Genomic DNA, 72,089 nt, shown 5'->3' on the forward strand with positions numbered 1-72,089 from the left:
TTTTAAAACTGCAACACACGTGTTCATTGAACTAGAATTTCAGCAGTGGATGAGACAGGATTTAGGTTAGGGCTAGTCAAAGATAAAGATGACCTTTATTAGTCCCACAGGTGGGAAATTTGTTTTGTTAAAGCAAAAGTGCAAAGTTATGCAGCAGAAATTAGAAAACACTGGAATGCAATAAAATAAAGTAGAATAGAATAAAATAGAATAAAATAAAATACCAACACTATATACAGCTGAGTAAGAAAATACAAAATACAACTTTGTCAAAGAAAGAATTGCACATATAGCAGTCTTATTGCACGTATGAGGGTTCTGGTAAAGTAAAAGATTATGCTCAAAGTTTTATGCCCTGGAGGCCAAGAGTCGTGTGTAGAGAAGAACATGACTTAGAAATGGACATTTAAGGTCACATTTTGTCTAAGATGGGGAGAATTGTCCCATATGTGTTTATTTCTCTTCTTTTTAAGAGGACAGACGCACTGAGTGTTGTCTACTTCCTCTTTCTGATTAGGTTACTCCAGGTTTAGCATAGGAGTCTGTTTATCATGTTGTCCAACTCGCTTAGTGTGTAGTAAGTTTTCAGAAGAGAAAATTTAGAATTTAGTGTTGATGGTGTGCAAGTTGTGTGGTGTTTAACGAGATTTTCTGTGTATTGAGCAGGTGAGGTGATGTTAGTTGACCTGAGAGAGTCAGGACCCTGAAGAACTTGTGGCAAAATGTTCTGTGTTTAAGATTGTTGAGGTTGTTGTTGTAGTGATGGGTTACTTCTATCGGTTAGATTTGTGTTGTTTTCTTATTTTAATAGAGGGAGTTTTATCAAACATGCACATGTCTAAGGGGTCCATCATTTTGTAACAGTGCACTTAGAAAAACCTGTCAGGTGATTTTGTTTTGTGTTTTGATGAGCTAATAATCAGCTCTCTTCTTCTCATTTTTGTTCTAAGCAGGCCTGCAAAAGAGTGAATAACAGCGCTGACAAAAGTCTCAGGACAACAAAAATAAGGTGACCTTTTCCAGATTACAATGGGCAGAGGAGAAGGCTAAGTCTCTGTCTAAAAGGATTGCCGCGAGCCAATCCAGTCCAAAAGCAGAAAGAACTATTTTCCTAAAAACAAAATAAAACAAATGAACGAGCGCATGTTGCTGAGAGTGAAGACTCTGATTATTTTGAGGAGTCCACACTATCAGCAAGACCTGATGTTAATGCATGTGAGTGAATGTGTGTAAATGGATGGTGACTGGACGGACGAGGCAGACCATAGGTTGGACCGACTGGACACTGAGATAAAGACTGGACTAAGGTTGGACACATGACTGATAACTGTTCTGTTTTAAGTTTCCTTTCTTATAACACAGGTTGGATCATAAGTGGGGAAAAACTGAGTATGAAATGTGAAGTTCTGGTTAACACACAAGTTTTTGTTTCTAGGAAGTTCCAAGGATGCAGGCTGGGGATGGAGCCAAGAAAAGATTGGACATAATGATTAATTTGATTTCATTCCTTAAACACAGGTTTGAAGGGCCGGAGCATGTATACCTAATATGATATGACTAACCTTTTTCTTTTAATCTCCTAAGCTCGAGTGAAGGATTTTGAGTTTGTAACACATAAGATGTGTCACAAAAAGGGGAGTTACAGGATTTAAGGTTTAATTTGAAATGGGTTTTAGGATCGTTTTATGACGTTTGGGGTTTTGATAATTTAGATATAGAAATTGTTTTGTGGTTCTTTTGATCTGTTTCTATGCTCAGATGGTGATGGTTTATATCTTACCCTGGGCGTGTTTAATAAAACTAAAAGTGTTGCTCACACACATGAAGGGCATGGAGATTAAGTAAAGTTAATATAAAGGACAGAGCCCAGAACATGATATGGTGAAACAACTTTGAATGATTAAAGGAACCTTAGATGAACACAGTAGATTAGTGAGGTGTAGCAGAGAGAGGCTTTTTGTTTTCTATCCTTTATAGGAGAAGAGTTCAGGACCACAGCAACCACAGGGTGGCAAGAATCCTGGAAGCCTGAGATCGAACGGAACCAACCAGAGAAAGGAGAAAACAGAGCACAAATACACCTAGTTGTTTATATTACAAAGAAGATCAAAAGCTTGTTAGACATAGGTTATAATGGAAGCATAAAAGGGATGAGAGGAACTTTACATAACATAGAAATCCTGCAACAATTAAGTAAATTGCCCAAACACAGTGTTCAGACGGATATGCGCTACCCGTTAAAGGGGCAAAGAAATCAGGCCTAAGTTTGAAAAATGAAATGGGTTAACTCGATAGAGGATGTTTCCAAAGGTCGAGAAAATAATGTAGGACCTTTTACCAGGAGAAAGCTAATTGTATCTTTTACACTTTATAGTGTGCACTGAGGGAAGTCAGGAATAGTTTAAATTAGGATTGAAAAAATTAAACTAGGTGAAAAAAGGGGGTGTAGCAAGTAGATTTAGGGCAGCTCACAGCCTGGCGTGAACGCAAGAGTGCCGTCACACAGCTTAAGTTATTTGTTTGATTTATTTTATGACAAAATAATAAGGAAACATTGAAAACATACAACCCGTTGAGGAGACAGATAGGGTTGGGGAATTGAAGGGTTTTGTTTGTTTAGCATAATCTCTTTTGTTATATTTTAGCTTTAACAGGGAACATGCCTCTCTGGAGCTTCTCTCCTGATGCTACCCTGCCAAAGACCCTTATCCATAGAGACTATGTCAGCTCCCAAACAGACAACAACAAACCAAACTTAGCAATAAACAACTTAAACATCAATAGTAACAAAGCAAGAACAATACAGAATCCACATCTGAACCGAAGAATAAAACAGTGAAATGTGGATTATTAAATATTAGGTCTCTCACCCCCGGAAGATGATTGAATAAAGAAAGACAGGTACTTATGTATGTCAGCATAAGGTGGAGTCCAACAGAAGCAAGGCACCCTACATGCGCACAGCATGCAGCAGGGGTTGCCAAAATAATGTAGAAAACAGCACATGTAGTGAGAGAACACCCACTAAAAGTTCTGACTACACACAGTGTGGTGGCATATGTGAACTCGCAGGCGTTCAACTACGACATCATTAGCACAACAGAGACTGAGTAAAGTTTTAGATGCTCCAAATCTGACATTTACACATGAAGGAATCAATAGGGCAGATTTAATGGGATCAGGAGAACCTCATGATTGTACTAAGAAAGCAGAAGTTGAAGGGAAAGTCAGGGAAGATTTAAAAGCAGAACCTATCCCTGGAGCTGAGGATTGGTTCATAGATGGCTGCTGTCATCGTGATGAAGAAGGATCGAAAGCAGGCTATGCTATAGTCTGCAAACAAGGAACTGAATTTGAGCCCACGAGGAACTCCAGCAGTGGAAGGAGCCACGCTGGACTGGTCCTTATGAGGTCGTTGCCAGAACAACTACAGCAGGTCAATTAAAAGGGAAAGGCGATACCTGGTATCATTGGTCGCAGTGTGCACCAGCACATGAGAGCTTGGTAGAGGAAAACTCCTCTACACCCAACACAGGTGGTAACGAGCAGAGGCAAAATAAATCCTCTCACCTGTGCAACGGGCCAACCAGTAGTCCACCTGGGAGGCCGAAGAAAGAAGAGGAGCAGCGCAGAAGGTCGCCACGCCAGCAGAAAGGAGCGGTGACAAGTTGAGGACTCCACAAAAGCAGGGGAGTTTCATTCCAGGATACAAAGTTTATATAATATGATGCAAACACACGAGTCAGAGACACGTAATGAGAAAACTGATTAGAATGTTCCTTACAACTACATGTTTATTGTATGCAATGATATTAATGATGGCTGTGTTGTTTATTGTCTATATTTTGCAGGGCACTCCGGACCACTTGTCTGAACACGGAGGCCAGTCCAGCCCAGCACTTCCTGAGACTGTAGTTGCTAAAACGGGATCGGTAAAAAAAAGACAAAAGCGCGAGGTGTCAGGTAAAGGTGATGAGTGTCTCAGCATGAATAATGGCATAGAGTTGAATTATGTTAAAGGGTCTACCAGCTCATTCACATTTGATTTGTGTGACATCATTAAGTGTACAGGAGCTAGTAGTAGCTGGAGAGCTTATGATGTACGGGTCTGCAATGACCCCATGATATGCTTAGGGCAAATTTAGTTGATGCAAAGTCTAAGCCGCTCGCAGAAAGCTTAATCACCATTCTGACTGATCAGATGGTAACTTCGGGAACAGTAGCTCAAAAGGAACAGGAACCAAAAGAGAGATTACTTCTGACAACAGATTACTCTAGACTGAAGCCTAAGGATTTGATTGAGCGTGCCACCGGTTTCAAGGACAGTAACCTCTGGCTTGATTGGGTGGCTCAAAATGCTAGAGAACATGTATCTGACTGTGTTGCCTGTGCTTCAGCTAGGCCACGTTTGTTTATAGAGCCCGCACCATTGCATTAGAGGATGAGTGGGGCTATGATTGTATGTTACAGTTAACTAGAAGTGCAGTGATTACTGGCAACTGTACTTTGTTGTCCAGACTTTCCCTGCCGTTTCAAAGCAGACAGCAGTGGGACCATTTATGCCAAAACAAGATAATTACACATGTTTTAAGTTTTCTATAGATAATGAAAAGTACAAGGTGGGAGCGATCGACCCAACTTGGTGTGCTGTCACACTCACGGGACGAACCACCAACAATGTAAGCGACTCTAGCACGATAATTGGAACATGGTCAAGAAGTGGGCTCTATTATTACTGTGGGGAAAATACTCTGTTAGTTCGTGTTCCTATGGGAAGCGTAGGGACATGTGCGATGGTGCGATTGGGAGCTCCGCTCATGCTTATTGGGAACCAGGTAAAGGCTATTCCACAACACAACACACGTACCTTAGCTGCCAGAGGTAAGAGACATATTTTGGCCAAAAGAGGGACCCAGGGTACACATGCATATGACCCTAGGTTAAACTCTCCGACCTGGATAGACTCTATTGGAGTGCCCAGGGGAGTTCCAGATGAGTACAAGCTGGTAAATCCGGTAGCTGCAGGATTTGAAAGTATATTTCTTTGGGTGACACCTAACAAGAATGTTGATCGCATTAACTATGTTCATTACAACCTGCTGAGACTCTCTAACCTAACCAGGGATGCCATGATGGGGTTCGCAGAACAATTGGGTCCGAGTTTGCTGATGGGAAATCGAATGGCCCTTAACATGAGAAGGGAGGCGTGTGCGCCATATTCGGAGACATGTGCTGCACTTTTATCCCCAATAATACTGCCCCAGATGGCTTAGTAACCCGAGCTCTGGAGGGCTTGAAAATTTTGTCTAAAACTATGCATGAACACTCAGGTATCGAAAATCTGCTGGCGTCCTGGATGACATCTGTGTTTGGACAATGGAAAGGTGTGGCTATGTCAGTGATGTTTTCTTTGACTGTACTTTTGGGAATACTGGTCATCGCTAGTTGTTGTATCATTCCTTGTGTGAGAGGATTGTTGGTAAAAGTAATGGCAAGGGTTCCTAACCCTGGCTGGGTTGAGGGCATCTACCAGATGAACTTAGAACCCCTAGAGTGGGCAGGGAGTGATACAACATGAGGTATGGTGACATTCCTTGATGGAATGTCAAAAGAGGGAATGTTGGGATTTAGAGATTCTTTTATTGCTGCCATATACTCTGCCTTATGATAAATGCATTAATAACATGTTCTACAGTATTATTTTATCAGTAATATTGTTTACAGGGTTCATATTGCATTGAATATGTTTGTCATCATTCATTCTATTCAGGTTGAGTTCACAGGTTGAGTTCATTCTATACACAATGCATAACTGTGCTTGTTTAGAGTTGATGTTCTATCCAAGAGGGTTTTAAGCTTCACTGGTGAGAGTGTCCAGGTGATACATGTTGAAGGAAGATGAGAACATAGCAGGTTAATTGCATGCATGCTTACAATACACATAAATCTAGTAGCAGGCCTGAGCGAAGGCCCAAGTGTCTTCTGCTTCTTATTTGAGACCTGCGCCAATTCAGTCTACTTAGTGATTGAGGACGAGGGTCCATTATTAGCCCTTAGAGGCCCTGAAGCTTGAAGTTATTACCTTAAAAGGAAGGTGTTATCAAAAAGAGAAGTTATATGTCTGTTCATAGTTATTAGAGATGTACAAGATGTACCCTTGTCTGTAAACAATGACTGGACATAATGTATTTTTGACCTGTATTGACGTGTATGTGGGGGTGTGATCCTCTATGCTATAAAACCAGAACTCAGTGTATTTCTGTCAGAGCAAATAAGCCATATGCTGACGGTTGTTCTCCGTTGTCAATAAACTCATCGTTTGATTGTACTTTTCTGGGCCTCCGTCGTTTGTTGTCTGGTCTACAGTTGATCGATCTCGCTTCACTACCTTACAATATAAAGCACTTTGAGGCGACTGTTGTGTTTTGTTGTGTAAATAACATGATTTCATTACAGATCACAATGTCATCTTGATTGATTGCCAACGTATCACCACTGAACAAGACCAGGCTCAGAGCTGATCCCTGATGTAATCCATCACATTCTACATCTACTGTTTTGCATGTCCTGCACCACCCTAACATACTTATCTGGTTTTCCTGACTTCCTCATACAAAGACAGTACAACTCTGTTACCTTCTCTATACTCCTCCATCAGCAAACATCACATGTGTAGCACTATTTCTTGGTATGAACTCATACTGTTGGTGTGGCTCATCAACTTTATTCCTTCTGTAGTTGCTGCAGTTCTGTCCTGTTTTTAGAAATCAGCACCAGCATACATCCTGTCACTCTCCAGGACCGTGTTAAACAATCTGGTCTACAAAAAGTCCGCTGTCCCAGATTTCGCCACAGATATGTCATCTGGACCAACCACCTTTCCACTCTTCATAGTTGTCATCACTTGTTCCCCTGCACTTTCATACCCACCATCTTTCCTCCATCCTCTTGTTCTTCATTCATCGGCTGCTAAGTAGTCCTTACATCTTCTTAACATCCCCTCGTCACTTCTTAGTAAAGTTCCACCCGTCCTTAATCGCCCGAATCTGCTAGAGAGCTTGATCTGCTTAGCCAACTGATACAAGTCATTTTCTCCTTCCTTCCACAGTTCGGTATAAGCCTTTCCCTTTGCTAGCTCTTTTTTGCTAGACTGCACCTTCTTCAGCTCCAACCAACCTTTTGAATACTTTCCCATACTAAAACTAAAAACATTCCCATTCTTCTCACGAAATAAAAAATAATTTTAAAAAATTTATTTTGCACCTCAGAGAAGTCTGATTTATATGTCCACTTTGAATCATTTTCACTGGGTAAATTCTGGGTGGAGTGCCCACTCCGGGTCGGGGATGAGTTCCTGCCCCAAGTGGAGGAGTTCAAGTATCTCGGGGTCTTGTCCGCGAGTGATGGGAGAAGGGAGCCGGAGATCGACAGACGGATTGGTGCTGCGGCTGCAGTGATGCGGACGCTGCACCGGTCCGTCGTGGTGAAGAGGGAGCTGAGTGTAAAAGCGAAGCTCTCAATTTACCGGTCGATCTCGTCCCGACCTCACCTATGGCCACGAGCTGTGGGTAGTGACCGAAAGAACGAGATCGCGGATACAAGCGGCAGAAATGAGCTTCCTCCGAAGGGTGGCTGGCCTCTCCCTTAGAGATAGGGTGAGAAGTTCGGCCATCCGGGAGGGGCTCAGAGTAGAGCCGCTGCTCCTCCACATCGAAAGGAGCCAGTTGAGGTGGTTCGGGCATCTGACAAGGATGCCCCTGGGCGCCTCCTGGGTGAGGTGTTCGGGCATGTCCCACCGGGAGGAGGCCCAGGGCAGACCCAGGACGCGCTGGAGAGATTATATCTCACGGCTGGCCTGGGAACGCCTTGGTGTTCCCCCGGATGAGCTGGAGGAGGTGGCTGGGGAGAGGGAGGTCTGGGCTTCTCTGCTTAGGCTGCTGCCCCCGCGACCCGATCTCGGATAAAGCGGATGAGGATGGATGGATGGATGGAAATTCTGTGCACAGTGCTTCCAGCAGTGTTTTTGGCTTTTGGCCTCAGCGAGACTTAGTTTGATTACAAAAAAAATATTAACCAATTAATTATTTTACTTTTTTCTTTATATCTTATGTATTTGCATTATTTAGTTTTGATGTACAGCACTTTGCGTCAGCTGTGGTTGTTTTAAAGTGTGTTATATGATGATGATAATTACAGAAATGTATTCTAAAATTCTTGTTCTTCTGTTTTTAAACTAATTTCAACAACATGTTTCTGCAAAAAAAAAAAGAAAACTGAACATGGAGAAAAAAAAATTGAAATACTGTAAAATAGCCATATAGCATAGAAACATGGATTTGTTTCTCCTTGACAGGACAGTGGGACATAGAGCTCTGTGTCAGTAATCACACAGTGACCCACTGTGGCCATTTCACACACAGCAATCTGACAGTGTTGTGCAGCTCGACGTCACGTTGGAGGATTTTCTGTACCATCACAGCATCGATTAGGAATACTAATTAATGTCTGGGATGAAGTTAGTCTTGTGTTGTGACGAGGCTCCACACAGGTAAACAACAGGTAAACAACAACAACTAAAAAAAACAGGCACTGCTGTGTTGTCCCAAATCTTTTATTATAGCTCCCAGAACAGAAAAACTTCCCACTTCAAATCTCTGTCAGTACTTCATGATCATTTAGTCAGCACAGTGTCACACCTGCACACTCAACCATAATCTGAGGGTTATGACTCAAAGACAGCATGTCATTGATGAAGATGGCCACGCCCCCCCTCCCTCTGTCATCACTGATACATTGTTGCATCGTGTTCATCAGAAGTGGCCTCTGTTTAGAAACAGAGCTGCCTGTGCGCCACAACCCTCTGAGACATGAACGTGACCTGTGATCAAAGCCGAGTACTGAAAACTCAACAGTGTTTCTCTTGTTTGTGCTTCACAGGACAAAGTCAACAAACAGCTTATGGCTTAGTACAAAGCACCGCAAGCATCTTCTGGAAATAAGAATTCTTCTCATCTCTCCAAATTCTTTTTAAAAAATCTATTAAAAAATCTAGAAGTTGTCTCTCAGTAAAGATTCTACTTTTCAATGTTAAAAAGGTTCGGTTCACATTGACTCACAAAGTTTCAGCAAACAGAAAACATCAGCTAGTGTTACAGGAGAAAGAAAAATCAGACATATTCACACAGCGAGGTTGCATCCCTAACAAACAGTTACAGTAAGTGAGGACCACACGTAGTGTTTACTGATTCCTACAGCATTTTCACTGCCAGTCATCATGTATCATGATCCTTGAGTGAAGCAAGGTGATTTATGTTTACAGGACAAACAGAAACGATGTTTGGCTCTACATCTGGCCTTCAAAATAAGATAGTAGTGCTCTTATTTGACATTATTGTTTGTGTGTGACAGGGTGGCGTTAAGCCTCTACAGAGAGGCTGGATTTCCACAGGAATGAGCCACTGTTAAACGTGAAGTGGGGGGGGGGGGTGTCACTGTCCGTGCTGCCCTCACAGTTCAACAAGCTGAGGTCACAACTTCAGTTCAGTTGTGCAAACAGAAGATCCAGCTCGGAGTCTACAGGATACAGTCTGATGTAGTGAGATAACAAAATGAAACTAAACTACAGCTCACACAACAAGAAGGATTAGCAAAGATCTCTCAGCACATAACAACGCATTACTCACAAACACACACAGTTCATGTGCTAGTGTATGGCTCATCCTGGAGTCGACACTGAGTGGTAAATTCACCTGATGCTAAGGAGGAGGAGGAAGGAGGTGGGTGACACGCGTCACACCTTTGCATAGAGTCCTCTCTACACTGAGCAGCAGCTTCTGCTCTGAGTGGGGATTTGATTTGGTTGCTCCAACACTTTAAAGTGTGAAGCTTCTTAATGTGCAGCTAGCGTGCAGCTCCAGCGAAGATTTGGACCTCTTTTTGCTGAGAGGTACAAGACTGTGCGAGTGCACCACACACTCGTACGTCACAGGGAGTGGACATGTGCCCCAAACACACTGAAGCTAAAACACCCTGAAGGAAACAGGAAAACAAAAGAATGAGCCAAAACCTGAAAGGAAACACAACAAGGGCAAAGGAAGCATATTAGTGAACATCTCACACTTTGACACTAAAAGGGAAATTTAAAGGGAGGGATGAAAATGGGGGGAGAGGGGCGATTGTTGCCATGACAACTCAATCATTTCTCTGGAGAGGGGCATCATCATCTGAGCTCAGATGGTGCTGATGCAATGTCAGTGGGTCCCTGCTCCATCACAGCGGTGACCTCCGTGGCCTACGTTTCTGTGGAAGCAAGAGCAGAGAGACGATTGGTCAGTGTTCACAGGTGACCTGTCCTCACGCTGGATTCCACCAAAGTACGCCCTGAATCACTCCCCCCTCTTATGAAACGTATCCAATAAGGAACATCTGCAGTCACACATCTGTCTGCTCCCAGCTGTTGGCGGCTAATCTAAGCTTTACATCACTTCCACTTTCCCATGCCGTCAGGCTGATTGTGACATCACTGGTCTAGTCCCATTGGCCTTCTTCACGTACTTTAAATTTCACTGTGCATCTGCTATTGTTCCTTGCAGACATCTTTGTGGAGCCCACCTCCTCCCCATTGCTCCATCTTCATCTCCACCCCAGCGTCTGGACTCGGGGGTCCCGCCCTAATCCTCCTCACGTTCTGCTGTGATGGTTCGCTAAAGTCTGACCGCCTCACCTCAAACTGAACTATGTACATCGATAAGTCATGTTTCATTCCTGCTAATGATTGCTCCTTACTGAAATGTGAGTCGGCTTCAATATTGCAACAGATAAAATCAGTAGCTGCCGATCGTCTGATTGAAAGAGCACACAGCAGCTCTGTGACCTTTCACTTAGCTGTGCTAACAAAGGCTGATTTTCCCTGTTCAAACTACAACTGCAGGGAGTTGGGCAGAGATGAATTTTATCAGTTCAATTTAGGGAGTCTAATTCTTCAAATCTTCTAATGGGATGTGTGGAAGCCATGAAACTCTCTGAAACTGGTTACCTGTAGGCTCGTCTTTCCACAGTTCCTCCATCTCAGGATCCCTTGCTGCTGCAAAAACAGAAACACACATGCTGAAGTAGAGCGAGAACAACAGCACTGAGTCACAGCTCTCTAAAGGCACAGCAAAGTTCAGCTTTCAGGAATAAAGTGTGTACACACTCACCACCACCATGTGCTGCTTCTTCTTCTGTGTTTGTCACTGTGAAAAACAAATATTTTAAACAACATTATTCTCCTGAAAATGGAAATCACTGTGACTCTGCCTCAGCACTGTGTTAGTGCTGGCAGTAACACACTGGATAGATCACAGGAGTAAGAGGATGAGAAGCTGTTGATTCCCTGATCAGTGCTATTGGTCAGCTAGCACACTTGGTGTGAAGCACAGGCTCTCATGACACGAGCTTCCTGGACTTTGGTCCTGAGGGCTCAGCTGTCAGTGCTGAGTGGACTGGCTGATGGAGACATGAGACAGGCTCAGGCAGGAGTGGAAATAGATTTGTTACAAGTGACCTCCATGACCACTCAATAGTTCCACTGAGTTTAAACTAGATCCCACAGACAGTTCACTCTGACTGTCAGCACCCACACTCTTCCACTAATGAGCCATGCTGCTGATGCTACCTTAGGCAGCATCATTAGAAGACATAGCATACATTTTCTCTGCTATGCAGATGACACGCAGCTCTATCTGTCCATGAAGCCAGGTAACACACACCAATTAGTTAAACTGCAGGAATGTCTTAAAGACATAAAGACCTGGATGGCCGCTAACTTTCTGCTTCTTAATTCAGATCAAACTGAGGTTATTGTACTCGGCCCTGAAAATCTTAGAAATATGGTATCTAAGCAGATTCTTACTCTGGATGGCATTACCTTGGCCTCCAGTAACACTGTGAGGAACCTTGGAGTCATTTTTGACCAGGACATGTCCTTCAATGCACATATTAAACAAATATGCTTTCCTGTGTTGGAAACTTTACTGATACGTGTCAGTGTGTACCATCTCTTTTTCTCACAACCTTCAGTCTTACCTGGTACTGTCTCCTCCTCAGTTATTTCTTCCTCGGCCGTCTCCTCTGGTGCCTCTTCTGTAGGAGCTTCCTCTACTTCAGCTTGCTCCTCAACAGGTTCTTCTAAAGGAGCTTCCTGCTCCTCTACAGGAGTTTCCTCAGCAGCTTCTTCTGCATGTGCTGCCCCCATTTCTTCTGCTGCAGCCTCAGATTCTTCTGCAGCTTCTTCCTCCTCAGCAGGTTCCTCTGATGGAGCAGCCTCCTCCTCCTCCTCTACTGCTGCAATCTCCTCATAAGCTTCTTCCAAGCGAGCTGCCTCCTCTTCAGTTCCCTGTGCAGGAGCAGCCTCCTCTTGTTCAGGTGGCTCCACAACAGCTTCCTCTGTAGGAGCCGTCTCCTGAGCCACCTCCTCATCTGTGTCCTCCACTGAACCAGCGAAAGACTCTTCCACCTCTGCTGCAGCTTCATCCTCGGCCTCTTCCACAGCCTCCTCCACGGTCTCCTCTGTAGCCTCCTCCGTGTCCTCCTCCGCGGTCTCCTCCGTGTCCTCCTCCGTGGTCTCCTCTGTGGCCTCCTCCGCGGTCTCCTCTGTGTCCTCCTCCGCGGTCTCCTCCGTGTCCTCCTCCGCGGTCTCCTCCGTGTCCTCCTCCACGGTCTCCTCTGTAGCCTCCTCTGTGGTCTCCTCCGCAGCCTCTGTTTCTGTTTCCTCCTCCTCCTCCTCTGCAGGTTGATCTCCCATCATCTCCTCTGCAGCTGGCTCTTCTTCAGCTGGAGCAACCTAAATCAGCACAGTCACATTAAACCATATTCAGACGTTATAGTTTTGCTGTATCTTAACAGCAGGCTTCAGTAACTATAGAGAGGGATTCCTGTCACTACAGTGTTATCGGTTCTTTAACCTGAGCCATGTCTTTATCTTACAGGCTGATGTGGACACCATGCCTTCACTGCACACGGACCAATCAGGCTTGGCGCCGTCAGCACAATGACCCTCGGCCATGCTGGATGTCAGACAGTTACAGAGTGGAGCACAGAGCTTCTGTTTATGCAGGGAAAGTCGATATAGTAGTTCTCAAACGTCTGTCATCACAGCTCAGCTCACATGAGCCGGTGAACAAACGAAGAACATCACATTCCCATGGAAGGATGAACTGAACAGAACCTATAGGACACTGGGATTGATGACCAGTGTTTGTGAGGAACACAGACGTGTTACTATGTGCTGTATGTGTGAGGATGCTTCTGTCAGACTGGTTGGGGGGACACAGACAGACACTCTGATCATCAGAGACACACAGAGACAATAAATGACAGCTTGACCCTGACAGCTACAGAGGAGCACAGACTGTTTGCCGTTCCACCTTAAAAGGTTTTCCATGTGATCTTTAACAGAGCGTTGTGTGTACTCTTTGCTGGACTACAGCAGACTTTTGTTGTTGTATCGAGTCACATGCACACCTGCACAGGTGAGAGTCAAGTCAGGCCTTTGTGTAAGCCTCTTAGTAAGGCTGGAGGTGGGTCTTCACCAGGAAGGACAAATATCTGGGTGACTGTGGTGCTGGAGGCCAAAGCAGTGACCTCGACCCTGTTCAGTTGTTTGAGGGTTTTTAAATCTTCACATATCCGTCTTTTTCATCATACTTTCCAACTCGACAAGATTCCCAGTTCCAGATGCACGTGAGCATCCCCACAGCATAACCCTCCCACCACCACGGTGGTCTGTAGCTGTACACCTCTATCTTCCTTCTGCAAACATAAGTGACGAGTTTGTGGCCAAAGAGCTCGAGTCTGTTTCTCCAGATCGCTCTGAGCATGTTCCAGTCTGGCCTGGACGAGGCCTACAATTCCCGACTCATCCCAGCCATTCACGTGATTTCAGGTCGTCACCTCTGAAATCTTTCCCTTCATAAATGATAACTGTCACCCTGATGTGCAATATTACTAATATAACAATGTTATTCTATTCTATTCTATTGTTGATTTTTTTTCTTGACTTGTACTTTCTGCTGTGACGTTTCCCACCTGTGGGACTAATAAAAGTTCATCTCATCCTCCCGCCTCGCCCAGCCACGTTCTGCATGACGTGGCTCTGTTTCAGTTTCTGTTTCCTTCAAAGTTCCCAGAGCCAGGCCTGCCCTGTCAGATACTGTGGCCCACCCAGCAGCTTTGGAACACGTGAAGACACTAATTTTGGACTTTTTACTACATTTTCATAACTTTTAGAACTTTTTCAGTTAATAAAAACATCCCCGGGTCCGTTCATACTACGCCAACGCAATTAAGTCAAACACAAACAGCTAAATGACACAAGTTCTTGTTTTTACTATCTATCATAGAAACATGGATTTGTTTATATCCAAAGACGTGTTCTATGGATTAAAGAAACAAAGTATAATCTAAAAGTTTCAAACTGGAATAAAGTCAAATAAAAGTGTAAAAGAAAAAAATAAATGAGCCTTTTCACCAAAGTGCAGCTCAGAAATCAGAGTCTGGAGTTTCATCAAGTGCAAGTGAAAGACTCTCAGCTCCGTCTACTCCTCGACACACTGACATGGCCGCACACTAATAACAAACACACATCACCTCCTCTTCCTCAACAGGAGCATCCTCCTCTTCTGCAGCAGGCTCCTCCTCCAGCACCTCTGGCTCCTCCTCAATCACCTGAAAAACAACAGATAGACCACCAAAGTGTCATCAGCAGGTAGGAAGCACGACAGAAATAAGAGTGAAAGGTTTGTCAGTATAACCTCATCGGCCTCAGGAGGAGCCACAGGTGCTGATTCTGATGCCGCCTCAGCTTCAGGCTCTGCAGAAACACAAAGCTTTACACTGTCAGACTCTTTAATCACTGCCTGTGACTGATGTGTCTTTACATATCCACTGAGTATATTTCACTATAAGCAGACGTAACAGCTGACTCTGCTGTCCACACGGCATACCTGGTGGTGAGGCTGCAGCTGTGTCCTCTGCCACAGCAGCTTCAATCACATCTTCCACAGGAACAGGGTCAGGCTCCACAGCAGCTAAGGAAGCAAACACACACGTGTAGATCAAACCAGTGGCCTTCAGCTTCATGTGTATCCAAGGACCCTGTGAAAGTGTCCTTAGTGTTTCACTCATCGTCGGTCACCTTCAGGCTTGTGTTACCGCACAAAGGCCAACACAGACACTTACTTAAAGCTCTGGTACGTCCGCTGAGCCCGACACAACGAGGTCCCGAGACAGCAGCGTGGTTATTTTTGCAGCTCTCAGTCAGAATGCAGAACGACTTCACTCCTCACTTACTTGCCTTGATTCAGTACCAAGAGTGCAAGCAAACGGTCTCACTCCCAAAGCGTATCATTTTACGCTCGGTGACAAATCGTCGCCATATTACGCTCCCGGGCATCAACACGTCCCAATGTTACGAGATTGGGAAAACGAGGAAAGATGAGAACCGTTTGGAATGAATCTACACGTGTTTGTTTTGTTTTACTTAAATTACGGTTAGGGATAAGGCTATGGTCAGGGCTGGAATACATGGCTGGGACCTGTATTACAGCAGGACCGTCATTCTACTGGATTTCATCCATAAGCCGGTGCATGGCATAAGAACGCAGAAGGTCACCTTTCGCGTTCCTCAGGAACGCCGCGGGACGTGACAATCGTCGGGATGTTACGCCTCTGGGGTGAGAACGGGCTGTCACTCTTTTGAATGAAAAGCAATCTGAGATTGTGGTGTTTGATAGGCATATCCCTCAGGACCAGTTAGCCGCTTGGCCCCCTTGCCAGCTTCCTCTCTGACACTGTGAGCAATCTCTGTGTTTGCCTGGACAGTTCATTTAAGCTCGATAACAAGCGTCCTCAGTAATCAGCTGTGCCAAATCTCTAAAGCCAAACATTTTATACACGCAACGATCTTAAACACTTATCCCTGCTTTTGTGACTTCCAGATTAGACTACTGCAGTTCCCTTTACTTTGGCCTTCAATCTGTCCATCTCCATAGACTTCAGCTTGTTCAAAATGCTGCTGCTCGTCTCCTAACCGGAACTGGAAAGTTTGCTTCCATTACTCCAGTTCTTGCTGACTTACATTGGCTACCCATCAAATATCGTATTGATTTTAAAATCTTGTTGCTTACCTTTATAAAAAACATTGCGCCTAGCTATCTTGCCGACCTTCTTAGCTTGTATACTCCTAGTCGAGCCTTAAGATCATCTGGTGAACTAGTCTTGGTCCAACCCAGGTCCCGCCTGAAGCCCAGGGGCGATCGTGCTTTTGTCTCAGCCGGACCTCTGGAACAGTCTTCCTGTTACTATTCGTGCCTCGGACTCTATTCAATCTTTCAAAGCACGGTTGAAAACATACTTATTTAATTTGGCATTCCCCACTAGCTAGTGCCCTTATTTCATCTATTTTAACACTTCACTGCATTATTCCTTATTTTCCTAGATAATATTTTATATTTATGAATTGAACCGATCTCTGAACTGAGGCCCGATATCTATTTTATTTAGCCCACACTCCTGGTTTAATTAGTGCTTCCCATCTGTTAGTATTAGTACTAGTGTTTGTTTTTGTACTCTGTTAATGTTTGATAACAATGACGTATTGTATTATTGCGAAACACTTTGGTCTACCTTTGGTTTTAAATGTGCTGTATAAATAAAACTGTATTGTGTATTGTATTGTCAAAGGTACAATCAGTGATGCAACGAGCATGTGTGAATTTACAGAGTGCGAGCAGGAAGTACAGCCGTTTATATCCACATACTAACGCACCTGACTGCACAGGTGGACTAGATAACGTTACACTGGTAACAGCTGTGTGTGTGCAGCCCAGCTCTCCATTCAAACCATGTCAGCTGTGTCCTCCACGTGTTTGCATGGATCCAGCACAGACCATCACTATCAGATGAATCGGATGCCATGTGGGACTTTGGAATAATGTTGGAAATACATAACAAAACCTTTGCTCCACATTTCAGTCACATGTCTACAGGTGAGTGAGGCCAAACATGATTGGTGCTGTGTGACCATGTAAACTGGAGGACACACCTCACAGCTGTCACTGTGTCTGTCTGTGCCCATAAACATGGATGATAATCAGAGGATTTCTGTGAACTTGTATAATTCTCACTGTGCTCACAGTTGTACTGTCGGTGTGTTCTTTGTGCGCTACCTTCAGGTGTGGCTGCAGGATGAGCGGTCTCCACTGGTGCAGCGGCCTCTGGGCTGCGGGAAGTGATGACAACATCCTTCTCTTTCAGTCCTACGTGGGATGATGCACATGTGGTTTGCAGGAAGCACGTGTGTGTACAGTGTATCACAGGACATATACTGTATACATATGTGTGCCCTTTAAATGCAGATGTAGTGGGGTACAGTCATGTGTCCAACACATGTATGCATGTGTTACAGTTTGATCAAAGCGTGCTGTGACAAACTGTAGAAAGGTTTGGGTTTCATTTGCTGACATATTACAGTTCATCTTAAACTGACAAAAAACTCCAATAATGACCTTTGACCTCGAGGTGTGTATATAAAACAAGCATATCTTTATCCCCAACTTTAAGTGGAACCATCAAAGCTAAGAAGTGAACTTTAAATAAAAACTAAATGTTTAGAGCACAGCTCATCAGGAAAGTGTTTAACAAGGTCAAAGGTCACAGCTGTTAACCACAGACGACTCATTAGAAAAAAACATGTAGGTTTAAGTGTGTTTAACCCTGAAAGCCACGCCCATTATTCCTGTACAGCCTGTGGTTAACATGCTACATCAGGGGTGTCCAACTCCAGGCCTCGAGGGCCGGTGTCCTGCAGGTTTTAGATCTGACCCTGGGTCAACACACCTGAATCACATGATGAGTTCATTACCAGGCCTCTGGAGAACTTCAGGACATGTTGAGGAGGTCATTTAGCCATTTGAATCAGCTCTTGGATCAGGGACACATCTAAAACCTGCAGGACACCGGCCCTCGAGGCCTGGAGTTCAACACCTGTGTGCTATATTAATGACAATTTAGACACACTGTCGGTGTTTCTCATCCACAGGTGACAAAAACTATCAGTGGGAAACATGTAATCCTTTTTGAGCACACTTCTAATGTGTCCTGTACTCTTTCCTCACGCTGACTTCTTGACCTTTGACCTCTTACAAAGCCACAGACAAGCATTTGCTTTTACCCTTAAAAAAGTGAGACCCTATAAGGACCCAGACTCTTTATTGACCAAAGAAAATAACATGTTTGTCACAGTTACACACAAACGTCTCTAAACTTAGAGGAAACTTACATTTTGCAGTACGTCACACACACACACACACACACACACAGTGTCTATATAACTCTACACTAACCTACAGAGACTGTGACAGTGAAATAATGGCTGTCAGCACCTACAAACATGTATCTGCGCTGCGTGATCTGATCACTGCTCGTCTGTAGAGGACCAGCTAACACACAGTATGTCATGATTCTCCTTATTGCAGACAAACAGATGAACTATGGGTACATGAAGTTAACAGTAACAGTACAGACTAAACTACAGAGCACACAGTCTGATTGAAAAACAACTAGAATAAGTAGAAGAAGCAGTGAGTGATGATTGTGGCTCCAACCTTCAGTCCATGAGCAGATACTAAGCATCATGTGACTGGGTTTGAGCACTACTCTACTTTTCCTTTGTCAGGTTTCTCCGCCTTAGTCTTCTTTCTCTTTTCAGCAGCAGACTCTTTGCCTGTCTCCTCCCGTTCTTTCTTTCCCTGCCCCTCCTCCTTTTTCTCTGACTTCTCGTCTTTTTCCCCTCCTTTCTTTATTCTCTTCTCCCCTCCCTCCTCCTCATCTGTCCCTTTTCCTTTTTCTTTTCGTAGCTTCTCCAGAGCCCTCTCCATCTCTTCTTTCTCTAGTCTGTCCTCCTCCTCCTTCAGCCTCATAGCCACCCTCTCCTTCACCCTGGCTGACATCTCCTTCCTCCCCATCTCGAGCTCCTTCTCCTGCTCCTCTTTGGCTAGGAGCTCTCGGACTTCAGCCAGAGCCAGTTTGGCGAGCTTCTTGGCCTCCATGCGTTCATGGATGATGGCAACCTGCTGCTTTAGAGCCTCTCGGAGCTTCGAGCCCACATTCTTTGGAGAGCTTTCTGGAGTAGATGATGGTGATAGTCATTAAAAAGTCATTACAGGAAGAGCCATGCTCAGACTCACTCTGTTATCAGAGGTCACCACACAGCAGGCCAACACGAGCACGGCATGAATTAGGAACATCTGTCTCAGGCAAGCCGCCTCTCATGCTCTCCTCCGAGGAACGAGCAGACTCATATTCTTTGTTAATATTCAGATGAAAAGAGGAACTCCAGCAGCTTCTTACAGATGCATTACTACAGGCTAGCTTTGATAATCAAGCACCAACTTATCAACACATATCTGCAGGATTTTAGTTTGTTAATCCAATAAACACATTCTCTAATGACCACAAACAGCTGAGTAGCTCAAATTTCATTGATCAGTCCGACGCACACTGCAACACAGCGCAGCTTCATGCATGCGGCTGCACATCGATACCTTTCTTAGCTCCTCCCCCAGGTGCACATCCAGGTTTTTCATCTGATGTTACACACAAACAAGATCAAAGTCGTGGTGCTGTAATACTTTTAATTGTAACAGTTTAAGTTGGAACTACAACATTTGCACTTTATGCACCGGTTTGAAACGATCCACAGCCAACCACGCCCACCAAAGCTGCTTGAAGCACACCTGACCTCACCTGCCTTGCAATTATGCTAGACCTCAAAAATAGATTAAACTTTATCTAACTTTACTATAATCAGCACTGAGTGTGAATTCACAGCCATGCTATAAAAGTAACACTTTCATGTGCAGCACAGGGAAGACCAACAGGTGTAGTGAGGACCAGTCTGAATCTGTTCGTAGATACACCTGTGATATCAGTTTCAAACTTCTACACCCAGTTATCGCATTCACCAACGTGGGCGTCAACAGCTCCTGCCTGCCCTGCAGGGTGACAACGATACCCCAGGAGCCTTTGAAACAAGTATCAAGTATAAGACTGACACAAACATCACAACAACCCTCCAAGTAAGGACAACATAACAAACACTGACAAGATATTGAAAGTATGTAGCAAGAGACAACATTAGCAAGCAAGCTAACCTTAGCCAGTTATCTACAACACTGAGCATGAACCAGTTTATGAACATTACCTAGTGAGCTCACGTTTACAGCTAATTCACCCCCAGGCTGGACTCCAGGATAGATCTGGCAACGTAACAAACGGACAGCTAAAGCTAGAAACACACTGACCATCTACAAGCTAAGTTATTACTAGCCAACTAAATGTGCCCGGCTTGCTAACATTATTGCTAGCCAACAATCTGTCTGGAGCTAGCTGATATGCTCCATGATACTAACTTGTGTATAATGTGTAACAGTACTGATGTTAGCCAAAAGTCAAGCATAAAGAAATGATGTTTAACCAACATTAGCATTCTACAGCATTGCCCAAAACAGGCCAGTTATTATAGCTAACAGTGATATACTAAGTCTATTCTGATGTAGACACTGGAGCAGGAGTGAATACTTACTTCCTGACCCAGTAAGCACTGAGGGAGTGAACTGGTCAGAGTGGACATGCTTCAATGAAAACAAACAAAGACTGAAATCACAGGTCACTCTATACTGTAAGGCAGTGTAAGAACAACAGCTGGCAAAAGAACCTGCTTATGTGCACATATCAGATTATCTCAGTAGTTTTTAATTTATTCCTACTGCTGCCCAGACTGACTCACAATGTACAGTCTGAAAATCACCCAATAGCACAGAAAAAGGAAGTGTTGGAAGTAAACTTCCTGTTACTGATTATTTTGTTTGGGTACCCGAAGTTGTAAATGCACTGACATCGGCACAAAGTCACGTATCACACAGAGGACTACTGACTATATTCTGACTGTTAGGTTCACTCGTTACAGCAGCGGTGGACGTATTAAGCAAAGGGCTGCACACCGAATAACACGATAGAAAGATGTGCTGAAATCCATGAATGGATAAATTCATTCACACATAGAAATGTACATATATACATATGTTCTAATTCATGAATATTAAACTCCACTTTCCTGTTCTGACCTGCGTACCTGAGTGAGACAGCTGTAGCTCGTCACCTTATTTCCAACAACATCACTGAATGGAACAAAGCTCAGCTCATATTTATCACTTATGAACTTATTCTGCATATACACAGTGTTTATAATTCACTTAGGTGGGCTAATATATTACTGACTGCTAAGAACATTTTATAATTTATTATTTTTAACCATTCCACACTTTTATTTTGAAAATTCAGAAACTGTTGAGCTACAAAAAGCAGATGAGTCAAATAATGAGCAGCACTCCAGGTGCCCTGCTGAAGCTCCACATTAGTCATCTTTAGCATGTTGGTGGACACACGGCGATGGTTCCAGGCCCGGGGGCTAACAGCAAAGAGGTGAGACGCTACCTGCTCTGCAGTCGCGTCTGGGTCACAGACAGTTTTTGTGCTTTGACAGCATTGTGGATGTGAGTTGGTCTCACATGCCAAAGTTGAAGTCTGTCCCACCCGAGCCTGTTTCATTCATCATGTTCAGCGCAGGCGCGTTAACACACTTACACACACCCTCTGTCACATGCACGAGTCGATACAGCCAATGTGGGTTCACATGTCGAAGCTTGTAGCTGATATTAGTCGATTCAGCTGTAAATAATCACACGTTTGCCTGCATTAGTCACACAAACTGTTACCTACAGCATAAACGTGTACACTGTCCCAACAAACGCTTTATTGGTGTTAACTGACAGCTGCTGGTTGCTGAAACACTTTTCTTTATTATGGAGTAAAGAACACGAGGAGTTTAAGGTGGACAGAACGAAATGTGACACTGCTGAGTGCAACAAGGCCTGAAAGACAAACATGGCAACCTACAGTTGGACAAAGGCAGTTGAACAAACGTGTAACTACCATGTGATGGGTCAAAATGTTCTTACTTATTAACATGTAATCTGGATGTGGATATATGATGGAGTCAACAACATCCAATGACGAGGCTTTTATTTCATGCACGTGTGTCTTTAATACGTCTGAATGTGTCGAGGCAGACGTGGCTTCATGAAGAAAGTGCACTGCAGTCCAACCAAAGGCTCTGACTGCATGGAGCTGCATGTTTCATGTCAGCTGAAGTTTGACATCTGCACAGATGTGTACCTGTTACACAGCTGGAGTAACTGCTGGAGGTAGTACGTCCTTTAGTCCCACTAACTGATAGAGCTGAGTGTGTTCTAGATTAAAATTCAAAGTTGGAATTTCCCAGTTAGAGTTTTTATCTGGACTATTCCCTCACCTTGGATTTCCAACTCGGAGCAGCCTATGAATGTGCTGAAGTGATGCTGTGATACTGAGCGTGGCTGCACTGCAGCTTGAGGACAGAGAACGTGGGTGTGATGATATCTGACAGCTACAGTTGAGACGCCACGAAGACACAGTCAGCAAACGTATGACACCAGCAGGACGATTTCTATCAGACTGTGGCTTAAGATCAACTGATGACGTGTCATTGAGATGGATTCTTTCTGCACTTGCTGACAGCACTCTGCAACCATTAACACGTTTGTGTGTTGAGCAGGTCCAAAACCATAACGAGTGTTTTTGTTGGTTTAGATTCATGCCGTCTAAATTAAACGAGTGAATGTTTTCAGATCTGAGGGACATGTGAGCTACTGTCCAAGTGCATTTTGTGTAATCTCACACAGCCATTGGCTGCTGCCAACAGTGCTGTGCACTCAGTGTACTAGTTCATTCTAAGAAAGGTTCAATAGAGAACTTATAAAAGTGTTCCTGAGTATCCAGAAAACCAAACAACATCACAGAAAGAGCTTCTCCTCAGTTTGTTACAGACTGAAACAAGAACAAAGTTTGACGTTCACAGAGGATGAAACCTGGGTGTGGACACAGCTAGGCTGGAGACCACCGTATCCAAAGTTTTCTGGCTGTGTAAAATCTACCAGAGCAGAAACATGCTGTGCAACATTTCCACCTGACACCATGACTCTGGCTTCTGGATGCGTCCTCAGATCAGAGATTAATACATTTATCAGGAATCCAAGGCTATTGGTTATGGAGGCCAACAATCACAATCTTCTGCCCCTGATTTCCATCATCTTGAGTTTGTCGTCTTCCTCTGACCGCTTCCTCGTTCTCATCCTCCACATCCTCTTCCTGCACATCCTTTGCTCTTCCTGAGGCAGTGTGTTCACCCTCCTCTTCCTCCAGCGGCTCCAGCGGATTTATCAGTCCATACAGGAACGTGAAGAACCCGTTTAACCAATCAGAGCCGCCCTCCTCCACTTCTTCTAACCAATCCAGAACCTGGGATTCACCCTGACCATCGCCCTCACTGGACAGGCCTACGCAAATGAGGGGGGACGGGGAGGGGGTGGTAGGGGTGGATGGAAGGAAAGTTGAGGAGCAAAACGTGGAAATGAAGGAGAGAAGGGAAGTGGTGACAAAATTAAGAAAAAGGAGAGTGTGAAACAAAAAAAGATGTGCAGGAGGAAAGAGAGGGGAAACAACAGGAGAAGGTCAGAGAAGTTTGCAGGTTAGACTTTATCAGCAAAGCCAAGCTGTCTGCACATGACTGGAGAACAACACGGAGCCATCATCTACTGATTTAGACGTGTACTCTTTAAAAATCATAAACTCCTGCTGCGTGCTCATCATGTGCAGATAACCCAGAGAAGAAGAGGAAGCACTGATGCTGGCTTTCTATTAGACTGTTAGAAAGCTTCTCTAATGAAACAGCTTCAGCTTTGGTACCAGAGTTGTCACAGTGCTGCTACTCCAACAACAACACAATAACCTGAGACATGTCTACGACTACAGGAAATATAAGAGCACTGAGCAGAAGTCATGTGGAGGTAGATGAACCTGTGAGGCCATTCAGTTTGGCCCAGGACCATACGGCGATGAGACAGCTGTGCTCTGAGCCTCTGCAGCTGCAGTGATCACCCCACACATCTGTCCACGTATGAACAAGGGTGAATAACACATGTTTAAAATGTGTTCGAATACAGAAAAGACATGTGTAGGGCTGTCCCCCTCACCTTCTAATACTGTATACATGTGTACTAATGAGCGAGTGTTTAATGCACACAGCAGAGGTGAGAAACGGGAAGACTTTACCACAATCACCTTCATTTAGGGTTAGACAGCATTTAGCCACAAACAAAGGCAGCCATAGTTTCAGAGACTAGTCAAGTGTCACATATGCATTTGGTGTCCTGGTATCAGATTCCTGTTTTGGTGCAACACATGGGAAAAAAGTCATATAAACAGATCTGATGTGGATTTAATGTAATCCTTAGGATGACTCCCCCACCCCGAACTATCAGGAAATGTCACTTTGGTCAAGTCCTGGAAATCAGGGGACATAAAGTAAGTCCACACATACATGTTGAAAACACGGGGTGAAGGTGAAGTCCAGTGATCACTGATAACTCTGAGGGGACTGATCTGACACATGGAGGATTTATTTCCAACCAGATAAAAGGGGGATAAAAAATCCCCATGAAGAAGAAGGGTGGTCATCGTCAAGGTTCTGGTAGTTTTAACAGCTTCAGATGAAGTAAACTGAACCTGGAGATGTTTCACTTCTTATCTGAGAGACTCGTTCAGTTCTGAAACCAACAGTGGGAGCCCGCGGTGGGTAGTGGGCATCGTCCCTCAGCAGGTGGTCATCGGCCCACTATTAGTCATGTGCCTCATCACATGAGCCAAGATGTGGAAAAAGGTTTGGGTCATTACATCCAGAGGCTTTGGGCGAAACCACTGTGAGACCTTGCCCCATCCTGTCACGTGACCTGTTGAGATCACCTGACCAAGATGTGAGTGAGGGCTGAGGCTGCAGTGCAGGCGGCAGGCAGTCGCTGTGATAAACCACAACCATGGTCGTTCACAGTGGACACAGATGTTCTCTTTTACTGTGAATCTGTGAACACTGGCATCCTCGAAACAGTGACCTTTGACCTTTAGGTGCAGATGTACAGCCGAGTCTTGTCCTGTCGAGGTGGCTCTTCTATGTTGTGCCATGCATTAATGCAGTGGTTCCATTACAGAGGTCTGAGCACTCCTTCTTAGCTTGTGTTTGGGATGAACCAGTTTGTGTGTGAGTGTGTGGCTTGGTCTGCAGTACGCTGGGATGTCGTGCTTGGAGAAGACTCTCCTGAGCTTCTCTGATAAACCTGCTACATCAGGATTGTTTGTCCTGCTGATTCTCCCTCCTTGGTGTCTGAGCTTCTTTACTCTGCATCTGTGCTGATTGGATGAAGGCCCAGCTGGGATAACCACATGTTTTTTAAACTTGTGTGTTTTCCTTTTCTGTCCCTTCTGCCCACAAACACACACCACTACCACATTCTCTTACATTTTCAAAATCCAGTGAACAAACTAGAACGTGTCTCAGATTAGTGGAAATGTGGATGGTGGAAGGGCGTAACAGGGGAGATGCTCTAAAAAACATTAAATATGGGTTATCCCAATGTAGTGACGACAAAATGCATTATGATTTCCAAAAGACTGGAGCGGGGCACATAAGATGAAACATCTTAGTTGTCTTACATTGTCTTGGATGTTTTCCTGCCAAGTGCTCCAGAGGCCAAAGCAGCACGAAGACTCATCTAGTCAGTCTTCTGACATGATGAAAGTGCTAAAATCCCAAATTCCCTTTGAATATTATGCACTAGCTGCAAAATCTGTCAAGCTGCTCAGAGACCAAACAAAGGGATTCAGATAACCCTGAACTGTCTATAGATGATTCCTGACAGCTGAACAGGGGAAACACAGGCACATCCTGCCCGTGTCCAGGCTGAGTACCACAAAAGCTCCTTAAAGGAACCTGTTGAGTGAGCGAATAAAGAATAGTAACGCCCTCTGAGATACCCGACGGTGATGAGCCTCCATCCATCCCCTACTGATTGGCCGAGCTTTAGACTGCATTAGGGATGGGTATTGATAAGATTTTCACGATTCTGATTCCATTTTCGATTCTGTTTAACGATTCGATTCTTTATCGATTCTTATTTTTAAAAAAGGAGAACACTAAGGTCGATTAGCTTAGAACTTTGTTTTATATCTTCTCTTTGAACAAGATAGAAATTTAGGAGTAACATGGCCTTACAAACCCAACAGTGAGATCTTAAGAGATCCACAGCCTACGGCTCTTCAATGGGGTGTCACAGGGTCCCCGGGAAAAAAAATTGTGAATGTAAAATAATAAAATAAATATTCTTCTGTAGCAATAACAAAGTATAACATAAATTATTCTGTAGCAATTACACAAGAATATCCAGTAATGTCCCTGCCTACAGTTAAACACATTCACTTATGGAAAATCGGGGCAAAATCGGGTGCAAGCCTTTGACCACAAACTTAGTCACTGCTCGGTGACATTCGTCTATTCTGGCCTGAAAGGAGACGCTAACGGTAGACTGCAGCGAGAACTGCCAGCCAGACTCTGTCTGTCTCATCATGGTCACCTAAATGCACAATGGCAGGTTTTGTAATAAGGTAGATCGCGCTAACATAATATGCACTGTTAGCTGATTATTTACCTGCCGCATTAACGGGAGAGGACGTGCAAACGTTACCGCTGCTGCTGGGTTGAGATTCACGAGTCCGGAGCGGAATTAAAAACACGACATTCATTTAAGGTCATCGCGTGTTTTGTGAGCAAATGCTTTTGCATATTCGTAGTGTTTCCTCCCTTAATGAAATATCTACTTTGCAAGTATTGCAGGTTGCCCTGTTGTCATCCGTTCCCGTAAAATATAACCAAACTTTTGAGCGTTTGAGCCACTTAGGCGCCCTGCCAGGTAAATGACGCTCCGCAACGTGGTGACATCATTCAGGGCGACTGGAAACGATAAGGGAATCGTTTGCAAAAATGGCAAACAATTCCAAGGAATTGAAACAGTGGAAACCGGTTCTCAACAAGAACCGGGTTTGGATACCCATCCCTAGACTGCATATAGCCAACGTTTTGGAGGCCATTCAGATGTTCATGTTAGAATAAAACCCAAACGGGGAGCTCTGCGTTCTTGTATTATTTCTAATGAACACAGTCGGCCCTGTGATTGTTAGCCATGCAAAAGAAACCCAAAGTAGCATTTTGTCTAATTCACAAACACAAACCCATCACAGGTTTGCAGATGTTGTGATGATAATATTCTTTTTGTTGTAGATGTGACAACAAACAGAGACAACAGCTGTGAATCGTAGTTTGATCAACTTGCCTAGCAGAACTTTTGCGTCCTCGACATCGAAATCTCCGTCGCCGTCTGTGTCGTACGCCACCAGTTTACCTACAGCGGCAGCAAACACAGTCATAAAGCCACACTTAGACAAATTCACATGCATCGTTCAGTACAGTCCATGCTGTCTCTCATACATTAAACATATGTGCTTACTGTAATTATTCTAAATTTATATCATAATATAAAAATTACTTTTAAAGGCAAATGTATTAAAAGACAAACATGGGTGTTAAAAATGTGTCCTTTAGAAAAAGACAGCTCCTGGGAGAGCGTTGCACTGCTCCTACATGATGCCTGTGTTTATAAGATCATACATGAACACTGCAGCTGGAGAGGCATGAAGGTCCTCCAGTCTAAGGACTGGTCCCAGTCCTTAGACTGGTGTGGTCACAGCAGTTGAATCTAGCACAGACTCAGGAACCAACGCTGCAAGGGGAAAGTGTGCTCTCCTCCACCGACCACAGCCTTCATATGTTGCTTACATATGTGTCCTTGGTGACCAAGGGTTGGGGACGAGCCTCCAGCCTGTGTGACTGACACCTCAGCAGCTTGGCTGCCTTCACTCCACCTTTCTCTACAGCTACCAGCTGCTGATTACTATACTCCTGTGGCTCTGAGTGCTACATGAAGGGTGTAACTGTACACAGAGGTGTCAGTTTAGGTCGGCTATAAAGGGCGTGTTGAATTTCATACGTAGTGTTTGTGGACGTGTGTAGTTTATGTTCTGTGTAGTGTTCCAGATGTTCCTGCCAAACACTAAATGGACTCGGGGCTCTGCAAACAGTGTGTGTGACAACAACAGTCATTTTTGTTCACATATGCAGAATATACATTATGAGTTTTTACCTTGCAATGCTTCAGACAGGTTAATTTGTAAGCCCTTAGCCTTATCTGCATGCAAAACAAACAAATAATAAAAACACTCATAATGTAACAAAGACAGGGTTAAGAGATAAAACACAATCACATTTCATACATACACACACAAGAATGTGCCATTTATCATTAATGCAGGCAGCTGTGATCAAAGATAGCACAGGCATGCAGCAGCAGCAGGTCGGCTGTAAAAGGACAGCTTCAGCCTTTCTCTACAGATTTGGGTCGACATGCAACAGGCTAATGAGTCTGCACCTACTTTTTAGCTAACTTATATATATGCTACTGTATTATATGTAACCATCACAAGCTACAGTTTAATCCCTTCATTTAATTTGACTGACTTTGATGTGATTGGCAGGCTGTTTACCAAAGTATTTGGTTTAAAGTGTTGAGACGGCAGCAGAGTGAGGCTCACTAGTAATAACTGCTGGTCTGAATTTAATGCTCTGATAACGACAGTTAGACTGGTTCTTATTCCAGGTGGAGGTTTGCTTTAGGGACAGATGGAAGGCGTTGTCTGTGGACAGATGACAACAAAAGCCAAACTGGTTACTGCCACACCTTTCCAGGAAGTTCCTTTAGGCTGAATCAAGGTGTTTAAATTCTCTCAAAGCCAAACCCACACGTGTGTGTGTGTGTGTGTGTGTGTGTGTTGCAACATGTACCCACCAAGAACTCCCTGATAGTCAACCAGGTCAAAGTAGACCACAGCTACAGACGTCCAGACACCCAGCAGGGCCAACACGATGAACCAGGTGAAGAAGCTGCTGCCACTGGACTCAGAGTCGGCCTTCTTCCCATTCTTGTTAGACGACTGGCTTTTAGCACCATCTGGAAAGACAACACACGTGATGTCAGTTTTCCTTTACACACTCAGTACATTGAAATAGAAGTACATTGACCTTAATGCTAGTTTAGAGTTATAAGTGTAACTAATGATGAGAGAGTCCAACGAAACAGCAGTGAACACAGTGAGAAGCTTGAAGTCCTCCTGTGTCTTCATGAAGCCCAACTACACGGAGTGAACACAGCCTGCAGCCTCCAAGTTCAATTCAATTCTCAATTTTATTTATATAGCGCCAAATCACAACAGAAGTCGCCTCAAGGCGCTTTATATTGTACAGTAGATCGCACAATAATACATACAAGTTATTAGTTATAGAACAAAAACTGTTCAAATAAATGTTGAGGACAGTCTGAGCTGTGGACCTACATCAATAAACTGCCCTCATTTTGAAACTCTGAGCATACTTAATCCCAGAAGACATGCCCCCAGAGGATGCCCACACTGGGCACCACCCAGCCCCCACACACTGCGGGCTGCTGTGGATCAGAATGTTGCTTTTAAAAAAAAAAGAAAAAGAAAAAAAAGCAGATTTTAGCTCCACCCTTATTTCCAGGAGGTCACCACATAGTTCAGGGGATTTTGACACCATGCTCTTTCACCCCTCCCACCACTGTGAGTGCACTCGGCCTCAGAGGAAACAAACACCAGATCTGACCCTTCAAAGAAAGCTTGTCTAAAATGGAACAGGGCCTGATGGTTTTCACTTCTGGAGCTGTTCTGCAGTAAATCAGTAAGATTCACAGTAACTTCTCTCTTCCTGAGGTCGTGAATCACTCGCCTTCTCGCACCAGATTTCTGACAGTGCATTTTCCACAGCAGTCACATTTCCCTAAACGGTGTTTCCTTATAAATGATCTGAAATCATTTGAGGACATTACTGTCCCAGTCCTGTGTATGTGGTGCTGGGACAGTAGAGTATAGCCAAGAATCTATTCTTGGAGTGACAAAGACATGCTCGCTGTGAGAACATGGCAGAGAGAATGAACAGGTGCTAAAGTCCGCTACATGCTAGGTCAAACCTCAGACACTTCCTCTGCACACCTGAAACATGCCAGGTCCCTAAATCATCAAATCTGTGCTGTGACATCACATCATCTTTTCCTCTGCAGACGTTTGTGTGTCTTTTTGTTTTTGGATTCATCCATATGTGCGCATGAGTGCAGCTGGGAGTGTATATCTAACTCAAACAGCAAAAGCACGACTACATGTTACAAGACATAATCTCTTATTCTGTCACACATCTGGATCACAACTGTAATTCATCTTAACGCCCTGATGACATCACTCACACACTTGGACACACTCGCTCCTCTAGCAGGTATTAAACACTCAAACAGCCGTCCACACAGGCCATGCTGTTTGGTGCTAGGATGCTTTTGATTTGATAGCCTCACCTTGGTTTTCTGCAGCTAGCACTGTGGGCACTGCTGTAACACCAGGAGAGGCAGCAGACTCCAGGGTCACTGGATCACCCATCTATGGCGTATGGTGGACCAACAGGAGGTTAACTGGCCAAAAAGAAGCGTGCAGCCCAGTGACGGTGAATATCAGCTCAGCCTCGCCCTCTGTGTGGCCCCGCCCTCTCTCTCTGTTTACTGGCTTTCTTTCTGTTGCTCATCCAGCCGTCATCATGTGTGCCATTCTTTTCTCTGAGACGATATGGCTTCTAGAGGTCATACACAGCTATTAATAGTGCTGTTAAACCAGCTGGCCCTCGTACAGAGAGAGAGGGGAGGACATTACGGGGCCATATTTAAAGGCTCCTCTCCTCCCTGCCTGATATTGTGAACTTTAAAATCTTCCATGTTTACTTTGTAGAGTGCTACATGAACCTGCATGGCACCTGTCTACCGCATGTTCAGTATTCTTACAGCAGCAGTAAAAAAAGGCCAAAGAAGCGATCTCAGAGCAGACAGCTGCATCATGTCAAACACGTAACTACATGAAAATAGACATTTGTAGCACTGCATGTAACCGAGAACACACCACTTCACAAATTACAGGCTTGTTGGTTAAAATGAGGCTAAACTCCTCATAGTCAGTATGGACTCAGATCAAACATCTCTGCCATTAACTGAATCAGGGGGTTACAAATGCCACAGATAAAAAACAGCGTGCAGCATTAGGCACCATCAATCATGACGTAATAAATTGGAAACTCTCAGTTTCAGAGACAGAAAATAAAGCTGCAGCCAATCATCTGCCCCGAATCCAACTGAAAATGATGATGATGGAAGTGATGAGTTTCTCCGTAAAGGAGCCGTCATCACCAACAAATGCTTTTTTACAAAGTATGAAATTAATTTCAGCTAACACGTAACTCACTATTACACGTAACCTATTTATGCAGCAATAAGGTTGTGAAGGTGTCGGAGAGAGTAACACCTCTGTAACGACACAGCTTTTCATAGGCACGTGTGACTGGACGGGTTCTTATATACACACACACACTAGAGCATGTGATCAGGGCTCGCAAAATTACAAAGTCTCTGGTAGCCCTTCGGGCAGGCACTCTTCAGTTTTTGGTAGCCCAAAATAAATTTAAGTAGCCCGAATAAAAAAAGAGAGCAATTTTTTAATGTTTTGTTTCCTTTACAATATTATACATTAAAGTATAACATTGTAAAGGAAACAAAAATTAATCAGAAAATTGTTAAAATACAAATCACAACAACTGTATAAAAATTACAGTCATCAACTCAAATACTTGGTTCTAATTGAACAGAAATTTCTCTGAACTTGTAAGAACTGTGTAGAACATGAATCAGTCTGTGTCAGATCCTGAATCTGAAATTTCCACTGAAGTCACAGGTAAGAGGTGAGTGGAACCAAGATTGAGGCCATTTGCTTTTTGAAGTTTGCAAAGACTGCTACATTTGGCCAATGGTAGTTCACTCTTTGCAACATAGTACGCTTTTGAAAGATTTTTCAGGACTTCTTCTTGTGCTTGTTTTATTTTTAGTATGTTTTTTGCAATTGCTGTTTGTTCTGGGAAAGATATTGCAGACTGGGCAATAATGCATTTCTTGCATTTCTCATGGGTTCTGATGGGGTCTTTCTTCAAATTACTGGTCCCAGTTACAAAGGTGCTTGTCGACTCAAATGAAATGAAACTCACGACACACCCGGCAGAACATCATGTTATTTAGCTCGTCATATTCCAGCCACAGAAATTCTTTTGTCCATGAAACCAAAAAAGCTGAGCTTTCTTTTTGCCTCGTAGTCTGATTTTTCATAACTTTTCCGTTTTGTGGTCGGCTTTTATTTGGCTCAGCAGAACTAAAATACCGGCGTAAATCCTGCTGCTTTTACACACGCACTCACATAACGGTCAGCGATTCTCTGCGCAATCAACCTCTCACATGTTTAAGCTTGCTGTGGGAGATTTCACTTGTCACGTTTGAATAGTAAGCTAATGAGTGATAAGACGATGTCAGAGGAATTGGTGCGCAATTAATCGTCACTCACCAATCAGTGCTGCCGCTCTCTACACACCGTTCGTGCGATGGCAAAGTGAAAGTGAAAGCAAAAACCAAGCGCAAATTCAAAGGTTATTTCGATATGTCACATATTGACAGAGGCTCATCGATGCCAATAACATAATTACTCAGCTACATTTGCGAAAGAAAATGCAAAAGCATTGACACATATTTTTCCTTCCTATGATAGCCCGACGGGCAGGGCTGAGATAGATTTTGGTAGCCCGACTGGAAAAATCGCTAGCCCCGGGACGTCGGGCTAGCGATTTTGCGAGCCCTGGTGATCATAGCCGTGTACACTGTTAACATTTGTAAATATGTACACCTCTCTCAAATATAAACTGTAATGTATTACAGCACATATGAATAAACAGGAATGTAAAACAGTGATTATTGGTTATTATTGTAAATACTGGACATTATGATTGTTTTTCTTATAAACTGGTTTCAATTGGTTTGTACTACTTGACATGTCCAAATAAAGCCCTACCAAATACTAACTATGCTTTTTTATGTCTGAGAACTTAAACATTGACAAATTCAAACTATAATGGATCCAAACTCGTGTGGCCTCCACAGTTTCTGCTCTGGTCCCATGGGAAAGTGAGCTGCTGCCTGAGCTAGAGCCAAGTTAATGAAACACCATGTTGTCAACAACATCTATCAGGGAGCGGTTACATTTGTCAAAGGTTTCAATAATGATCAGGCTGTTGATAAAAAAAGCTTCATTTAATCCAGACGCTGCAGCATATTAGTCTCTCCTCGCTGGCTTTCTGTTAGAGTTGAATTTAAAATCCTCTCCTTACATACGAGATGTTGAACAATGAGGCCCATCACATCTAAAAGACCTGCTGAGGGGCTTCCAATGATGGCCATCACTATAGTGCACGCCATGATTCTTCTAATGCTTTGTTTGGTCCCATGCTCTTCTCTTTTCTCTGACAGAGCGTTTCCTCTGCTCCCTTTACTTCCCGTGTGCTTACACACCATTACTGCTTTTAATCATTAGTAGTTATTAAACTCTCGCACTCTTTCCCATAATGCATGTTTTGTCTTGTCTCCCGTAGTTCTTTTCTCCTCACCCACAGCCGGTGGCAGCACATTACAGCCCCTCCCTGAGCCTGGTTCTGCCTGAGGTTTCTCCGCTGTTGTCCAATGCTTCTTACAGGGGATCGCCTGATTGTTGGAGGATGTCCTTACACTACAACTACTATAGGCCCAGATCCCTACCACATGACCCTGTGTCCCCCTTTATGCCCCCTGCTCCAATGACATTTGAATGAAATCACATCATTATTATTATTTTTAAATAGTTTCCTATGTATGTGGGATAAATGAAGTATAGGGTGGGCCATTTATATGGATACACCGTAATAACATGGGAATGGTTGGTGATATTAAAGTCCTATTTGTGGCACATTAGTATATGTGAGGGGGCAAACTCCTCAAAATGGGTGGTGACCATGGTGGCCATTTAGAAGTCGGCCATCTTGGATACAACTTTTGTTTTTCAATAGGAAGAGGGCCATGTGACACATCAAACTTATTGGTAATGTCACAAGAAAAACAATGGTGTGCTTGGTTTCAACGTAACTTTATTCTTTCATGAGTTATTTACAAGTTTCTCTTTGTTCACAGCCATTGACACGTCGAAGACGTTAACACGTGAGGAGCGGATCGAAATTGTGTTGATATCTGGTGAACGCAGTAACTGGGTCATTGCAGCAGATTTCAATGCAAGACACCCTACGAGACCACCCATCTCCCATGCTACAGTTAGCAAACTGCTTGCTAAGTTTTGTGAAACTGGTTCAGTGTTGGATTTGCCAAAATGTGGATGCAAGAAAACTGTCACTAATGAAGAAACATCAGTGGCTGTCCTAGCTTCATTCAGCAAGAGCCCACAGCGTAGCACTCACATGTCACTGGAGAGTGGCATTAGTCGAACATCCCTTGGGCGGATATTAGCTACTCACAAATGGCACCCTTACAAACTCCAGCTACTGCAGCATCTCAACGAGGGTGACCCAGATCGGCGCACAGAATTTGCAGAATGGGCAGAACAAAAATTGGATCAGGACCCTCAGTTCACGCAGAAGATTTTGTTCAGTGATGAGGCAAACTTTTATGTGAATGGTGAAGTTAACAAACAAAACCACCGCTATCGGCCTGACACTAACCCACATTGGATGGATCCCTCCAAGACTGTTGGACCAACAAAAGTGATGGTTTGGTGTGGTATATGGGGTACAATGATAGTGGGTCCATTCTTCATCAATGGAAACCTCAAGGCCACTGGATATTTGAAATTGCTACATGATGATGTGTTTCCCTCTTTATGCACTGAAGCTGGCACGTTCCCTGAGTTTTTCCAGCAAGATGGTGCACCACCACATTATGGGTGCCAGGTCCGAGCATTCCTAGATGAACAGTTTCCTGGAAAGTGGATTGGTCGTCGTGGGCCAGTTGAATGGCCCCAAGGTCTCCTGATCTGACCCCTTAGACTTTTATCTTTGGGGTCATCTGAAGGCAATTGTCTATGGTGTGAAGATACGAGATGTGCAGCACCTGAAACTACAGATACTGGATGCCTGTGCTGGCATTTCTCCTGCGGTGTTGCTATCAGTGTGTGAAGAGTGGGAGAAGAGGGTTGCATTGACAATCCAACACAATGGGCAGCACATTGAACACATGTTATAAGTGGTCAGAAACTTGTAAATAACTCATGAAAGAATAAAGTTACGTTGAAACCAAGCACACCATTGTTTTTCTTGTGACATTACCAATAAGTTTGATGTGTCACATGGCCCTCTTCCTATTGAAAAAACAAAAGTTGTATCCAAGATGGCCGACTTCTAAATGGCCACCATGGTCACCACCCATCTTGAGGAGTTTGCCCCCTCACATATACTAATGTGCCACAAACAGGACTTTAATATCACCAACCATTCCCATGTTATTACGGTGTATCCATATAAATGGCCCACCCTGTAGATCTTATGTTTAAATGGAATGCCCCATAAAGACTCCTTTATAAACTTTAGTAAATGCACGTTTGTTAATGAATATTTGTCTTTAATAATGAAGTCTACCAAAATAAAAGAATGTTGGGGCCTCTGTTTTTAACCAAGCAGGCATGCTGCATTGTGTCTTTGGAAAACACAGCCCTGTTCCCAGCTGCACAGTTAAGCTATGTCAGCAATTTATCCGATCGCTTCTCCACGCCGAGGCAGGAGCAACCCCACATAACTTCACCGAGTGAGCCACAGGTGCCACTCTCACAACTAACACAGGAAAAACGAGCTTTCACAAAGGCTTCAACGTTGACACAAATGAAGTCCTGCTAACGTGGTGTTACAAAACTGGCCTCTTTGAAGCTTAAAGTTAGTGCACATACCAGCAATTACACACATAACCTTAGAAATAAGAGGTCAGCAATATACTGTAATAAGATGCATATGAAAACTGGTTTAGGGCTGAGAAACTTTAAGCAGCAGAATGCAAATCAAATGAACAAAGAAATCCAGTAATTGTTGTATTTGGCAAATGTGTTGAAAACTGCCATGACACCATGTGGTCCTTACCCAGTAACTGTAAGCAGAATAGAATAGAATAGAATAGAGTAGAGTAGCCCTTTTTTGGCACTGTGTTTTGTTTTTTCTTAGAAACAGGTTCTAATGCTATATTCTGTACTGGTAAAATTGCACAACAGCATTGCTACAGGCAGCTGTGTGGCAACATTGTGAACACAGCGAGTATTTCAGGTTTCCACAGCCGTGTTCTCCTCGTTGGAGTTAGTAAGACTTCCAACACAGGAGGAAGAGAATGAGGGCTGACGGCCTTCCTTAGTCTTATTGACCCAACTGACACTGGATATTTAAACAGTGTGGCAGAGACACTGTTGGACAGCACACCTCTGTTTGCTCACTGTAATGTTACTCTGCCAAAACATTATGTTCAGTCCATTCCATTATGTCCACAAGACGGCAAATGAATAATATGAGACAAAACAATTACATAACTACATGTTACAAAATAAACATCAAACCATGTAAAAATAAAGAAGTGGCACTGAACGACCTCTACAGAACAATTATTATCTGATCCTCAACATCAAACAGGAAACAATCCATGAGCTAGCTCACATACATGTGCACGTACACTCTCACCAGTCTGAATCCACAGGCCCAGCCTTTTGAGCTACAACAGCTTCAACGCCTCTGAAAAGGCTTTCCACAACATTCAGACGTGTTTATGGACATCTTAGCCACTCTAACAGAAGCACATCTGTGAGGTCAGATACTAAGCACACGTAGAGAAGAACCAGTCAGCTCCCACAACGTCTGGACCGTGAAATGGTCTCTATATGCTGAAGCATTGAGAGGTCCTTCACTGGAACTAAGGTGCTTAGCCCAGCTCCTCCCCAAACCATAAACCCCCTCCACCAAATTTACACTTGGCACAGTGCAGACAAGTACCAACTCCCAATCCCAGACTCATTCGATGTGTTCTCAATCCAGAGGTAGGTAAGGTAAACTTTAGGCAGGGCTCTAGACTAACTTTTTGCCACGGTTGCACTGGTGCACCTAAGCACAAAAGGCACAAGAGTTAGGCGCACCCAAATTTTTCAACCACAACGCTTAACACCGCAGTTTTACATGTGCACCTTTTTTGGGGGGAAATTGCTGTCCATACAGTCAATATTGATTTGTAAATGATTAACTAACAATCTTGTCAACACAAAGTTCTTTATTTGGAGCACATTTCTACAAGAAAGATAAGTTACTGAAAAACTGCTTAAAGTGCGTTGGCACTCTTTGGTAATATTGTAGGCAATGCTAAACTTAATCATCACATCGGCTCCTCTGATGACCTGTTTGCTGCTGAAAGGCAGTGGGGGGAGGGGACACTTGGGCATTTATCGCTGCATATAATGTGTTGTCTGGATACACTGCTGCTTTTTCAGCATTCAGAGATTGATGGCTCCGTGTCAGAGCTGCCTATGAATTTCAGACGGATCAGGCCTTAACGAAGTTATCAATAGTTCTTTTCATCTTTCCTCATTACCCACAGCTACATCCACTTCTGTTGGGCCTGGGCTGCTCACTAGGGCTGGGTATCATCACTGATTTCTATAATCCATTCGATTTCTATTCACGAGGTCCCGATTCGATTCAATTTTGCTTCAGACAGTCAGAAATATTATAATTCTGATCATTTATCAGCACTGATACATGTGTGACTTCATCAGAGGTGTGAGCATCACAGCAGATGCTTTTGTGTCAAAGTAACTGAGAATAAAACAGAAAAACATGAAGCAGATTTTCCTGGTCTGGCTTTTTATAGCAGATAACCTTAAAAATATTCTGCAATTTTGCACAATTTTAAAAACTATAAATTTCTTCAGTATTGAACAGCAGAAATTAGGCTTTCTTGTCCGAGGTCATTTAAGTTATTAAAAAAACCACAGACAGCGGCCGACAGCGCTGCAAACAGCGGTAGACTTTGGGGTAATAAGCGAATGGATAATGCAGAAAACAGATTTGAGACGGGAAACTGTTCTTGAAGTACAGAGAGAGAGAGAGAGAGAGAGCTGTGCATGAAGTGTGATTTTATCGTGGTGGAAGCAAAACAGCAAAAGTCAGAGGGAATTCATGACGACATTGATCAAATGTGAAGCGTAGTTTGCTGCTTCTTTTGCTGCTGGTTCAGTGATTTTTGGTTGGACACACACAAAACCTGCAGCTCAGAATCAGCGCAAAAAAGACGTAAAGACAGAGCGGACCCGACGCACCAGAGTCAGCGAGCTGTCGGCTTTCAGCCCTGACGGCGTGTCCGTGTACGGGCCGTCGGGGCTGAAAGCCGAGAAAGACAAAGCTGATTCTGATGCGTCGGGTCCGCTTCTATTTTCGTCTTTGTGCAGAATCTGTTTTCCTGCTCTCATTTACTGTTTGTTGAAATAGTTTTGTGAGCTTTAACCTGAGATTCTGGCGTTTCTGGCAAAATACATTTATATTTAAAAGTCGATTCATGATTTAATGAATCGATATCACTTTATTCAAGCTACTCACCTCCCTCTATCCACCTGCACTTTCAAACGTACACACGAAGGACTACGGGACAACTACAGGACCACGGCCAATCACAGAGGTCCCGCCCCTGACTATCTCTGATTGGGACACACGATAGGGGCATGATGTGTGTAAGTTGTTGACCACACGGAGACTTTCAGAGTTGCCGAGACTGTTTTTGTCTTTTTTACTGGAACAGCTGGTCGCACCAGTGCGACCACAGATTTTTTTTAGTCATACCACTGAAAAACTTGGTTGCACTCTAGAGCCCTGTTAGGTCCTGTGGTGATAACTGCAGAAGGCTGGTGACCACTGGGCACTCAGCACAGGGCTCTGTGACTTTATGTGGCCTACTGCTTTGTGGCTGAGCCGCCGTCATCCCCAACCACTTCCACTTTGTTATGATACCACCAATTTCATGAGTGGACTTGTTAGTGTCCTATCACCACGCTGGAGTTCACTGAGAGCGACTCATTACAAATGCAACCTGCATTGCAACCTGCTTGGTTTTATACACCTGTGGCCATGGAAGTGACTGAAACACCTGAAATCAATGAGATGGGTGGGTGAGTGAATAGTTTGGGCATCTTTCCAAATAACAGCGGCTAAATCATTCAGAGAGCTCACTTTAAAAATCTGATTATATGACCACAATTAACAGCCCTGGTACTCTGCTATGCGTGTTATGGAGGATAAAGTATACAATGATAGATACGATGAAGCGGTTCTCCTCGTGTCCTTCATGCTGTGACAAATCAAACTGGACAATCTCAGAGGATTACTTGTTGCTTTGAAGTATCCAGTAACACAATTTTACCCCTAAAAAGGACTAACACAGGAAATTGGAGGTATGTCTATTTGCTGGGATGTATCCAATAGCTCCACATGAAAAGAAAACATCAGAAAGCATGCAGTAACATACCACTTTGTTGTTCTGTAAACTCCATGTTCATATGAGCACGGCACAAACATGCACAGTGCTGTCCTCCAGATCTCTGCAGAGTCTCTGCTCTGTCACATTCTGTACACACTGTTCAGCCCAAGCAGCTCCTCTTAGCTCTTATATAAGGGCTGCTGTGCACGCCTTCTAACTTACCTCGATTCCCTCGAGCTTTTAGAGTGTGTCAGAGCTCATGCACGTCCACATGTGCACACAGCTTTGTATGCTTCAGAGGACATTGGAGCTCTGCACAGTCTCAGCAGACTTCTGATCTTTAGCCAGCTTTTACAAGGACGTTTTTTCCTCATTGGGGCAGAATGTTTTCAAACACACACATTTTAAACGCCACGTCATACAACTGCAGCTGCATCCACTTCCTCAGTGCAGCAGGCTGGTTCGGTTTGTGGCGCCAGTATGCAACAGTACGCAGCACATTCCACTGATGGTGGCAGCGACCTATGTGCAGGAACCAAATCCCACGCCTGGCTTTGTTGTGACAGAGCCCCAGAAAGTCACTAGCATTAGATCAGACTGCTGTTTGTTGAAGCTAGCGTCGAGCTATTTTGATTAGATCACAGTGACAGAGCAAACAAACTAGTCAATGACTTGAGCAACTCTGCAGTTCCAGGTGTCCACAGGTGTCTTTAAAACCTCTCTAACCCCATTTCAACTGGACTGGAAGACAAAACATCAGACTCAAAGTCAGCGGATATGAAACATTAATGAAAAAGATATTTGATTGAGTTTATTTATCATTTAAAGTTAAAGAAAGATGAATTGACTGTTTGTTTGACTTAATATTTAGTTTACTGCTTGTTGAATTCCTGTATTTCTTTGGTTCTTTGTGGTTTTCTCATTAACTTCCATTATATTCGTCTATGTTGAGTCTTCAGTAGGGCTGTTCGATATAACGATATATATCGGATGACGATATAAAAACGTCTATCGTTTCATTTTACGCTATCGTTTGTTTCGTGGTGTCGCAAAATAAACTGTTTACGGCAATATTTTTTCATTATTTTGATGGTCACTGTAGTGGCTATATTAATTTCCTAAAGTTCTCTCTTTCTCTTATTTTTAATATAACCACACTACAGACGGACAAGCGCTTGTTTTTATGCGTTGTCGTTAGCAACAATGACGGTAAAACCACCTCGTGTCCGCTTGTTTATTTTCCACATAAACCTTTCACAATAAAGCTCAAGATCCTGTTGAGACTTTTCAAAATAAACTGAATCACGTGAAAGATGCAGAGTATTTACGGATGAGAAGCAAAAAAGAGCCGTCAGGTGCTAAAAAATAAACCTTAGACTCAAACGTTAGAACAGGCTTTTCCCCGCAGCACGCCGTGTAATAAATACTCACAAAGAAAACGGCGGCCGTTACAACCTATGTCTAAAAATGTAGCGTTTCATGCATCTGTTAAAACACTCGACTCCAGGTACGCGACGCCCAGCTGGAAACACTTCACGCAAGTCGAGCTGCCCGAGATTCACAGAATTTACAGAAAATGTTACATTTTTGTGATTTATATCGTTATTGGACGATAGATGTCTTAATATCGGGATATGAGATTTTGGTCATATCGCACAGCCCTAGTCTTCAGTTCTTGTTCGTCTTATTGGGGTTGCTTTTGCTTTTAGTTTCCTGTCGCGTTCCATTTCTGTGTTTGTCCTTCAGCTTCCATGTTTCCCTGTCTTATCCTCGTCTCCCTCCATGTGTCAAAGTAATTCCATTCCACTGTCAGTTATGTCTCCCTTCATGTTTTATTTTGGTAGCACCTCTGTGCCTTTCTCCTGTTCCTCACTGTGCCACAGCTGTGTAACCTCTGGGTTCCCTTTGCACCTACACTGTATTCTTGGTTTTGAACTTATTCTCTGGACATCAGCATTAAACGCTCATGTTGAGTTAAATTTCTGCATCACGCATTTGGGTCTGCAAAATTAATCACACAGCCTATTATGACAGCTCCAAACCAAAACACGATACCTGACACAGATGCACAAAGCGCTGTGCTCTCATGCAAGGTTACATGGAGCCACCGCCATGCTCAGGGTTGAATTTAGAAAAACAACACGCTCAGCAAATGCAAAGGACACAAAACATCACACATCAGCCCCAGAGGAGCAGACACAGCCATTACCCTTCCATCTGTGATGTACTCAAGCAACTCCCAGCCCTTTGGAGAGGGGAAGCAGCAGCCCTGAGAGACGGTAATGTGGAAAAGTCAAGAAGGCATGTGACAAGGAAACATAATGATAAATGGGAAAGTGCACATTTTTCAGCAGAAATACACCAATGACAAAGACGACGAGATCTGCCATCCAGGTAGGCGTATGATCACATGCTCCAAAGTCACGACAAGCACTTTACGGTTTACTCTCTACTCTTTAATCTAGAGTCAATATTAAATGAGCAGCTGCCACTGTTTGATCACATGAGGTAACAAAGTGCACACGTCTTGCAGCCATTGGTTAGCTGTGAAAAGGACCTGCCTAAGTAAATTTGGAGGAAGGCATTTGTTCATTCATGGAGCACATTTGGAGGAGAACTCGCGGCTGACAGATGGGTGGCTGTGGCTCAGAGCTTGGTGGCTCTGCTCCAGTCTACATGCCAAACACAACTAGGCAAGACACGAACCCCAGTTTCTCTCTGATGCATCTACTGGAGTATGAAAGGCTGTGAATGGTTGATAAGCGCTTTATGTGCTCCAAGAGAACAGAAAACCAGCCCAGAACTCTTTCTTATAACCAAGCAGGTCATAAATACGGAGAAAACTGAGGAATCTCAGTGATTTTAACCAGGATATATCCTTCCTACACATATGGAACAAATACAACACTAATGTGTAGGACTGAGTTCTTGCATTTAAATCAATAGCAAATTGATCGGTTCTGATATATCACTTTTCTGCTCTACTTAAGAGCATTGAAAGTACATGATACGACACCCCTCATTCACCTGGTCATAGTTCTCAGGCTATCATGACTCTTCCCAATCTAGTGAAGTGAATCACTCTGAATGTGACAAACTGTATTTACTTACAGCTGTTAGACGCCTACAGAGTCGTGGCTGTTTTTAATGCATTGAGTGTCTAAAGATCATGGACATGATCATTTGTGCCATTTTGAATCCTGTATCAGTGATGCTGAAAAAATACTTCATGCTTGTATTATTCTCAACTATTGTGATTCGTTACCATCAGGTTCTTTTAAAAACCTCCTTGAAAAGCCTTCAGCTGATCCAAAATGCTGCAGCAAGAGTCCTGGCAGGGACTAGAAAGAGAGAGCAGATTTCTCCAGTTTTGGCTTCCCTTCATTGGCTTCCTGTTAAATCCAGAATTCAAAATCCTGCTCCTCACATACAAGGTCTTAAATAATCAGGCCCCATCTTATCTTAGGCTACGTTCACACTGCAGGTCTTAATGCTCAATTCTGATTTTTTGATCAAATTCGATTTTTTTGTCTGCTTGTTCACACTACAAATAAAATGCGACATCAAACGCGCTCTAGTGTGAACGCTCAAAGCGTCCCGCATGCGCAAAAGAAGACGTCACACACAACTCGCTCTGTTTAGACCCAGAGCAAACAATATTGTTTGACTGATGGCCCTTAATATAAAGACTTCGAACTTTATGTTTCCAAATTTTTTGCTTTAAGTTATTTTGTTATTTACATAATAATGTAAATAACCTAATAATGATCCTTTTTGCTGTTTTAGAGGAGCGGTGCTTCAAAGGATAGTCGCAGGTTTCTGTCAGAATCTGCAGAAAATACAGTAAAAATAAAATGTTCACATTTCTCCAACGTTGTCTTCCCAACAGTTTCACCGGATGGCAAGAAATCGTTCGCGAAGTCCTATCGGGCGCTTCTCCGGCGCTGATAATTGGCGTCTGTCTTGTGTCAGTGACGTAAAAGACGGATTTAATGCGACATGACCGTTCAAACAGCAGTCGCTTTCTAAAACATCGGATATGTATCGGATTCAGGACCACATACGAAAGTGACCCAGATCGGATTTGAAAATATCGGATTTGTGCCGTTCACACTGTCATACCAAGATCGGATACGGGTCGCATAGGGGCGAAAAAATCGGATTTGATGCGCTTTCGCCTGCAGTGTGAACGTAGCCTTAATGACCTTGTAGTACCATATCACCCTATTAGAGCACTTCGCTCTCACACTGCAGGCCTACTTGTTGTTCCTAGAGTATTTAAAAGTAGAATGGGAGGCAGAGCCTTCAGTTTTCAGGCCCCTCTTCTGTGGAACCAGCTTCCAGTTTGGATTCAGGAGACAGACACTATCTCTACTGGATTTCAAACTTGCCTTTTGGGTAAAGCATATAGTTAGGACTGGCTCTCTTAGCTATGCTGTAATAGGCTGAGTCTGCTGGGGGCTTCCAGTGGTGAACTGAGCATTTAAATTTGTCAAGTTTGATACAGTTTTGACTTTGTCTCTTTGTCTCTGGACAAGAGCGGTGACGTCCATGACACAGCCCACTGTTTGTATGTGGGATAACATAAGATTACAGAGAACCTGGTAAAAGGGACTACAACATTAGGAGGTCTGTTCATAGCGGTAATTGTATACTTGGTTAGACTGAAATGGAACAAATGGGCAGAGTTTAAAACCAATAGCTTCACAAATCTGTTACAAATCTGTTTAAACTCACTGAAATGAAGCCAGAACTAAATTTGGGATTGCAGTTATTTGTGTTATACACCAGGAGGCAGTGTGTAACTCGGTGCTAAAACCATGTTACTAATGTTATAAAGAAAATAGTTTACCAAGACAAAAGCACTGACACACTGACAGACGGGGTTTTCACTTTTCCACAACATGTTGACAGCCTGGGCAAAGTGCTAACACAAGGATTAGAGCACATTTGAATTTCTGGTTTGTTTGTTTTGTTTTTTTATGAACAAGTTCTCAGATGCATTTCTGCTTCAAACACTGAACATGACCTTAATGCATCTGTTAAAGCTCCAAAGAGACAATATTTCTCTCACTCAACAAGAAAAACCCTGGAAAAGCTGCAGATGGAATTATTAAACTACAAGTAAAATAGCAACAGCACTTTAGAAAACATTAAAATCTTTGAAGTTCTGCAAAAACTGAATAGTTTGTTCACGAGTGTTTTTGTCAATGCTAAATAAATAGTATTAAAATGTTAGCATTCTTACTATGCTTATTTCACAAATGCATTGCCTGATTCTATCTACTCTTATTAATAGCAGTTTATAAAGAGATCAGTTTATTCGAGCAGCTTTCCACGACAGTCCAGTTTCTCATGTAGCCCTCTGAGCCCACCCCTGGGCTACAGGGACCACTCCCCTATGTGTCAGGGATAAAAGCATTAACCACCAAACAAAAGTGGCTGCTTTTGGACCCAGCAATTCTTGGGATTATCCTGCAGGTAAATACCTGGACCTCACACGCATTCATGCGTTCATGTGTTCACATAAACAACTTAGAGCTTTGTTTGCACTTACCAAAGTACACCTAAGTTTCCCTATGCTGACAAAGTACCAACTATAGTAGCAGACTCTGTAAAAAAAAAAAAAAGACAGCGTAATATCTCCAGCAATTAGTCAAACTGAAAATGTTTTTGGAGACCAAAAGCAGCTATTCTACTCTGGGCCACAGTTTTTTCTAAACGTCACACACTGCCTTTGGATTTACTACAGCATGCAAAACTCTTCTACATGTCTGCTACATCTATGTGCTGTAAAATAGAGGAAAACGTAGTATTACCTGCTTTAATTACGTGAATTATGCAACAAAAGGAAGGATGGAGACTATGGGACGAAGCAGGTTGGACATGGAGTGTTTTAACAGTCACTGAGCTTGATGTAAAGAGACATATTACAGATCATACAGAAACAAGGGGGGGAAAAAACATCTGATTTTGCACTGCTCCAGTGGTGAGCATGCCGTGTCCTTTTTGAGATTCATTCACAGTCATTCTAGGTATAAAAAACAAACAAACAAGAGCGCTGGAGAAAAGTGGGGTAATACACCAAGAGTGGACTGGTTAACTAACAATGAACTAAACATTTTTTCAGAAATCTTATTACTCCATCTGTGTGAATTTCCAATGTTTAACATATTTTTTCAGACGTGTTATGTTGGTCTTGTTGTTCTTTCCCGATCTTCTTCTTTCTCCTCTGCTCTTCTCCCTGTACACTAACTGCTGCACCTCCACCCACCAGTCTGTCAAGCTAATCAAGTTTGCAGATGACACCACCGTTATTGGACTCATCTCGGACGGGATGAGTCTGCCTACAGGAGGAGGTTGAGCGTCTGGTGTCCTGGTGCAGCCACAACAACCTGGTGCTGAACGCCCAGAAGACAGTGGAGGTTATTGTGGACTTCAGGAAGCACACAGCCCCACTCCCCCCCATCATCCTGACTGACACCCCCATCACCTTTGTGGACTCATTCCGCTTCCTGGGTACCACCATCACCCAGGACCTGAAGTGGGAGCCCACCATCACCTCCGTCATAAAGAAAGCCCAGCAGAGGATGTACTTCCTGAGGCAGCTGAAGAAATTCAACCTGCCAACACGGACGATGATGCAATTCTACCCTGCAATCATCGAGTCCATCCTCACCTCCTCCATCACCGTGTGGTGCTGGAGCCACTATCAGGGACAAACACTGCAGCGTGTTGTGCGCTCTGATTGGCTGCCATCATCTCCAGGACCTGTACACCTCCAGGACACTGGGGCGTGCAGCTCGGATCACATGACCCTTCTCAGACACAGTCTGTTTGACCTGCTCCCCTCAGGCAGGAGGCTCCAGTCCATTCGCACCTGAACCTCTCGCCATAAGAACAGTTTCTTCCCCTCTGCTGTTGGAACATGAACAATAACCATGACTGTTCCCACCACTAACACATGACCCTACACTGTGTTCACTGCATCATTCCATGTTTGGCACTGATCACCACCTGCACTCATGTATATATCTATCTACTTAGCACTTTTAAGTTTTATTTTTATGTTTATTTAAGCGTTATATGACAGTATGTTTGCACTAAGTACCGCAGCAATTTCCTAATGTTGTAAACCTGCTCAACATTTGGCAATAAAACCCTTTCTGATTCTGATTCTGATCTGTGCCAGCTAAACAAAGACATCTCACTATAAGCTGTTTTAGTGTTTACAGGTCTGCACTACACTAACCAGACGCTCATCTCCCGCTGTCACCACAGTGGAATCGTTTTCCATCCATCCGTTTGCAGAACACTGTCATGGACTCATCTGACCTGGTTGTATAGTTTCCTGTGCTAACCCTATCCCTGAAATTTGCAAAGGGAGAACAGTAAACGATGCACAGTGGGGTGAGGACAGAGTGTACTCGGCATGTGGCTTAGTCGTTTACATCAGCATACACCACATGGGGCCGTCATCGGCCTTTGAGTTATCACCCTTACTCAATCATAAAGTACGTTAAGATATGACAACGAATATTTAATTTTTTTGCACCTCACATGTTATTTCCAAAAAATAAACAAAAACGGGACTGAATGAGATTAAAGAGAAGACTACACTGGCTCAGCGACGGGCCTAAAACTACAACCACCATGGAGGACAGCTTTTCTATAGGATGGAGGAGAGCCCCGCGAGCCACGTATGAGCCCACCGCGGATACTGACACGTGAGCAGAAAGTGACGGGGATAAACTGGGGGCGGGGTGCCCCGAGTCCACACTGACTGGCTCAACAGGCCTACCAACATCACTAACGCAACGCAATGAAGCCTCACGACAGACGGCTAACGTTATCTGTCGCGTGCGAGGCAATGTTGCCCGTTAATCCCGGGAGCTCGAGTCGCCATGGTGAACCGCCCGATCTGAAGGCTGGATGAAGCGGCCGTGTCAGGCAGACCTGCGCTGTTGCGATAATGTACGACTATCCGCACTGGAGGCAGGGCTAACCCACAAAAGCACTAAGGTGTCGCTTAGCTCGAAGTCTCTTTATAACCGCCGCCGACTCCTGAACGACGGCTAAACCATCCCCGTACGGAGCAGTTAGCTACAATGAAATAACAGAGTGACAGCCAATCAACTTTCAAATGCCTGCCAGTGAAAGCTGACGGCTGCGTCATCCCAGGCAGCGCTCTCGGGACAGAATCAAACCCACCTTTTGGTTTTGGGTTCCCTTTGCCGCTTTTCTTTGAAGCCATGGCTGAGTCCTTGGTTGCAGGACCGGAAACGTCCGATAGAAGACGGGAACGACCGGTGCTTGTTGAAAGGAGAAAAGAAATCAAAATTTCTGCTCCTATCTGATAAAACTCACAACCAAAGAAACCCCGCCCGCTTTACCACTGACGGCTCTCTCGGCCAATGAAAGCCTTGTTACACAAAGATGGGCGGGGTTTGGAAATGTTATGACCAATGGGTATCGAGAAGCCTTAGGCTTATTCAGCCGTGTGGATAGTCTTATCTTTGCCCCTCCCTCGCTCCTTTGGAACGTGGCAATATGGTAGATTCCCCCTCACTGCGATGTTTATTTATTCCACTTACCATTTAAACATCTAAATGTCAAAAATATGAGCATAAAACATTTCTCTTAACAACAGCGTAAAGATCCGTGGCTTTTAAAATCAGTGTTTACAAGCAAAACAAAGAAAAACAGCAGTAATAGTGAGGACATTCAAATAGTTTCTGCTGGATATTTGATCACAGTGCTAACATATTACGTTTTAAAATACACGATATTCCATAGTACTGTATAACCAGTGAAGAAACCGTTAGTAAACAGTAATACTAATAGTAAATAGCATAATACTACATTTACTAATGCAATGGTTTCAGTCAGCCAGATATTTTGCTAATAATTTAATTGGCCAGTCTATCCCCGGAGGCAGCACGAGCGATAACTCAGCGATAACTCATTGGACTCATTTCAGTTTTTGTCGTTTAAATGCACTGAATAAATGGAGATATTTACATATGTACCTCCTACCAGTGCGTGGCGGTAGTGTACCAATTCGTCGTTTGCCAACTGCCAATGATTTAATAACGAAGAAGAAAAGTCAGCCAATGAGTATCCCAGGTGCATCGCTGTTTATACAGGATGTGTGGGAGCAGGAAGAACACAGGAGATGCAGATGCATCCCTCAGCAAACCATCTCAAATATTTCCTTGTACAGGTATAAATCCACACTGTAACATGTATGTTATCACTAACATGACTGGATGTTGTGCTGCACAGTTATTTGTCAACAGAAATTCTTTGGATTGAGCAGCATTGCCACAGCCACACTTTTTTTTTTTGTATTATTGTACAAACTAACAATTACAGCGCATATCTTACAAGTCAAAAAGATATGTACAAGTATAGGTGGTTAAGAACAAAGCAGCCATCGAACAAAGAACAAAAGAACAGTATAGGTCAGAGATAACATAAAGCAACATACAAGTACATTAAGTGACCTTCCATATAAAAGTTAAAAAACAAAAACAAAGAAAACAAAAGAAAAACAAAAGTACGCACACACAGTCTAGCTACATCAGTTGAAAAGCTGCATCAAAAATTCAAGTAAGGAGTGAGCTTTATTTAAGTTACATTTGTCTAATGAAGCCTTCAATAGGAGGACTTCATTTTTAAAGCCAGCAAAAATCTGAGTAATTTTCAAGAAGCGACATTTGTGAATGAAAAATTTTGCAACAATAAATAAGTTGTTAATCCCGAATTCTATTTTTTTTATTTTCTGTTTGTAGGCCAAATCTAATTACTTGAAAGGTTAGAGAAGGGCAGTCAATAGTTTTAGAGGTTAACCAGTACTGAAAATCATCCCAAAAAGATCTGGAACTTTCACATGAATAAAAAAGGTGCTCTGTAGTCTCAATATCAGTATTGCAAAAAGTGCATGCGCTCTTATCTATATTGAATTTCTTGTGAAGATAGTCATTGGACGGAAATATGGCATTTAAGATTTTAAAGTGATTTTCTTTTGCTTTAGGTGGAATTGGAAAAAAAAGATACTTAGTCAAAAACCTCGAGTTATAATCTTTAAACAAATATTTTCTTTTTCATTGAGAAGGGAAAAGTTGTTTGGTGAGAATTGTCCTTAAAAATGTATTATTGCATGTCTTTCCTTTAAATTGACGATCATCAATAATTAAGGATGGTTCACGAATTATAGAGGAAGAATAGGTTAAACTGGCTTTAGCCATGTGAATCATTGCAGGGGGAATGGCTTTCACAACTTTAGTGAATTTACTTTGAGTACATGATAAGACATAATTATCTATGAATTTATTATACTATAATTCATTGCCGTCATTGTCTAAAAGGTGTAAAAATTCCATGATCCATCCAATCCTTATAAAAGATGGATTTTCTTTTTATCAATATACATCTGTTGTTCCAAATCGAATTTGTATGTGGAGAAAAATTATGATTGTAAATCATTTTCCAGTACTGGAGAACCTGTTTATGAAAATTGGATAATTTGATTGGTAATTTGGAAATTTCAAAGTCGCACTTTATAAGAAATTCAATGCCACCAAGCTTCTCGAAAATTACTTTGGGGAAATAAAACCAAATACTGTTTGAATTATTTATGAAAGACTGCAACCATTTGAGTTTGATGGAACCATCCATTGCTTCAAAATCAATCGCAGTCAAACCTCCTTCTTCAAATGACTTCACCATATCATTCTTCCTAATATAATGTTGCTTGTTTCTCCAAACGTAATTAAAGTTAATTTGATTTATATTATTGATTAGTCTATTGGAAACATATAAACATTGTGATGGATAAATCAATCAAGAGATACCTTCTGTTTTACTAAGCAAGACACGTCCAAAGATGGAGAGGTCTCTTTGTAACCAGCTGATTAAAATCTTTTTAGATTTCTGGGTAATATGCTCAAAATTTAGATTTTCTCTATTATTTGTATTCTTTGAGATTATAATACTCAAATATTTAATTCAGTTTTAATAGTGTCACGGGTTCAAAATATTGGGGATGGATACAGGAGGAAAACCAAAATAACAACACTGGTCCGGCCGGGTCAAGTCAAACAATGATTTTAATGAACACACGTGTGGGAGATGGGACACTGTACGCAGACAGCACCAGATCTCTCACCGAAAACCACACAACAATAGTTTTTATGAACATCAGGGTATTGGAACGCCCCCTCATGCGTAAAGTAGGTACAATACAATCAATGTTGACAACTTTTAACACATTAAAAGAACATCTTCTTCTTCCCGAGGCCAGATCCTTCCCAGTAATCTTCTAACTCTGCTTATCCCCTGGAACAAACAGTCTCTCCTGCAAGCATAATCAAACAGCTACAAGGCTTTGCAGATTGTTATTTAAATATTTGAACTCTCCCCTACACATGAGTTTAACTACTGCTTGTGTGTGTGCGTGTGTGCCTCGACCTCAGCATTCACTCTGTCTATAAGGACAGAGGCCAACTCTGCATGTGTGCAATAACCTAACTGAAACCATACATGTAGTCTGTTGAATAAATGTTCTAATCAAATGCCACTACTCAAAGCTTAATAAAAAGAATATAAATGAATAAAGGATAATGATGAATAACATGATATATGTGTTTTGTAAGCATGTTCTTTCTATAGCTCAAGATCCTTAACACAATAGATTGTTCGGTCCTCGCGCCGAACAAAGTTTCCGACCCTCCACTAGTTGACCGAGCCCCCCTCTTTAGCAAGCACAAAAATACAATGCATGTATATACAAAAGGATTATCACTGCACCTGTAATAGAAAATGTTAATATGGAATCATGACAATACCTGTAATACAAGTTGTAACATAAGGCCGACAGCCTAAAGAAATTCTCTAATGAAGTAACAATTAATGATGATTTCCTTGATAGTTTTGAAGAAAAATTCTTTTATTTCTTTCCAGAATAATTTATAAAAGATGGCAGTCAAGCCATCCTGACCAGGAGCTTTGTCCATTTTCAGTTTGTTTAAGGCTTGATCTAAGTCATCCAGTGATACATCAGAGTCACAAATTTCTCTGAATACAGAATCGATTTTTGGAATATAAGGTTCAATCTGATCAAAAAAAGTTAATGAATCAGTAATTAAATATTTAGATTAGTATAAATTTGAATAAAATTTATGTATTTCTTCTGCTATAGTCTTATGATTTGTGCATTCTTCCCCATTTACAATTAATGTATTAATAGATTTCTTCTCTTGCCTCCGTTTCTCCCAACATGTTCTCAGTCCCAACTCGTCAAATGTGTGACGCATGGTCAGGCTCCCTCTGCTTCACTTATCGACGCGCAGGGTACCCCCCTCGCGTCGAGAATTGACGTGCAGGGTCCTCCTATTGAATACTATGCTGCTCCCTAAACGTTGTTTATTGACGACAAGAGATTGCCGCGGAAGAGCCTGTTGTCCGTCATGTGCGTTTTGCAAGTAAGAGCGATACGCGTTTTCACGTCAAGAAGTCGTCATAAATAAGTCTCCAATAATACCAGAAAAAGCCGCCAGATTTGTCGCTAGTCGCTTTTTAGAAAAAAAAAGTCCCTAAGGGGTCTGAAAACTCGCTAAATATAGCGACAAAGTCGCTAAGTTGGCAACACTGGCTAGGCAACCTGAACAGCGCGACGAAGGGTGAACCGTCGCATTTCACAAGCCTGTCACTTCCGCACTTCTCGTACTTATAGTACGCACCGTACGTAGTACGCGTACTGCACGCACTTCGAGCGTGCGGTCTCTTAATTGGGACACAGCCTTTGCTGCGACATAAATATGTTGTCATAACTCAGGGGTGTCCAGCTCCAGGCCTCGAGAGCCGGTGTCCTGCAGGTTTTAGATGTGTCCGTGATCCAACACAGATGATTCAAATGGCTAAATGACCTCAATGGCTGTGTCCGAATTCAGGGGAAGGATGCTTAAAATGCCATATTTGGAGGCAATGACGTCACAGCGACGCGACGAGGACTGTCCGAATTCAAAGGGTACTCAAAATGTGGCGACAAATGCGTCCTACTTTGCCCTGAATTCTAAGGATGGTCCGATGTATCCTTCATGTCCTACTATATCCCAGGATTCATTGCGGGTCATAGAGGAGATTTGTTTCTGATAACGATGGTGGTCGAAGCAGGAGAGGAAAACACTTTCAAATGTAAGTATATGAAAATCTGTTTGTACAAAAGTTAAATTGTTATATCGGTCGTTTTGTTAAGCTTTGGGCATCTGCATAGACATGTTTCTTTTCTTTAAAATAACCGTAAACCAGCTTGTATCGGGGGTCCCGCGATTTTTCATGTATTGCCCCTTACATACAGCTAATTTAGATTTTTTCGAATTGGTGATATGTTGTGGGGAACAAAGACCAAACGGCTTAATTTATTAAAACGAGAGAAAAGCGATCACCTCTTCACTGGGGTGAAGAATTGGGCCGCCACTGGCGTGGATGTACAAGAATAAATCAATGTACACATCATATTCATATGAGTGCGGTCCTATTAACCCTCATGCTGTACAGCAGCGGTCCCCAACCTTTTGAGCCACAGACCGGTTTATGTCAGACACGGAGGGCCTTTAAGGTATCGTGGATAAATACAACCACATAAAATGATCCGACCAAGACAAAAACTGTGGTATTTTGTAAATATAATAATAAACGTGAATGTACTGTGTAACTGTGTAACTTTATTAGCAGCGTCCTCCTGAAAATGCGCCAATATTGACAGTAACATCCTCCTCTCTGCCGCTTAATGCTCTCTGGTCGCTATGGTAGCGTGTAAATATTTCTTTCAAAATAAGACACACAACTACAACAAGGGAAAGACTCAGGAAACCGAGTTAACGATAAAACCCTGAAAACCATAAATTTCACACGGAGCCTTAACTCTCGTGGCCCGGTACCAAACGACTCACGGACCGCTGCTGTACAGAACCTGTGATGTCCAGACGGTGTTCCTCTGGTGTTCTGCTGTGAAAACCTTTGGGCTTAGGGATTAACATAGTTGCCATGGTTTCCTTTCTTCTCTTATTTGTTGTGTGTGATCAGGACAATTCTGGAGAAGATGGGTCTGCAGGGGAAAGTCACCCCCTTGCAGGCCAGAAGACATGAGATAACTTTAAAGAATACAAAGTACGTATGTGTGTTATCAAGAAGATAATTCTTAAGAACACAAGTTAATAAATGTGCAATTACTAAGAGTTGTTGTGATGTTTTTATTTGTCTGCTGTCATTTTTGATTTCCTCTGCCTTTAGGATTGCAAGTATCCAGGCTCAGGAGAGGGGTCAGTGGGAAGCCCACTGCTGCTACTTGGCCCTGGTTTGCCCTCATGGATGAGGTGATAGGACAGATGCCTTCCATTAGGCCTCCTGTCCTAATTTCTCTCTCCCTGAGGACACTCCAGGGCCAAGCGCAGCAGTGGTGACCAAAACGACAGCGATGATGAGCGGCTCAGCCACCTACGACAGGGAGAAAGAGGAAAAGAGGCGGGGATGATGAGCTGCTAGACCTCATCAGAGAGGACATGAGGCAGCAAAGACAGGCTGAGGAGAGGAGAGCAGGGAGAGGACGGACAGACTGTTTTCACTTCTAGAAAGATTAGTTCCCAAATGAGTTATGTATTGAGAAATTTATTTATTTGAATATATTTGTTACATTGTTATATGTGTTGCATTAGTTTAAAGGTTTTATGTTATTAATAAATTGATTCAAACAAACAGTAATTGTCACTGAACTCAATTTGATTTACAGGCATTTGTAACACGTATGAACATAACGCTAACTTTGAACAATATTACTTGGATATTTATTTGATAGCAATAAAGTAAATAACAATAACAATTAAACAAGAATATTTCAAATACACAGTATGTAAAGATGGAAAACAATATTTTCAGTTGTTCACACAGGATTAACCTGAGTGACCTGTTCCTGGACCGTTTCTTTAACAACTGTAATAGATTACAGGAAGTCTCTGGCAGTGTTGCTGAATCTGCCCGAGCAAGATCAGACGTGGATGAGCTGCTGCAACTGAGACCTGCGGTTTGTGTCTTTTCTGGTGGGCGCGAGTGGAGAATCACACAGGGTGGTCTGCAAAGAGCTTCAGGATGCGTCCTCCCACTGTCCACTGCATCCTCCATCCACAGGGTTTGCAGGGCTGGCTCACTCGTGGCTGCCACACCACTAAGATGTTTACAGAGATATGCAAGCAGGAGATGGTGGATGCTATATTATTAGTATAATACTTGTAACTCTGTAGCAGACAACAGTTTGATAAAGTGCTATGTAAAAAAAACAAAAAACAAAAGATTAGATTCTATACGTTTCAAAGATATTTAGTTTATATATTTTATATGATACAGTACATGTGTGAGAAGGACCGATGTTGTGGCAAAAATGATCGTCTGCCAAAAACTGATTTCGGTTTTTGCCCTAAACTGATTGCTCATATTTAACCTGCTATGAATAACTTGTTGGTCTATAATACGTGAAACATGTCAAATGTGTCCCTCATTAATGATATCAAGTCACCTGCCACCAGCAACATTCCTGTAACAAGGTAGAAGCTGCAATCAGTTTTTGGCAGTGACTTTTATATATCCTTTATTCATCCAGTTAAAAAAAAAAATCTTATTGACATTAGAAATTTTTTTTTTAAGAGTAATCTGGCCAAGAGGACAGCAGACAGCGCAACACATATATCAATTGTACCAACATTATAACCAGAGTTATAAAGATACTTGAACAACAGGTAATTATTGTATATATAAAACCCTTAGTAAACCATGTTCACGAAGTCTATTTACCAATATACATAAAGATATTACACATATTACACTCGGAAACATTGGAAATCAGTTTTGGCAGGCGAACACTTTTTTGGCACAATGCCGGCAATAATTCAATTATCCGTGTAATTAGCTAAGTAATTCCTAAATGCGTGTAGATTAAAGGAAATTATTTTACCTGGATATGATTGTCTCTGATGAGCCTAAGGTACAAAGCGTGCGGGCGGCGACGATAAGGTTTTTCTAGCTCCTTGAGAATTAAAATTGTCCAAACAACGGAGCAACATTTCTGGGTCCATTTTAAAGTTTTCGCGGTGTGGCGCCAGCGATCGGGAAAAACACGCAAGTAAGGGCGGAGTTGAAGGCTAGGAGGCTGTCCACAGCCCATCTGTTATGTTGGATACTCATTGTTCGTTCAATAAAGTTTCTATGGAGAAAAAAAGGGGGCTGTCCAAGCCGCTCACTTCCTGACTACCCGTCCGTCTAAGGACACTACCTTGTGACGTAGGTAGGTAGTGTCCTTATGAGCATCCTTCCCCTGAATTCGGACACAGCTAACGGCCGTTTATCAATGCCCAAGTACGCGAGTACGTACTCGCGTTCTCGGTGAGTACATACTCGCCGAGAACGCACGGGAGTACGTACCCGCCGAGAACGCGAGCACGGACTCGTGGGCCGTTTCTCAATTCTCAAGTACGCGAGCACGGACTCGTGGGCCATTTCTCAATTCTCAAGTACGCGAGCACGGACTCGTGATTTGTATAGTCGGAACACCAGCGTACGTGATGATGTCACAGGTCCGGAGTTTTTACTGCCATCCCCTCTTAATGTAACTGTGAGTAACATGTTATGAAGCTTAACTTTAATCACAGCCAAACCAGTTTACTCAGGAATAAATAAAACACTGAAATAAACCAAACATTAACATTTAGAAGTGATCTAAGTGACGGAAGTGACGGACAAGGTAAGCGACTCATGTTGTAACTGACGTCAGACGCCGGAGATTTTGGCGGAAAATTAAAGCAAATGGTAGTTTAGATTTGAATAAATTCCTTTAAGCTTCAGTATTACCAAATACACTTATCAATTGTCTTATAACTAACAATATTTGTCTAAATAATCTCCAACACCCTGGAGAACAACGGGGAGAGTTTAGAGGCTCTCCAAGATTACATCGATCAGTGCTTTCAGGGTCTCGTGATGAAGAAGGCCCAGTGTGCAGCTTCCCCGGCCAAATCTGAGACGCCATCGTCGAAAAGACTTCGCCCGCAGATTCCCCCCGGCACAACATCGCCAGCCGGCAAAGATATTGCCGACATACTGGAGTCAATCGACAAGCGATTGTCCAGCTTCGACAAAAGGCTGTCCTTGGTGGAGATTCTTCACCGGGAATTTAAATGCTTGCGAGAATCCCTGGAGTTCAGCCAGCAGCAGGTGGAAACGCTCGCTGCTGAAAATGCCACGCTAAGGGAGTCGGTGAAATGTCTCACAGACAATGTTACCCAGCTCAATAGAGAAAATAAAAAAATAAAAGAAACAGTTATTGATCTACAAGCTCGTAGCATGCGTGATAATCTGGTATTTTCTGGTATTCCAGAAGCCGCTGGAGAGGACGTGGAGACCACGGTAAAAGCTTCATCAAAACCCACCTGAAGCTGCCGGAGGACACGGTGAAGAACATCGTCTTCGATAGGGTGCATCGCCTCGGCCCTATTCGGGCTGCAGCCGGAGACCACGTCCCTATCGTGGCCAAACCGCCACTTCAAACAAAAGGAACACGTGAAAAGTCGCGGCAGGGAATTAAAAGGAACGGACTTCAGCGTGAACGACCAGTTCCCCAAAGAGATCCTGGAGCGACGCGGGGTCCTCTTCCCAATCCGACGCGGCTTCATCCAGAAGGGCTCCAGCGCTGTCATCACTGTGGACCGGCTGTGCGTGGACAGACAGCTCCACCGCGACCCGACACCACTCCGTGGCTGTATTAACTTCGCACCAGATAAGAATCCGCTACACCCTTTCCCCATCCACTCACACTAACTTGCATTAACATCTGTTTAACTTACCAGTATCAAATCACATCTTAGGTGTGATATCATAGCAGTATTAACACCGTCACTCTCCATCAATGGTTTGATTGGAATGTTTCCAGGTTTTGTTTTGTTTTTTTTCTCGTTTTTTCTTCTCTCTTCTTTCCCCCTCTTGTTTTTATGCTGCTCACCCTTGTCCTTGGTTTCTTTCTTTCTTTCTTTCACTGCTTCGATCACCTGCTTCCACACTCATCCACAAACAACATCCTTTATTTCAACACATACGCACAGCACGATCACGCACAGTCATGCGCTCAACGGCAGCACATTTACATCAGTCAGACAGCGCACACAGTCGTATAGGATACACACACTTAAATCAAGCCTACTCATATTAGTAAATATGCAAACACATAGTCAGATTCAAGGAGCATCTCATCACACATTTTTTCTCTCTCTCCCTCTCTTTATTTATGAACAAGTGATGCACTTTCTCCACCTGTCTAAGCGACACACACAGCGCACACCCCTAGTTATACACAGACATCTATGGGTGCACTAAGATTCGTTACATGGAATGTAAATGGAGCTGGCTCCAGAGAAAAGAGGTTAAAAATATTTAACCAACTCAAAAAACTACAGGCAGATGTTGTCCTTTTACAAGAGACCCACAGACCTCTTAGAGGTTCGAATGAACTTAAAACACCTGAGTTTCCTAATGTGTTCTCAGCCTGTTATAATTCTAGACAAAGGGGAGTAGCAATTTTAATACATAAAAAAATTAATTTCACAGTACTCGATACAGTTATAGATCCAGAGGGCAGATTCTTAATCATTAAACTATCTATACTTGATAAAAAGCTATGTATTGTAAGTGTATATGGTCCAAATGTTGATGATCCCTCATTCTTTCACAGTTTTTTCAGTGCACTCTCTGAACACTTAGATGGCACACTTGTTCTTGGAGGCGACCTCAACCTTGGACTAAATGAAGAAATGGATAGGCTCAACACAGCAGGAAATCAGCGTAATTGGCAGTCCACAAATATAATCAAACAGTATATGAGCAACTTTGGTCTTTGCGATGCATGGCGCTCCCTTCACCCCAACAGTAAGGAATATACTTTTTTCTCACATGTTCATCGCTCCTACTCTCGTCTGGATTATTTTTTGGTCAGCAGCTCACTGCTGAGTGACATCTCAGACACTGAGATTCATCCTATAGCTGTCAGCGATCATGCTCCTGTATCTTTAACACTAATGCACAAGAATAATACTACGCCAAGTAAAACTGGAGATTTAATACATCACTGCTTAAAGATGAAGACTTTATTAAATATTTTAAAAAGAGTGGACTTCATATTTAGACTTTAATGACACTCCCGAACATCAGCTTCTGTTTTATGGGAAGCAGGAAAGCTGTGATGAGAGGTAAAATAATTTCTTTCTCATCACATAAAAGAAAAAGAAAACAAAAATATTCAGGAATTAGAAAAAACCATCAAATCACTAGAAGAAGCCTACGTCCCACCAAGATCAGGAAACACTGAACAAAATACGTAAAACAAAACTAGAATTAAATGAGATAATTGATAAAAAAAAACAAAATTCTTAGTACAAAGACTACGCTTACAAAATTATGAACATAGTAATAAATCCGGTCAATTTCTAGCAAACCAGCTAAAAATAAATAAATAAAAAACAACTATATGTGCTGTTCAAGATTCATCTGGGAACACAGTATATGACCCGAAACAAATAAACAACATCTTCAGGGATTTCTATAAAAAGTTGTATTCACCACAAATAAACCCATCTAAAAAGGAAATTGATCAGTTTTTAGACAACATAACTCTCCCAAAATTATTAGACTCTCAAGCAATTGCACTGGATTTGCCACTGACGCCAGGTGAACTCCAGGAAGCCCTGATAAGTATGCCCAATAATAAGGCTCCAGGTCCAGACGGCTTTCCTGCAGAATTCTACAAAGAATTCTGGACGATTCCAGCACCAGTTTTTTACAGAATGTTGTTGGAAATCAAAGAAAAGGGCAGACTTCCATCAAATATGAATTCTGCAAACATTAATCTCCTGCTAAAACCAGACAAAGACCCTGTATATCCCTCAAGCTATCGTCCAATATCCCTTATAAATGTAGACCTCAAAATTATCTGCAAAGCTCTCTCAAAGAGATTAGAGAAAATAACCCTCCTCTTAATTCATCCTGACCAAACTGGTTTCATAAAAGGTAGGCACTCATCAACAAATACACGTAGATTACTTAATTTGATAGACTACTCATACAGTAAAAACCTTGAAACTACAATATTATCTTTAGATGCAGAAAAAGCGTTTGACAGAGTTAACTGGAAATTTCTATTTGCAACTTTACACAAATTTGGTTTTGGATCTTCTTTCATTAACTGGTTAAAAATATTATATAATTCCCCAACAGCTTGTGTCAGAACAAATGACCAGACATCCTCCAGCTTCTGTCTCCTGAGGGGCACCAGGCAGGGACGCCCACTCTCCCCTTCACTGTTTGCAATTTTTATTGAGCCACTAGCAGCAGCAATTAGACAGAATTCAGTAATTAAGGGCATAAAATGCAAGAACGTGGAACATAAAATCAGCCTTTATGCGGATGATGTGTTACTCTTTCTCCAAAATTCACAAACCAATATCTCTGGGGTGATTGAACTGATAAACTCTTTTGCAAGAATATCAGATTACTCAATTAACTGGTCAAAATCTACAGTCCTTCCGATTAATTGCTCCTTCCATAATTCTTCTTCTACTCCACTGCAATCGGGAAATATAAAATATTTAGGTATTATTGTTTCTCCCAAGCCTGCAGATCTAACTAAATTAAACCATATCCCACTTTTAAAGAAAGTAGAAGGTGATCTGACTAGGTGGAAATGTCTACCCATATCACTCATGGGAAGGGTTGCCGCTATAAAAATGATGGTCTTACCAAAAATAAATTATTTATTCTCAATGATCCCAACTAAACCGCCACAAGATTGGTTCAGATCTCTAGATTCATATATGTCCAAATTCCTTTGGAAAAATAAGCCCCCACGTATAAGCTTAAAAACACTACAAAAGACCAAGGATAAAGGAGGATTAGATCTACCTAACTTTCAGCACTACTTCTTAGCCAACAGGCTTCAGTTTATCTCAGGATGGCAAAAACATACCCTCTTAGATGAACCTTGGCTAGATGTAGAACAAGCACTTTGCAATAATCTAGAGATTTCAGATCTACCATTTATCAGCTCAAACATCCAACGACATGAATGCTTCAAAAGCATCAACATCAGCTCTTCTCTGACAGCATGGTGGGAGTTTCTGAAGTTGACAGAGTCTTCATTAATCCCATGCAAACGTACACCTATCTGGAACAACCCTGACATATTACAAAACAATAATATGATAAACTTTTCAGATTGGAGTGGTAAAGGAATCAAATATTTAGAACATGTACTAGAAGGAACAGAATTTATTTCATTTGACAGACTAGTTACACAATATGGGATCAGCAAGAAAAGATTTTTAGAATATCAGCAAATTAAATCCATAGTAAAAAAGAGATTTAAACCAGGTCAAGATGAACTACAAACACCACCAAGTGTGGTTCAATTTCTGACTCTTAAAACCCCCAAATTACTGTCCAAAATATACAGAACACTTTCTAAAACAGATGAATCAATATCACTTCCTATTGCAAAATGGGAAGTGGATTTATCAGTTAACTTAGACCAAAACTTCTGGTCTCAGATTTGCTTAAAAACCTTTCATCTAATTAGAAATCCCAGTCTTCCATTAATTCAATACAAAACACTACATAGAGTGCACTATACAGGTCATCGGATGTTCAAGATGGGCTTTACGTCTACCAACAACTGCTCACACTGCCAAACCAATTCACCGGACAATTATATCCATGCTCTTTGGTTCTGTCCACCAGTTCAGAAGTTTTGGCGCGAGATATGTGAAGACTTATCAAAGTGTCTGAAATGTAACATTCCAACTTCCCCTTTAGTGTGTTTGTTGGGCAGCTTAGATAATGTCACTACGGAAAAGAATATAGCCCATATGGTTTTCACTGCCCTATGCATAGCCAAGAAAACAGTCCTCATGAACTGGAAAAATAAAAATAATCTTAATTCTAACCAATATAGAAATTATCTATTAGATTACATTAGTCTTGATACAGCCTCTGCCACCACATCAGATCAATTGCTCTGGGCTCCTTTGATCAGCTCCATCACCTAGTGGGGTGGGGGTCATAGTTTGGTCCCACCTTCACTGTTGTGATGGGTGTGGGGGTAGGGACGGGCTTAGGGCGTCAGGGGGTTCCCCAGGAGCATCTTCCTTGGGGGGCTCAACCCGGGGTAGCGGTCATGGCCAATTAAGGGCTCTGTTGGCTCTTGGGTGACGGTTTCCTCGTGGCTGCGTGCAGCAGGGCTAGGGGAGGGTCTGTGCTGACGGACGTGGGTTACTGACCTGGTAGCCTGGCTGCCCCTGGGTGGGTCCAGGACGGGCGTGAGGTTCTGGGGGCGCTCCGTCTCTGGGCCGGGGCCCTGGCCGGGCCTCAGGGGCTGGGTCCTGGTTGGTGTGTTGCCGGGGTTGTGGGCGGGTGGGTGTATGGGGGCCCGGCCCTGGCGCAGGGTGCCGCCGGTGCATCGAGCCACCTGGGGGGCTCTTCAACTGGTGGGGGAGGTTGTCACATCTTGCAGGAGCTTTCCTCTCTTCAGGAACTCACTCTGCAGGAGGGGGAGATATAGGAGAGGTGGAGGAAGATCTCAGCCTGGGCGTCTATTGTCTAGTGTAGTCTGGAAGATGAGTGGATGACGGGGTGGGTGCAGTTTTCTCTGTGGTGGGGTCAGGTGGACTGTCCCGGGCTCTGTGGGGCGGGCAGCGCTGCGCGCTGGGCCCCGGTCCGGATGGGCCTGGGCCCCCCTTTCCCTGGCGGGTTGCAGAGTATGGGGTGCCTACTGGGGTCAGCGGGGAGCTGGCCCCAGGAGGGGTTACTGCCCTCCTTCCTTCCCTCCCCATCTCCAGCTGCCTCCCTCTTCCCGCTCCACCACAATCACCCACACATGCAGGGCCTTGGGGTAGGGGTGTGTCACCAGGGTGCAGGGAGACATCCCCCTCTGTCCTCTTCTGGCTGCCTCTGCCTCAATTTTATCCCACACCTTAGACATTCACATTACTCACACTCTCATTACACATACATATAGGACCTTGGAGGTGGGCACGCCACACAGAATCCAAATTACCATCAGGGTGTACACCTCACCCCTGGCGTCGTTGCCCACCTCTCAATTTTAAATACACGTAGACATTGAGGGCTATCAGGAGGGGCTATGCGCTTACCTGCTGCTCTGGCAGGTAGCTCCATGCCCTCCTGGGTTTTAAATGCACCTTAGAACACACATCAACACTACATATGAGCGGGTGGAGGGAGGTTTGGAGTCTTCCTACACCCCCATTCTCTGCGGCCTGCTGGAGCGGGGGGGCTGGGAGGAGGAGTTGGCCGTCCGACTGGGGTCTGGCATGTGGGGCCTCCCTGCTGCTGCGGAGTCGGGGCGGTCTGCTTCTCCCCACCGCAGGGAAAAGGGTAACACCACCTGGGTCTGGGTGCAGTTTCCCCCTCCAGGGGCAAGGGTACCCAGACCCGGTTCTTAGAGTACACTTGGGGAGTGTGATTGTGTGTACAGCGTCTCTTTATGTCTGTCTCCACATTGGTTGAGTGTGGAATAATTGCTTATGAGAGCATGAGGGTGGGAATGGATGTTTGTATCTGTGTGTGCCTGTATGTCTGTGTCTATATGTCAGGTTGGGTATCAGGACGCCACCTCTCTGGGGACATCTCAGGCCCTCCAAGGTTTGGAGGCCCATCTCCCCCACCACTTCCCCTGCCGGTGGTGGGCGCCCTCAGACATCGGTGCATTGGTGGTTCTGTGTGTCCGGGGTGGGCGCCCAGGTACACACCGGCTCACTCCTTGGCGGCTGCTTATCGGGGCCTGGAGCCTGGGGCTCGCTCGGGCCACTCGGGATGGGGTGCCTCGGCCTCTCGGCCCGGAGCTCGGTCACTCAGGCACAGCTGGCTGCCGGCGGAGCTCACGGGCACGTCACTGCAACCCCCCTGGCTTCTGCTCGCGGCTGCTGAGTGACCCCTCATCTGGGACTCTCCTCAGCTCTTTCTGGGATAGTGGCGCGGCTGCCCTCTGTTGGTCTTCCTTGGTCTCTTGTGTTCTGGGGCCTCTGGATGTCTAGAGTTTTGATCTCCTCCATACCTGCGTCATGCCCTGGAGGACGGGGCAGTGGCCCCCCACACCCTCTAGCAGATCATTACATGAAGGAACCTTTTAAAAACAAGCGTGTCCATGCTCACAGGTGTACACACAGGTGATCACACACACAAACTACACCCTTTTTGGCTCCTACCTCAAAGCACACTGTGCGCTGTCGATCTTACGTGCTGCACAATAATGTTTAATATTTAGTATTTACTGTCATATTCCCATATATCATTGTGATGATGTTTATTACTCTTGTTTTCTTCTGCTTGCTTTCTTCTTTCTTTCTCAACAGGTGATCCAGGTGATCGATATATGTATTTTTTGTCTGCTTATTCTGTTGGTTTTTGGTTTTTTGCCCTTTATCCCCGTCCCTCTTCCCCGCTGTTTTTCTTTCCTCTTTCTTTCTCCCTTTCTTTCCCCCAGTCAAGTCTGTCCCGTATTCAGCAAGTGAAAATAAAATAAACAATAAAAAGGTGAATCAAATGGACCATTACGGCAAGGCTGGGATGGTCCATTTGGTAAAGTAAATCCGTTGGGCATCTTTCTTCGCCTTTAGACAATAATTCTGATGGCAAAAGAGCCAAACGGGACAGGTTAAAAAAAAAAAAAAAAAAAAAAAAAAAAAAGAAGTGATCTAAGTGACTTATATATCATTTTTAACCGCACTAGTGAAACCTCTAATAATAAAAATAGTGTACATGTACATACGTGTACATACCTTAATAAAAACAAGCAGGTGAGATGTTAGAACGCTTTTATTTCTATTCTAGTGGACACTCAATACTATAGACAGCTGCTGGGGTTTCTTTAACCTGAGTAGTGAGAAGTCCGCGAGCGGGGGGAGGGGGGGGGTGAAAACGATGTGCCGGGAGTCCGCTGTTGAGTTTTGGACGAAATGCATTCTGGGATATATAGCTGTCCCAAGTCCACACCGATGCATGCTCGATAAAACGGGCGGAGCGAGAACACATCCGGGACTTTTTCGCGTTCTCGGCTTGATGCGTGCCAATTGGAACAGTACTTGGTCTCCGACTGATGACGTATCACGAGTACACGAGAACGCAAGTACGCACAAGTACGCATATTGATAAACGCCCAACATGTCCTGAAGTTCTCCAGAGGCCTGGTAATGAACTAATCATGTGATTCAGGTGTGCTGACCCAGGGTGAGATCTAAAACCTGCAGGATACCGGCCCTCGAGGCCTGGAGTTGGAGATCCCTGTCATATCTGCTGTAGGCTGACGAGTCAGATTTGGACATCTGTGATATCAGTGATTCCTGAAGAAGCCAGTCATGCCCAACGTACACTTCAACAGGATATCTATGTAGTAACCTACCCCGTGACCTACGTCGTGCCCTGATGTACACCCGAGAATTTTAAGCACACATCAGGTTGTTGCAGCCCACAGCTGTTGTGACTGGCCTGTGAAGTACTGTTGATTCATGCTGTGCATTTGTTCAACCCAGTTTTGGATTTAATCAGTGAGAGAATAACAATCATAACCTCAGTATAAAGAATAATAACATCAGTATAAGGACTCGGTAGATTCCTGGGTGACAGTGGTGAAGCCATCAAAATTCACTGGAGGGAACGTACAAAAACCATAAATCCCCAGTAAGAGGTTCTCCTGGGCACATGTGTCAGTTGTTGCAACAATAAAAAGTGGATAAGAACAATGAGGAATTCATTGATTAGCTGCTGAAAATGCCTTTTAAATATTCACAGGTGGGCAACATATACACATATAACATGTGTACATCCAGCCTGTCACAGCACCCAACTTTGCACTAAACAGTTTTATGAGATTTTTCTGGTCAGCACAGACAGAATAACCCAGACTTTGTATGTGCTCACAGATGTTTTCAATAGACTTGTAGTCAAGACCGCCTAATCCGAGACCAAGACAAGACCAAGACCAGAGGGTATCGAGACCAAGACAAGACCAAGACCAGAGGGTATCGAGACCAAGACAAGACCAAGACCAGAGAGTATCGAGACCAAGACAAGACCAAGACCGAGACCGAGTCGAGACGAGACCAAGACCAAAACCAAGACCGAGACAAAAAAAGTCTTTAAACTGCAGCCAGATGCTGCTTCGTTTACAGGTCTCAGGCATATTTATGTGTTTTTGCTTTCGCACAGCCCTCCTCACCGCTGTCTACTGTCTCACTCACTTACTGAGAGGACAGACGGATGCTCCACTTGACTGTTGCGTCTCTCACCCTCTCTGTTTTTCACATAATGATATTATCCCATATCCTCGCATGTGATTGGCCACAATATGGAGGATTGGAGCATAGCTGAGCCACTGTGTGAGAGCTGAGCAGCTTAAAGGAAATTAAGTGAGGGTAGAAATGACTGAAAGATTATTAGGCTCTGTTTTGAGTTTTGTTCAAAAAAGAATGACTTCATATAGGAAAAAAAATAAATATCACATATGTAGGACACCTTAAACTAGTTTTTTAATTAAACAGCAAGGCAGAACAAAGTCGGGCCTGTATCGAGACACAGGGACTAAACCCCAATTCAACCAGACCCAGAACTGATCCGGAATTAAAACAGGACTACAACAGTAACCAAGACAGAACCAGAATCAGAACTAGATGATAGTAGCACTGAAAATCATCATAGACCTGCACTACACTTATTTTTTTAATTCTACCAAAGTACAGTATTTAGATTCTGAAAAGTTTATATAATTATTTAGCCTTGTTGTGCAAACAAGCCTGCATAACTTAATAAATATAGAATTTGAAAAGTAACAAATGGTATCTAAAAAGAAACAGGTACTAGATACATGTTCTGATGAGTTTTGGCAAACAACCATTTGACTAACATGTGTCTCACCTGCTCTTGTTCCATCTCTGTTCTGTCCTCATTCTCCATCTCCTCTCTGCTCCTCTCCCTCCTCTCTGTTCCTCTCTCTCCCTCTGCTCCTCTCCCTCCCTCTCTGTTCCTCTCTCCTCTCTGTTCCTCTCTCTCCCTCTTTGTGCTGACAATCAAGCCAAACACCAACATCATCAAATATACAGTTGAAACCAGATATTTATAAACTCTTCAGATAAAAACACAAACACTTTTTAATTGTAACATCAAATCAGACTAAATGTTTATTTTTTAGATTGATAAATATAAAAACATATTTGTTAACTTTAAGAGAGAAACTATCTGTATTTCTTCATTGCAAATGGCACCAAATTGTATTCAAAACTGAGCCACACTTATGGAGCTCCACAATTCTGTTCCTGGTGTTTTGGTTGATATCTCTTGATTTTCACATGTCACAGAAACAGGCTCTGTGTTTTGCCTTTATACATCCACAGGTGTGCCACCAATTTACTCACATGGACTCTACTAACCTATCAGAAGCTTCTTCAGCTCAGAATGGAATGTCTGGAGTTTTCTTATTAATTAACACTAAACTTAGTGTATATGTACTCCTAAATTTGATGAAAGTGATTAAAATAGACAGCTCCCTCTTTTTATTCTGACATTTAACTAATTCAAAAGATATTTCAGCATTTATTTATCTAAAACAAAAGTTTACTCTAAATTGATGTTTAACAGTAAAAAATAGTTTTTATGTTTTCTACCTAAAGTGTAAATATCTGGTTTCATCTGTGAATATACTGCTGTGTATTGAAATTCCTCTTGTTTTGCATAGAAATATACTGAACAACATACAAAGCATAATATATAAAATAACATCTACCTGAGTTTTTTCTTTGAAAGAAGCTCCTTATGTCCATTGTTGTGTTCATCAGTACACAATTGAAACCGATTTAGAGAGTTTGAAATGTAAGCTAAGACTCTCTAAAAAATCAGCATTGTTGTTCGGCTTTTTATTTATCCATTTGTTGATTCACTCGAAGAGTAAGTAACGCAACCAACTGATCAGTTTGATATCAATCTTTTGTGATACACCATCATATTTACATTATTAGTTCAGTACGAATGATTTGCTTTGGTACCTGGTCAAACTTAAGCTGTCCTCTGTGTGCAGCAAACTCGCAGGCAGCAGCTTCTCCCCCCTCGCTCACATGCGTGTTGTGCTCAGTCGCCTAGTACCTGAGCTCGGATCATACCAAAATTAGGGGGAATTTACGACGGTGCCCCATGCTTCTGAAAAAATGACTCGGGCTTAAGCCCAGTAAGCCACCCCCCCGCTCCGCTGATGGTTGACTCCAAATCTCCCGAACACTATGTCGATTTGAGAACGGAAGACCGAAACAGCGAGACCAAGACCGAGACCAAGACAAAAGTCCGTCGAGACCAAGACGAGACCAAGACCGCGTAAAAGTGGTCTCGAGACCGGTCTCGAGACCAAGACCAGTCTCGAGACATCCAACTCTAGTTTTCAACTTCTCTAGCCTCAATGTTTGAACACAGCTGTGGACTGATGTGATCACCGTGTGGAGCAGTGATCTGTATCTGAGCACTGATCAAACTGCCTGAGTTCTGGGAGAAAGTTTTCAAACCATGAGTTCTTACATGGATCTCTCAGGTTTCACTTCAAATAACAAATGGAGGTTCTCAATTCATTTCATCTACCTGTCCATTTTCTGCCACAACTCAGGGTCTGGATCACAGGGGGAGCAGCCCATCTCACCAGTCACCCATGCATTCCCAGGCCAGAGGGTCTACCCTGGGCCTCCTCCCGGTAGGGTGTGCCTGCAACACCTCAGCCATGAGGCATCCTATCAGATGCCCGAACCTTTTAACTCGGTTCCTTTGGATGTGAGGGATTTACGGCTTTACTCTGAGTCCCTCCTGAATTCATGAACTCGTCAGCACCTTCGGTTCTACATTGTGCTCAGTGGAGTAGAACAGTACGGCCTCTCCTTTCAGACTTGGAGGTGGTATTTATCAGTCCTTCTTCAGGTCACCACCTGAAGAAGCAAAGTGAAGCACAGCATCCACAAAATGTGGCCCCCAGTTTATCCTGTCCATAAAAATGATGAGGAGCAGCCGTGGTGAAGTCCAGTGTCCATCAGGAACATGTCCATGTATGCTGGTTAGGCAAAATCCCACACTCAAATATCTATAAGGGGATAAGGTGACCTTCTATGACCACAATGAAAGCAGCTTTGTTCCTCCTGAGTGTGAGGTCTGGCTCTCCTGTATCCTGTCACAGCTTTCTCAGGGAGGTTGAGTTGGAATTTGCACACAAAATCCTTAAAAGCCCAGAACAGACTTTTTGTCAATCAGCTTCTTTCTCAAAAAACAAAAACCCAGCAGCGTTTACAGTTTCACACCAAATTCACATTTTAAGTTTAAGTTCAATTCAATTCTATTTTATTTATACAGCGTCAAATCACAACAACAGTCGCCTCAAGGCGCTTTATATTGTAAGGTAGACCCTACAATAATACACACAGAGAAAAACCCAACAATCATATGACCCCCTATGAGCAAGCACTTTGGCGACAGTGGGAAGGAAAAACTCCCTTTTAACAGGAAGAAACCTCCGGCAGAACCAGGCTCAGGGAGGCGGGGCCATCTGCTCTGCGACTGGTTGGGGTGAAAGAAGAAAAACAGGATAAAGACATGCTGTGGAAGAGAGACAGAGATTAATAACAGATATGATTCGATGCAGAGAGGTCTGTTAACACATAGTGAGTGAGAAAGGTGACTGGAAAGGAAAAACTCAATGCATCATGGGAATCCCGGCAGCCACGTCTATTGCAGCATAACTAAGGGAGGATTCAGGGTCACCTGGTCCAGCCCTAACTATATGCTTTAGCAAAAGGAAAGTGTGAAGCCTAATCTTGAAAGTAGAGATAGTGTCTGTCTCCTGAATCCAAACTGGAAGCTGGTTCCACAGAAGAGGGGCCTGAAAACTGAAGGCTCTGCCTCCCATTCTACTTTTAAATACTCTAGGAACAGCAAGTAGGCCTGCAGTGTGAGAGCGAAGTGCTCTAATAGGGTGATATGGTACTACAAGGTCATTAAGATAAGATGGGGCCTGATTATTTAAGACCTTGTATGTGAGGAGCAGGATTTTGAATTCTGGATTTAACAGGAAGCCAATGAAGGGAAGCCAAAACAGGCGGAATATATCATTTATAAATTCTCTATATTATCAAAATATGAAGATTTGTCAGCGTCTTCAGGTTCTGCAGTTACTCTGGGTTTCAGGAAAGACAAACATGATAAGTAAAAATAATTGTTGCTTGCACCCTACAGTGGAACAATCTGAGTTACAACAGGTAAGTAAATATATTTCTAAACATGCTATTGACATGAAATCATTTTCAGTTAGCTGCACGATTGTTTTCTAATTACTGGTAGATTTCAGCCGGTGTCAGCACGGTCCATGCCTTTTTGTACGCTCAATACTTTTTCCTTGTGTCATTTCTCACTATTGCACATAACTTTACTTATGGACATCTGTGGTTTGAAATCTGGTGAGAAGTTTTTTGATTAAAATAATGTTTTTAATTTTTAAGTCTTTGAGGCGTCTCTCCTGTAGCTCTCTTATGCCCCCTGCTAACAGCACAGAGAGACAATGTTCCAGGATGACCTGGATTTCCATGACCCACTTTACCTACAGCAGCAGCTGCATGACTGCAAGAGCCTTGTATTGTTTTTTCCTTAAACCACTGGAATAGTTGTTTGCTCTTTCCGGGTCTGCAAAGGGAATTATATCAGAAAACAGTGCTCCTAATGCAACTCAGTATGTGAGATCAGTTTACTTGGATCATTCAGTTCAAGTCAGTTCAATTTATTTATGCAGCAGCAAATCACAACAACAGTCACCTCAAGGCGCTTTATATTGTAAGGTAGACCCTACAATAATACAGCAGTCAGGTAGGTATCCACAATAAGGAGACACTGCCCCCCAGTGGACAGATCTGATTGACAATAAACATTTATTTTACATGTTTAATCTGCATGTACTCATAGCTCTATTGGAGCAAACATGACCACATTGTCTTCTTTTAAAGATGTGCACATGGTCTCAGTACTCCCTAAACTAGCTTGATTCTACGGATTCCCTCCCAGAATCAGATTTACACACACTGTCAGTGAAATCAAATTTGGATGGATTGAAACAACCAGTGCCAAGGATAATCATGCTGTTAGCTTCACTGTGATAAGTCAGACTATATGCTGTGTGTACAAATGAGCTGACTATATTTAGAGTCCACTAGCTCTGAATAAAAGCTAAAAGAAACAAACACATTGCACTGACTGAAAACGTCGAGCTCGGTCTTGTTTTTAGACTTTAAACATAATAAAAAAGCACATTACAATGCATGAAGTTAAAATGATGAACTTGCTTGGGAGCATGTGGTAACCCCTGAGACTACACTACCAAAACTACAGTCCATTCATTCATTTTAAGTTATGGGATTTGTCTACAGTGTAGGCTGATCCAAATAAAAAAGTTCTTGCAGCCTCTTACATTTGTTGAATTTGCAAAGTTAAAAAGTTTTCTTTTAGAGGCTAAAATGAGGTACGTGTGGTTTTCAAAATAAAAGCCCCAAGTTGTTGCAGAAAGTTAGTAGTATGCATAAAAGTATGATAGCCATAAAAATGTTTCCTGGATGTTACAAGCAGAAATATACTGACTTTCAAAATAAAACTGCAATGGATCTTAGGCTCTTTTTAAAATAATACATCTACCCTTCAAAAACAAAGTTCTTTAAAGTTTATTCTCACTGTATTTTTAATAAGACTGTTGTATTATTACCGCCCTGCGAGTCTGACTGGAGCTGTAGGTGAGGCGACTAGCACACAGAAGAGCATGATAGCCTTTGTACCACATTGGAAAGTTAAATATGTGGAGAAGAGTGCAGTGGGAGCACAGGAGCTTGTTGCCATGACCTGAGACACATCAGCACACAGAGACATGGACAGAACACACAGGAACCCTAGACCTTGAATGTTCTTAAAAGGTCTTTAGCAGCAGCTGTCCAGGTGTTCCCCGGTCCTGGTACCTGAATATTTTCCTTGTTAATATTCCAGAAGGCTGCTTAGAGAAAACTTGCCTAATAGAGTTCAGAGTTCATGTGTTGAAGAAAAATACCAAATATTGACTTTCAGGCTTGTCATAACTGTACAAACACCGATTTGCCTTATGTGCTGTATTTCCATGTATGTTTACACATAAAGAATAACTGTTTCCCATGTTGTTGTGGAATGGGACGTGACAGCAGCACATGTGAAACACATCTGAAATTCATCATGGAAGATTTAATCCAGCTGTTAAGCAGGTTCAGATGAAACATGCCAGGCATGTCGGTCGCTCTGTGACGGGTTCAATCATTAACTCTTTGGGTGTGCACTTTCAAACGAACAGATATCTGTTTCATAGAGTTCTGTATTTACTGTGGGTGGTGTAATAACTACACCTTATTGCAAGACCACCTTAAAACAAAGTTAGTC

General features: G+C 43.1%; 2 protein-coding genes across 6 annotated transcripts; both read right to left on the reverse strand.

Annotated features, from left to right (window-relative positions):
* Positions 1-8,593: 8,593 nt before the first annotated feature.
* On the reverse strand, positions 8,594-47,915 carry LOC116321936 (fibrous sheath CABYR-binding protein-like). Of its 5 annotated transcripts, none has more exons than XM_039601911.1 (12): positions 47,739-47,915; positions 28,926-29,087; positions 28,224-28,268; positions 27,357-27,425; positions 17,208-17,297; positions 14,985-15,068; positions 14,793-14,851; positions 14,629-14,706; positions 12,067-12,823; positions 11,199-11,234; positions 11,036-11,083; positions 8,594-10,299 (listed from the first exon to the last, which is right to left on the reverse strand). In XM_039601911.1, exons 1-12 carry the CDS (start codon positions 47,779-47,781, stop codon positions 10,292-10,294), a joined length of 1,479 nt encoding a protein of 492 aa, XP_039457845.1. In that variant the 5' UTR covers positions 47,782-47,915; the 3' UTR covers positions 8,594-10,291. The 5 variants fall into 5 exon arrangements, with proteins under 5 accessions (XP_039457845.1, XP_039457847.1, XP_031597740.1 ...); XM_039601913.1 differs by lacking the exon at positions 47,739-47,915 and adding an exon at positions 39,576-39,684; XM_031741880.2 differs by lacking the exon at positions 47,739-47,915 and adding an exon at positions 30,498-30,630.
* Positions 17,988-19,527, reverse strand: LOC120434234 (cyclic nucleotide-gated cation channel beta-1-like). The gene has a single exon (XM_039601914.1). The coding sequence runs from the start codon at positions 19,086-19,088 to the stop codon at positions 18,693-18,695; it is 396 nt and encodes a 131-aa protein (XP_039457848.1). The 5' UTR covers positions 19,089-19,527; the 3' UTR covers positions 17,988-18,692.
* Positions 47,916-72,089: the final 24,174 nt, after the last annotated feature.

This window comes from Oreochromis aureus, linkage group 18, assembly GCF_013358895.1.
Source record: "Oreochromis aureus strain Israel breed Guangdong linkage group 18, ZZ_aureus, whole genome shotgun sequence".
Taxonomy (NCBI): Eukaryota; Metazoa; Chordata; class Actinopteri; order Cichliformes; family Cichlidae; genus Oreochromis; species Oreochromis aureus.

Coding starts and splice junctions, on each gene's coding strand:
- LOC120434234 (XM_039601914.1), bottom strand. CDS start 19,088: ATGGAGGCCAAGAAGCTCGCCAAACTGGCTCTGGCTGAAGTCCGAGAG.
- LOC116321936 (XM_031741880.2), bottom strand. CDS start 30,579: ATGGGTGATCCAGTGACCCTGGAGTCTGCTGCCTCTCCTGGTGTTACA. Junction 17,298..27,356: donor GGACGCAAAAGTTCTGCTAG/GCAAGTTGATCA, acceptor CATCCCACGTAG/GACTGAAAGAGAAGGATGTT. Junction 14,707..14,792: donor CTCCTCCTGAGGCCGATGAG/GTTATACTGACA, acceptor GTTGTTTTTCAG/GTGATTGAGGAGGAGCCAGA.